General features: G+C 36.4%; 8 protein-coding genes and 1 long non-coding RNA gene across 12 annotated transcripts in view; 4 read left to right on the top strand and 5 right to left on the bottom strand.

The window, feature by feature from the left end:
* LOC131001015 (uncharacterized) overlaps positions 1-814 on the top strand; it is a 1,439-nt gene extending 625 nt beyond the window's left edge. Inside the window, exons 1-2 of the long non-coding RNA XR_009093843.1 lie at positions 1-128; positions 641-814. The exon at positions 1-128 is cut by the window's left edge and continues 625 nt beyond it. This is a non-coding gene — a long non-coding RNA (uncharacterized LOC131001015). The remainder of the gene's footprint in view (positions 129-640) is intronic.
* Positions 815-9,866: 9,052 nt separating this feature from the next.
* LOC131001013 (5'-methylthioadenosine nucleosidase-like) lies at positions 9,867-16,674 on the top strand. The gene is made up of 8 exons (XM_057927176.1): positions 9,867-10,252; positions 10,363-10,426; positions 10,936-11,027; positions 11,364-11,470; positions 14,598-14,672; positions 15,507-15,581; positions 16,024-16,116; positions 16,349-16,674. The coding sequence occupies exons 1-8, from the start codon at positions 10,162-10,164 to the stop codon at positions 16,544-16,546; spliced, it is 795 nt and encodes a 264-aa protein (XP_057783159.1). The 5' UTR covers positions 9,867-10,161; the 3' UTR covers positions 16,547-16,674.
* Positions 16,675-16,869: 195 nt separating this feature from the next.
* On the bottom strand, positions 16,870-20,209 carry LOC131001012 (uncharacterized). The gene is made up of 6 exons (XM_057927175.1): positions 19,756-20,209; positions 18,892-19,091; positions 17,920-18,060; positions 17,736-17,816; positions 17,206-17,330; positions 16,870-17,123 (listed from the first exon to the last, which is right to left on the bottom strand). Exons 1-6 carry the CDS (start codon positions 19,976-19,978, stop codon positions 17,075-17,077), a joined length of 819 nt encoding a protein of 272 aa, XP_057783158.1. The 5' UTR covers positions 19,979-20,209; the 3' UTR covers positions 16,870-17,074.
* Positions 20,210-21,801: 1,592 nt separating this feature from the next.
* LOC131001011 (probable alkaline/neutral invertase B) lies at positions 21,802-25,345 on the bottom strand. 2 transcript variants are annotated; one of them, XM_057927173.1, is made up of 5 exons: positions 25,047-25,345; positions 24,177-24,672; positions 23,020-23,451; positions 22,386-22,944; positions 21,802-22,304 (listed from the first exon to the last, which is right to left on the bottom strand). In XM_057927173.1, exons 2-5 carry the CDS (start codon positions 24,618-24,620, stop codon positions 22,009-22,011), a joined length of 1,731 nt encoding a protein of 576 aa, XP_057783156.1. In that variant the 5' UTR covers positions 24,621-24,672; positions 25,047-25,345; the 3' UTR covers positions 21,802-22,008. The 2 variants fall into 2 exon arrangements, with proteins under 2 accessions (XP_057783156.1, XP_057783157.1); XM_057927174.1 differs by lacking the exon at positions 25,047-25,345 and adding an exon at positions 24,854-25,044.
* A 2,473-nt stretch (positions 25,346-27,818) lies between these two features.
* On the bottom strand, positions 27,819-31,053 carry LOC131001010 (triosephosphate isomerase, chloroplastic-like). The gene is made up of 9 exons (XM_057927172.1): positions 30,808-31,053; positions 30,594-30,620; positions 30,439-30,508; positions 30,224-30,347; positions 29,871-29,955; positions 29,639-29,771; positions 29,397-29,570; positions 29,122-29,204; positions 27,819-28,878 (listed from the first exon to the last, which is right to left on the bottom strand). The coding sequence occupies exons 1-9, from the start codon at positions 30,967-30,969 to the stop codon at positions 28,822-28,824; spliced, it is 915 nt and encodes a 304-aa protein (XP_057783155.1). The 5' UTR covers positions 30,970-31,053; the 3' UTR covers positions 27,819-28,821.
* A 9,611-nt stretch (positions 31,054-40,664) lies between these two features.
* On the bottom strand, positions 40,665-43,865 carry LOC131001009 (transcription factor bHLH121). Of its 3 annotated transcripts, XR_009093841.1 has the most exons (6): positions 43,594-43,839; positions 42,816-42,931; positions 42,160-42,287; positions 41,597-42,079; positions 41,080-41,507; positions 40,665-40,950 (listed from the first exon to the last, which is right to left on the bottom strand). XR_009093841.1 is itself a non-coding variant. In XM_057927170.1 (5 exons), the coding sequence occupies exons 1-5, from the start codon at positions 43,683-43,685 to the stop codon at positions 41,355-41,357; spliced, it is 972 nt and encodes a 323-aa protein (XP_057783153.1). In that variant the 5' UTR covers positions 43,686-43,865; the 3' UTR covers positions 41,027-41,354. The 3 variants fall into 3 exon arrangements, 2 of the variants coding, with proteins under 2 accessions (XP_057783153.1, XP_057783154.1); XM_057927170.1 differs by lacking the exon at positions 40,665-40,950 and having other exon boundaries at positions 41,027-41,507; positions 43,594-43,865; XM_057927171.1 differs by lacking the exon at positions 40,665-40,950 and having other exon boundaries at positions 41,027-41,507; positions 43,598-43,618.
* A 4,638-nt stretch (positions 43,866-48,503) lies between these two features.
* LOC131001008 (translocon-associated protein subunit alpha-like) lies at positions 48,504-52,304 on the top strand. The gene is made up of 8 exons (XM_057927169.1): positions 48,504-48,709; positions 49,448-49,609; positions 49,722-49,772; positions 49,966-50,054; positions 50,769-50,846; positions 50,946-51,149; positions 51,736-51,807; positions 51,926-52,304. Exons 1-8 carry the CDS (start codon positions 48,649-48,651, stop codon positions 51,974-51,976), a joined length of 768 nt encoding a protein of 255 aa, XP_057783152.1. The 5' UTR covers positions 48,504-48,648; the 3' UTR covers positions 51,977-52,304.
* Positions 52,305-58,513: 6,209 nt separating this feature from the next.
* On the top strand, positions 58,514-60,162 carry LOC131001007 (proline-rich protein 4-like). The gene is made up of 2 exons (XM_057927168.1): positions 58,514-58,745; positions 58,826-60,162. The coding sequence occupies exons 1-2, from the start codon at positions 58,598-58,600 to the stop codon at positions 59,872-59,874; spliced, it is 1,197 nt and encodes a 398-aa protein (XP_057783151.1). The 5' UTR covers positions 58,514-58,597; the 3' UTR covers positions 59,875-60,162.
* Positions 60,163-62,717: 2,555 nt separating this feature from the next.
* Positions 62,718-63,719, bottom strand: LOC130998078 (uncharacterized). The gene is made up of 2 exons (XM_057923511.1): positions 63,103-63,719; positions 62,718-63,060 (listed from the first exon to the last, which is right to left on the bottom strand). The coding sequence occupies exons 1-2, from the start codon at positions 63,717-63,719 to the stop codon at positions 62,718-62,720; spliced, it is 960 nt and encodes a 319-aa protein (XP_057779494.1).
* Positions 63,720-69,466: the final 5,747 nt, after the last annotated feature.

The raw sequence follows: 69,466 nt of genomic DNA, 5'->3' as shown, positions 1-69,466 counted from the left end.
TTTGATATTTTTCCCGACGAGTTTGGGCTCCTCAGCTTCGAATTGGCAGCCGGGATTTAGCATGGTTGCGTTTAATTGGTGTTCGTGAAAGATTTGGAGGATCGCTGCCTTGAATTTCGTAGATCTGGGTACTAATTTTACCTTTGGTTCTATTGTGTTTTTCTTGTTTGAATTCTGCACCTGCTTTTCTGGGATTAGTTACACGGTTATTGCTTCTGGTTTTAATGGTTTAGAGAGATTCTTTGGACTTAATGGAATCAGATGTTTTAATTTACTGAGTGTTTCTCTTTTTGTGTGGCTTTGTCTCTTTCTCCTCGTTTCTGGCCCATCATTTTGTATGGATGGTATGTTTCAGGTCCACCAATATCAACTGCTTCATAAAAGGTCATAGAAACTAGGAATATATATGTCATCTCTGTTTTCTATGTGGCTGTTGTAGATTGCTTTCATCAATTTTCTCTCATGTACAGCTTGTTTATAACTCATCTTAGTCATCTCGATTACTTTAGATTTGAATTCAAGTGATGCTGTTGGAACTAGAGGTTAACTGTAATTCCACTTAGGTCTGTTCACCATTTTGAATTCCCTATCATGAAAACGAACTATATTATGCTTTAATTATATTATTTTCTTTTAATAGATGGTGAAGATGATGAGCAAGAAAACATGGATCAAGTTGGAGCACCGAATGTTATTAACGTTGAAGAAGAGTGTTACTCAAACATTTAGACTTTATATATTTAATATTTATGTATATTTTATACATTATACATTAGATCATTAGGAATAATGTAATACAAATAATAATTTTATTTTTACACCTTTAAAACCTCCAACCCGATGGGCTAGCCCGAAACCCGAACGTTTAGGGTTAGGGTTGGAGATTTACAACCCGAAAAAACCTCCAACCCGATTAGCCCGCACCCGATTAACCCGAAACCCGATAGGGCTAGCCCGAAAACCCGATGGGCTGGCCCGATTGACATCCCTATCCAAACCCATTAGTAGTATTGTTACGAAATCAACGGTGTCAGATTATAAATTCCAACCTGTCCAACCATTTCCACGTTGACTCTGCGTTGTGTTGATGTCTTATTAAAGGAATTTATTTTGTTACTTTAATGTATCTTGTTTGCCAAAATATCACCATAATAATACTCCCCAGTTACACCGTCCCACCTTTATAGTCTCTTATTCATTTTTTAAATATCCCACAATATAGTCCATTTTTTAAATTAAATTAGCATTAAATTTCTTTTTTTTAATCAAAGTAATCTTATTTAAATATAGTCAAACATAGAATAAATAAGGGCAAAATTGAATAATTACATATATTTTGTATTTTTCAAGTACTATTTGAATTTTCCAAGCACTATTTATTATATTTTCTTAATATGTGTGAAAAAGTAAAGTGGACTATGGACGTGGGACGGAGGGAGTATATATTTTGACTCATTTTCGGTCCTAATTATATACTCCTTCCGTCCATGAAAGAACTTCTTATCTTTCCTTTTTGGGACGTCCACAAAAAAACTTTCTACCTATTTTTGGACTATACCCTACCACTCATAATTACTCTTACTTTCACTTTTTCACAACTCCCAATAGTAATTATAACACTTTTTCATCACTTCCAATACACTCAACAACTTTTTCTCCATTCTCAATACACATAACAATCTTTTTCTTAAAACGCGTGTCATTTCCTCCTAGGAAGTTCTTTCATGTACGGAGGGAGTATCTGATTAAATAGCTAATTTTATTTTGGTCATACTTAAGTCAACAATGGTTTGTAAAAGGACTGGAAAATAAAAGTTTCATATTTTGGAAATAAAAAATAGATAAAATTTTGAAAATAAATTCTAGATCCTAGAAGTTTTAAGAAACTACATAAAAATCTAAAATTATTGTTGACTCGTCTTTAATCAGAGACTCAAAAAGTAATACTCCCTAAAATTATTGTTTACTGTTTAGGGTGGGTCGCAGATTTCCCTAAAATTATTAATATGTATTATATCAACGAATCATACTATACGTACCATTAAAATTAAATACAATTACACCTAAAACAAGTATATATATATATATATAGGGTGCGGTTATAGGGAGAACCACACTTATCGTGAGAACATAAGAACCATTAAAATCAATGCATCTACTATATAAATTAATGCATTCGCTATTAAATTTAATACATCCAAAAATAATAATTTTTTTGCTCCCTTCAGGATTCGAACCCAGGATCTGCATTCATCCACTAAGATGATGCATCCACCGTAGATCTTGATGATCGAATGGTTTAAAATGGTTCTCTGTTCTAATTTTATTTAGTGGTTCTTATTTGAACCTCTCCATATATATATATATATATATATATATATATATATATATATATTAAGAATTAGAAGAGGTATCTATTATAATAATAAAAGAAAAGTCAGTTGTATGGAACCTCTACACCTTACAAAGGTCACAAAGGTGAAAAAATACACCGCACGCATGCAGGCGTGACCTCTACACCTTACAAAGATCACAAAAGTGAGAAAAATATACTGCATGCAGGCGAATTTGGACCCAAAATCCCTCACAAATAAATTTTTTTGGATGCCTAGCCTCAACTTAGACATGGCCAAAAAAACCGAAACCGGGAACTGGACCGTGAAACCGGACCGTCCGGGACGGTTCTAGAACCGAAACCATGTCATACGGTTCCGAACCGAAACCGTGCTCGGTCGGTTCGGTTCCGGTTCCAATTTCTTCAAACCACCGGTTCCCGATTCCGAACCGGAACCGAACCGTGGAATCGGGAACCGTGTTCAAACCATGCTGGAACCGGGCTAGAACCGTGAACCTACGGTTCCACGGTTAGAACCGGGAACCGTGGAACCGTCTGAGAACCGCTTATAAGTAAGGTATTTACTTTATTATCAAATACATTTAAAATATTAATTTCTTAAATTTTATGTTAAAAAGAAGTTGATCAACTTAAGACGGAACAGAGGGAGTTTATATCAGTAGCTCCATATATAGTGTTTATTATTTTGGGAACCGAGTTATTTTGGTTACAAATGGAGGATCATGCGTGAGTTGTAAAAATACTTATGTCGTTAGTTGTTGATTAGTGGTATAGGTTAATAGTTATCAGTCAATTGGTTTTTTTAAAAAATAGTTATCCGTTAATTAATCCATAGTGGACTTTAATTCTTTCGGGATACGTAGACAACTCAATTATAACTTAAATATTATAATTAAGCTCAAGTCCTATTTTCTTTATTTCTTTTTCCCCCAATTACAAGTTGTAAACTTAAGTGAAGTGACCCGGGTTCGATCCCTCTTGGGAGCGAATTGGAGATTGGAGATATAAGGTGGATTTGGTGAATGGAGAGATAAGCTGGTTCTTGGAGTGGATGGGGAACTAATTACTAACATCTAACATGACTTTGACCGATCAAAAAAAAAAAAAAAAATTATTTTAGCATCCACAAGTTATAATTTGTAAATTGTATTTATAAGAGTTGTAAGGTGTAACTTTGAATTATAAGTTCAATTTAGAAAATAAAGTATATGAAATTTATATTTTTTTGTGTCTTTTATTTTATTAAAGCAAGTTTCATTAAATTTTACACAACAATACATATAAAACAATACAAATTACATTAAAAAAAGTAAAAAAAATTAAAAAAAAAAATTAACGGTTCTAACGGTTCGAACCGGGAACCGAACCGTGGCCACCTCTACCTCAACTTTACCACTTGAGTATAATTAATCCTTAAAAAAAATTTAAGGTTCACATGCATGATTTGACTATGCAATCCTAAGCATGAATACATATATTAAGAAGAAAAATAATTCCCCAATTTAACACTAATAATTGATAGTTTATCTATATTTACCTCCTGTTCTTTATGTAGGTCGTCCTAAGCATGAATACATATATTAAGAAGAATAATAATTCCCCAAATTAACACTAATAATTGATAGTTTAATTATCTTGGGAATCAATAAACCAATTAATCAAGAAGTTGAAATATAAGATCATTTTTGGATAGAAAAATAGAAATCGACATATGAATTGAACAAAATCAAAGAACCTCACACGACTTGTATAAAGCATAGGAGTGAGTATCAATTAGGGCGGTTTTGCATGCATTTTTTGATAATTCATGATCCCTCTGTTCCAATTATATTGACTTTTTTTTTTCAAATGTTATAACTTATAAATACATAAGTTTGTTTCTATAAAAGGTATATTTTTTCACATATATTTATTAATATATTCATATTTAATTTTTTGATTGACTTCCATTTTAATTCATCATTAAAGAATAAACAGGGACATATTAAGAAGTTTATTTGTAATTAAGTTATGTGTGCATATTAAGGTTGACTATAAAAAAAGTATTTTAATAAATATAAATGAAAATAAAATAATAAATTAATAACGAGTTAATAGGTTTATCTATCTATTCTCACATATTAAAAATATATATATAAAAACTGAAATATTAACCTATTTAAATTGCATATGTATTAATATATCTTTAATTATTATTAAAAGATAAATAAATAAGTTCAGGAAAAAATCCTAATTTATTGCCTCCCTTTGCCATTCCCCTCTCCTTGTTCATGTTGCCACCATCGTCGTTGCTCGAAGCCACTGCCGTTGCTACCCTTTCTTAATGTGCCACCACATCTATCCTTTATCTCCTCGATCGCCATCCTTCTCCTTTTACATGCATCGTCACCTGTCATCGCTTTGCCGCCTCTCTAGCAAGTTTGCATCTCTTCTCGACTGTGCCCCCCATCCCCTAACATGTGCCGTTGAAGTCCCCTCCCCTCCCCCTTTTCCATTCGTCGCTGCCAGTCATCACCGTGGCTCCTCCCACGTCGAGCCTCGCACCATCTACACTACCTACTCTGAGGACTATTAGTCCGACATGGTCCTCGAGTTCTCCTGCCGCCTTTGTAACCCTGCTTCCTCTGACATCGGCGACCTATACTCTCTCTCTGTTGCATCGATTTTCACTGTCTCTCTATCCACTGTCTCTTTCAACGATTATTATACACTTTTTCGCAAGTGTGTGTAATAATAGTAAAATGTGTAATAGTTACACACTTTTCACGACTATATAAAATTGTGTAAATTGAAAAAAGTGTGTAAGATTGTATTTTATATTGTTACACGTTATAAAGGTATTTTGATAAAAAAAATGTACTATATTTATAATTTTACTCATATAAATAAATAGAACGCTAAAATAAGATGTTACCTCATTAATTTAATTGAAAGAGCCACACGTGGTGGGAATGGCTGCACCGGGCGCGGCTCATTGTAATAATCATATTAGGAGCAAAAGTAGACATAATTAAAATTGTGGGCGACAGAAAATGCGAACTTTCTAACTACAATTTATGGTCATTAATTGACACCACCTATCATTAATTATTGTGGCGTGGAAGTCAACTTCATGTGCTCATAGGGTGCTCTAATTTCTCGATTTTCAATGCAAGTGGCGTCGATCCATACATACCCTCAAATTGAAGGCACAATGTGATCATATCACCATTTATTAGCGAAATATTACTCATAATTTCTCATCTGCGTACCATATAAACACCATGCGTGGTTAATTGGTGCGTAGAGTGTGTTACTCTAAAAAATATGTGATGATAATTCAGTGTTTCATTTTCTTTTTTAAATTATTATCTTATTATTAGAAACTCAAAATTAAATGTGATTAATTATTAATCATCAAATAATTAGGGTGGCCGTCTCTTTTTCTTGGATGCAAATCGTCAAAATTGCGAATGCAATTTTTTCATAGACTTTGACATCAAAGGGTCACGCATTAAACGGTGATTGAACAAAGGATTAGACTTGCATGTTGCTCATTTTCCTCAATGTATTGTCCAAAGGGTGCAATAATAAATGTTAACAGACAAAAAACAAAGAAGATGCAAGTTTATAATATGGATAAGGGTCAATTTATTCCACTTGTAGCTTACTGTTTAATTAGTTAGTGGCAGAACGTTCTAATTCGTTTTATTATTTGTTAGAAGAGTCATGTTAACGTTAATGTTTTTTGACTAGCATTATATATAGTATTAATATTTCTTAGAAACTTGTTTTCAAGACGTGGAAAAAATGAACGTTTATTTTGTCTAGATAATAATCTAGAAATGCTAAAATATACTCCATATTTTAGAAATTCCTTTTCAAGATGCGAAATATGTATGTATATATAGGAGTGAGATTATACTATCAAATCTTTCGTCATGTACTATATGCTAATTATTTGTATCTACAAAATTTTTTCTTTAATTAAATATAATAATGTTGTTTTATGTATTGAGTTCATAATAGATAATTTCTCATTTTAATAATGCACAAATAACATACAACCTGGTGAATTAGCTCAGGTAATAATTGATCCGATGGATAAAACCCGAACTTGATCTCTCCCTTTAGTTAGCTTTCCCCGATTTGAACACCAAAATATTTGATTGAGTATTTGGTTTTCTTTTATCAATTTGATAAACAATAATTTGAGAGCAGAAGAATAATAAATCGTAAGAGAAAAATCTAAAGAATATAGTGATAGTATTTTCATTCAACATAAACTATACAAGGCATGAGAATGACCTATTTATATTGCATTATATATCAAGGCTATTTTCAGCTTTTTCTTAAATTCACGTACACCGCATGCGCTCCTGAGTGCGGTAATTGCACAGAGTTAGATAAATCTTTCCCATAATAACCTATTTGTCTTATGTGACAGGGATGTATTCTGGTAGCTAGCAAGGATGTTCTCTGTTACCAGGGTTATTCAGCTTAAGACACGTGTCTTCTGAAATCTCTTTTGCAGCCATGAACTATGCCCCAGTTCCTTATTTATCTATTTCTTAGCCATTAGTTTAACCTTGTCGATCTTCTTACATCTCACGATATTGTATACGTGTCATTCTCGTAATCATAGCTCAGGATTGTCAACTATTTAAATAGCATTGTAAGTAGTCCTAAGTTCCTAACATAAGTCTCTGATTCAATATGCACGCGTATTTCTTTCAATCCCACAGCCTTATATAAGACAACACTGACATCCGTACTTTACTCCTCATCATTATGATCATAACATTATTTTTAATATAAGATTATGATTCTTTTATGACATAGTGAAAGCACCTCTTAAAATAATAATTAGGAAAAATGTATGAATTTTATGTAGAACACATATGAATTCGCTGTATAAAGGTATGAATTGCGAAAAATAAATTTTTGTTAACTTTGAGATTCGAACTCAGGACTATGAATTCATTCAGCAGGATGATGAATAAACCTTAGATCTTGATGATTTAAGAGCTGAAAATGATTTTTATTTTATATCTTAAAAAGTGTACTTATTTTATACTCCCTCCGTCCCACGAAGCATGACACGTTTCTAAAAATGGTAAAAATTTACCTTTTATTCACATTTTCACTTTTTCACCTACTACACTTAACACACAAAATACCAATTTCTTAATTTCCGTGCCGAAAAGAAGTGTGTCATGTTTCATGGGACGGAGGGAGTATATATATATATATATATATATATATATATATAGGGGTGAGCTAGAATAAAAACACTCTTAAGTGTATAAAATATAAACGTTTTTTAATGTACGAATTTTATCCAACAGGGTTACGAATTCATCCAACATGGTTACGAATTGCGAAAAATAAATTTTTGTTACCATTGGGATTCGAACTCAGGACCACGAATTCATCCAACATGGTTACGAATCAACCGTAGATCTTGATGATCTAAGGGCTGAAAATCATTTATATTTTATACACTTAAGAGTGTTTTTATTCTAGCCCTCCCCTATATAATATATATATATATATATATATATTTATATATATATATAGGAAGAGGTTCTAATAAAAACCTCTGTTAAAATGAGAACTAGGAACCTAATCTTGACCTTTTAAATATTAGATCTAATGGTTAGGATTTAGTCAACAAAAGAAACTGTGCATCTATTATATTTTACTGTGCACTTAAAAAATATGCAATTTATGCAATTGAAACCAACAATGCAAAATACTCAAGCAAATCTAAATTGTGCATCTATGCAATTGAAACTGTGCATCTATGCAATCGAAATTGTGCATCTGTAGTTTAATCTCAGCCCTCTATTTTATTTAAATCAATGGCTTTAAATTGGTTCCTAGTTTTCATCTTAAGAGGGGTTTTTATATTAACCCTACCCTATATATATATATATATATATATATATATATATATATTGGATAGTTGTAAGTTAGTTGACAAAAAAAATCCCGGTTTGGATAGGACACATGGGCTTTTGGCACTAGAGCCGGCCCATTTCGGTCTAATACGGAGCTGGACGTATCAAATGTATTAATGTACAATAGTAGAGCTCAATGTTTAAATAAGTGAGTTGAGTTGGGCTGAGCTATCAGCAAGCCTAGACAAAGTCGCTTTGTTTCAGCTATGGACTCGGCACTCCGCGAGTCGTCCAACCCCCCTCCACCCCTTTTTCATATTTTAATAAATTCTATATAAAAAATAATAATAAAATAGAATAAATTGAAAAAGTAAAAGCAAAAATCCCCAAAAATGCTTCGTCCTAAATTTCAAGCATTTGAGTTGGAAAACTTTTAGAAAATATTAATAGTAATAATAACATGGTTATACACTCTAAAATATGATCATGTGGTTCTACACACTTCAACTCAGGGTAATTATTTGCACATTGTTAATTCACTATTACTCTATCAGGGTGTGTTCTCTTTATGTGTAAGTTTATTATTAAAAGATAAAGAAAAAGGAAAGATAGAAAATTTGTATCACACTTTAATGATCCTCACTCTTTTTATGTTATCTTTGGTGGATAAATATATGAAAATATTATGAAGAGAGAGAAAAGGAAAAGAGATAGCAAAAAAGATTGTGTTCTTTTTGATATATTAAATTATTGACAATTTGAATTATTTGCTTTGTGTTCTTTTTTTATTAATAAAAAATTAAATAAAAAATATTATTTTGCCAATTAATTGTCACGCAAGAATAAATACGCCACATCAAAATTAGCACGCCATATTATATATGAGCATAGTATTTGGCCGAAATTTGAATTAATAGTAAAATAAGATAAAATCAAAAGGTTAATAATTATCACGCCAAAATTGAATGAAAGTTTAATATTTTATTGGCAATAAGAGCATCTCCAGCGGCTGTTGCGAAGGAGGGATCGACCCGAGGCGCTGGGAGGCGAGCAGCGTTGGAGTGCCGGCCAGATGCGAGGCCGAGGCGAAGCCTAGCGCCGGGTTGAAGAGGAGGCGTGTGTGGCGCGTCCTGCGGACGCGCCGTTTTTTTAAAAAAAAAAATTCGAAATTCGTTAATTTTTTAAAAAAATGACCGTTTAAATTTATGTTTTTTTTTTGTTTTTTTTTAAAAATGGACCGTTTAGGTTCATGCGAGACGCGGAGATGCATGCTCGCCTCACTTTGGACTTGAAGGAGCACATTTGGTCTCGTTTTGGTCCGATTGAGTCCTAGAAAATTAGTGTAATTTTTATTTTTTTTATTGTATTTAAATTATGTCTTTAAATTATTGTAATGTTTAATTTTAATTTTAATGAAATTTGAATTTTAAAAATAAAAGTGTAGAAATATGAATTTTGTGGAAATGAGGATCTAAGCACCCACCTAAGACACAATGCATTGGAGAGGGGTGTGTCTTAGGTGGGGCCCACTCCTAAGACACCCCTCTAAGACACCACCATTGTGGAGGCTCTAACCCATAAAAAAAGGAAAAATGAGAAAAAAGCTAGTAAATCCCCTAAAGTCAATCACACAAACGTGCTGTGCGGCCAAGACATGAATCCACACGAGAAACCCCCATGGGTCCCACTATTTTTCAGTTTCTCCAGTGTTAATTCCTCCAATTAATTCCAATTTCAGCTGAACTCGTACAACCGCTGAAACCACCAAAAAGAAAAGGAAAATAAAAAAATCTACCATGTCAGCCGCGTTAGTGGCGGCGCTTTGATACATCACTCTAGATATTTTCACCGCACCGGAGATAACTGGAAAGTTTCGATTCCAATTCGTAGTGAGGTGGAAGAGTGACGGCGAGATTGCGATCGATGGCGCCACCTCACGACGACAAAGCGGCGGCCGATTTCGCCGAAGACTCTACTCATAAGCGTCCAATCTCCAATATTCTCTTTATAATCGGTATCTCCTTTTTTGGTTTCGTTTTACCTTATTTGATTTTGATTTTAAAGAAATTTCGTTCTGATTTTGGAGCTGTATCTCTCTCTGTCTCTGCGCGTGCCTGTGAAAAGCTATGCAAACCGAAGCGTTGCCGCTAGTGAATAAGTTTCAGCTTGCTGAGGAGCCTGACTCTGTGTATGCTCTTGTTCTTCTACTTTTCTTTGTTTTATTCATTTGTTATTTTTGAAATATTCTGGAGATTCTGCGATGCTGATTTGGGGATGATGGATCAGCTTGTACGCTTTTACGAACAGGATCGGCGAGCTGCAGAATTTAAGATGTTATAATTTCCGGAAAGAGAGTATTTTACTGTTTTTTGTTATAACCAGAATTGTGTATAGTCCGTGATGCATATTATGTTACGTTTGGTGCCGGTTATGTTATTATCAATTTAGACTGGTTTGCTTTACTTGTTTATTCCTATTTTATCTCATATATTCCTTTGGTCCGGAATCATGAACTGTTTACTTTTAGTAGCAATAACAAGTCTATAACTACTTCTTTGATGCTAGAGAGGAGGGCAATGTCATTTTGTGGTGTATGGTAGGTGAGGGTAGAGTTGAAGTTTAGTTTGGTATAGATATTGGTACACTTTGAATTTTGTGTGGATTTGTCTCATTTACCATCTTTAAGTTATGATGCAGGTTTCCAAAGGGGGTTCCATGGGTGAGGTACAGCGGTAAATATAAACATTTGCACATCAATATTGTGTGTCCAGGCAAAGACGCAACATTGGGTATGCTGACATTTCACTCCTCTTCTCGTTAGTGCATTTCTTGACTCTGGTCCTGCACACTAGAGCATGCTCATCACTATGTTATAAGTACATGAGTTCTTTCATATCTAATTGGCGCATTTCTTGATAATGTTTGCCTCTGCCTTGGATGTATAAAGGGCATGGACTAGGACGTTGAATGTTTGAATTATGCGTTGTCGTTTGGATGTTATGATTTGGCTAACATGCATATAATCACCAAAGATAATACTGTCCAGTGTCCAGACATTATATTGTGCATGAAATAGATCTAATTCTAACTTTCAGCTACTGATTAGGTGGGTTTATCTTTATTAGGGGTTGATTGTGTGGGCACAGTGTCGGCATCTCTTCTGGCTTATGCTTCTGTTCAAGCTTTACAGCCAGACCTGATCATAAATGCAGGAACTGCTGGAGGATTCAAGGTATTCTGGAAAAAACATACCTCCTGCTTGTTTCTTTCTCCAAATTCTTAATAATTGTGGTCTTTGTATTGTCTAAACAAGCTTGTGTTCGGCCAGGGTGGTTCCCTCCTAGTGTATTGATAGAGTAAAGATAATTGATAAACGAAAACCACTATGAAACTGAATAAATAACTCCTCCACAGAGGCCTACGGAGAACTACCGTTCCCGACTTTAATTACCACACAACATCAAAACTAGCTATTATGCAACTATAAATAATAAAACCCTAATCTCTAAAGCCCATGCGTACATTGGGCGTGACTCAACTAATTGCATAATAAAGCTAACGATTTAAATAAAGATCAAGACTCAAACTAATTAATAATCAGCCACCGCATGTGTTCCGCGTGCGTAAACCCTCCAAGGACGCTGCTCGCTATCAACCCCCTCACCGGTCAAAACAGCCTTGTTTTGTAAACCCTCCAAGGATGCTGCTTGTGCTGGCTATCAACTGCCCCACCGCTGAAAACAGCCTTGTCCTCAAGGCTGAATAATGGAAACTGCCCGCGCTTGTCAGCTGAATCCATCCAAGTCTCCTCCTTGGAATCCAGCCCACTCCACCTCCTTCAGAGAGAAGGTCGAAAGATATCAATCATCAAGCTCTGAAATGTGGCTGGAGCCCGAAGGGCATAACCAAAAACTTGTAGTGGTCAGAATGGGTGCGAAAAGCAGTTGTGGGCACATCCTCACGGGCTACTCATATCTAGTGATATCTTGCTTGAAGGTCCAATTTACTGAACCCCTGCGTTCCATGCAGTTCATCTAGGAGCTCTTGAATTACAGGAATTAGGAATAGGGTATTTATCCGGTACAGCGAGCTTGTTAAGCTCACGATAATCCACACAAAAGTGCCACAATCCATCTTTCTTGTGAACCAACAAAAGCACTGGACTAGAATATGGGCTCGTGCTTGGCTGGATAATGCCTATTGACAACATCTCTCTTACCAGATGTTCCATCTTGTCCTTCGTAGATGGTTGTAGCAGTATGGTCATACTGATACTGGTTGGGATCCTTGCTGCAACAGAATGTGATGATCAGTTGCACGTCCTGGGCGTAGCCCCGTCTGTGGTGTGCTTATAGCGAGAAAAGCTGTTATCTATTGACCACATAACCCAATATTCGTCTTCCAATGTAAATGTTCTTATCTCTCAATGTGTGCAGAGTTTTTGTGTGAGCATCGGATCCCCCTAGAGTCAATTTTGTCGTCCCTCAACCATAAACTCCATGGTTAGATTTTTTCAGTTATCCTTCACATCGCCCAACGTGGCCAGCCACGTGACAACGTTGTCAAGGGGAAAAATATAACAGGAGAAAAAGAAAGTTTCAGAATCTATCTGAAGGGATACATTCATACAGACTTCACTTGCTTGAATGCGAGTTCCATCCCCAGAACCACTGAGAAGCTTGCAGTGGGTTCAATGGTCCAGTTTAACTTCTTCACAACACCACGTCCACGTTTGTTCCCTCCAAACACAATTCTGTCATTTTTCCTTCATTGATGGGGTTGGTAGCAGCCAAATGTTTCTGATAAATTTCCTCAGTCTCAGACATGTTGCGAAATCAGTGGAGGTTCCACGGGCTAGAGGATGCCTAAGAGGAGGCAGCCAGTGTCTGCTGTGGTTGAGAGAGGTCATGGGCGAGGAATATGGAGGAAAGATAAGGGCAGGTTACAGAGCTTGCAACGAAATTAGGTCGCGCTGAGTAGGTTTGTGGGGCTTGCATTTGATCTACTTGCTGAACCATTTGGATGGCCGTCGGCGCGTCGCATAATTTGTAACATCAGGATGTTGAATTTGTATCTGAATCGGCCTTTTTAATCCACCTAAGAACCATCCCAGCATTTGTTCATCAGTAAGATCTGGAAGTCGATAAATCCTGTTTTCAAATGCTGATATATTCCTTCGAGGACCTATCATACTCAAAGCTTCAAATCCATTGATGGCGGTCCTATCTCTGAAATGAACTAGCAGTTCCCGTGAAAATCGAGACCACGTTGGTGTAGGACAGCGGTGCAGTAACAGTTGAACCCACGACATCGCCTACCTGAACATAGCAGTTAGAGCTTTGTTGAAATGCTTTTCCACCAATGTTCCATGCACAAGGAAGTATTGTTCCGCGTGCACCAACCATGCCAAGGCATCTTATCCATCGAAACTGGGTAGGTCCATCTTCTGGAAGACCTGAAGGTGCGTGGTTTGTTCCTCCAATTGTGGTGTCTCGTGGCTGCTTTCTGCTGATTCGTTATCATTTGGACTTTCGACCAGTAAATTTATCCTCAAGGCATTAAGTTTTGCTTCCATTGATGCATGCTTGGCGTCCACCGAAGCTTTTCGTGCTTTTGCCGTTGCTGGGAAACTCGCAACTCCTGTACAGTGCCAGACAAGTTTTCAAACCATCTTCTCTAATCCCTCCAATTGTTGTTCGGTGCTTCTAGTGTTCACCGCCATCGTTTTGGATCCGGCAGGTCTGACCATTTTGATAGAGTAAAGATGATTGATAAATGAATAACAATATGAAACTGAATAAACAACTCCTCCGCCGAGGCCTACTGAAAACTTCCATTCCTAACTTCAATTATCCCAAAATTGGAACTAGCTATTATGCAACTATAATTAATAAAACTCTAATCTCTAAAGCCCATGCACACATAGGGCTTGACTCAAATAATTGAATAATAAAATTAACAAATAAAATAAAGATAAAACCAAGACTCCAAAAATAATTAATAACGAGCCACTGCACGCGTTCCGCTGCCAAGGACGCTGCTTGCTATCATATACTTTCTCCCAACCCTGCGTATTTTGAGTACTTCACAAACTTAGACTGGTCTTTTTTTAGAGATACAACTCACACACCCACACTCACACTGATACACACACTAGATGACTCGAACCTCACCTACTAGTTGGAAGGGAAGCGTCTTACCAACAGAGTTGTGCTTTGTCGTCAACTTAAACTAGTCTTTGAGCACCTATAGTTTGTTGTGTAACTATCTTGATAAGCTTGATAAGCAAACTCCTTTCCTTTTGCCATAGCATAAATGACAATTTTGACATAGTATTTTGTTGAATTTTATAATTTTAGGCAAAAGGTGCTTCAATAGGCGATGTATTTCTTGCATCAGATGTTGCCTTTCACGACAGAAGAATTCCTATCCCTGTAAGTTCCTGTTTTCTTTTTCTTTAAAATTCACATCTATATGTGAACAGTGTATATTGTGTATCAGCAAAAATTAATTTTGATCAGTTATGGTATCTGGCAACTAATTATAAATCTGAATAACTTATTTGCTGCTTATAGAATGCTTTTATGCTCTCTATACGTATGTGGGTTGTGATGCTGATACCAGACTGCTTCATCTTCACAATTTCATGAACTTCATGGTGCTTCTGGTCAGATATCTTTTTCAACTATACAGAAGCTTGCCCAACCTAACTAATGGGATTCAATGTCAACAGTTCTAGGGTAATGGTATTAAGGCATTGTTATAGTACCATTGAAACCTCTTAAGTATTCTACAACATTTTACTATGCTTTGAATGTAAAAATGTTTTTTAGTCTTCCATGACTCCAAAAGCTAGACATTTGTGGTACAATTAGTGCAATTGGGATGGCATCTAAAATCTTGTGATATGATGAGAGTGTTCTCCCTAATATTTGAATTCGACGCCTCTAATTGCTTCCAGGTGTAGAACCTATGCAGATTGCAAAGCAATAATCAACTAACCAGAAAGTCATGTCTGCCTTTTGTAGAATTTAGTACCTCTAGTTGCTTCTGTACAATTGACACAAACGGGCTTTTTGTTTATTTCCCATATTGTTCACTAATTGGGCTGCATTGCAGTTTAAACTTCTTGAATTAGCATAATTTAGCAGACTTTCTGATTTCTAAATTACTCTACTACGTTGACGACACTCAATTGAGTCTTCTTATAAAACTATGGAGTCACTGCTTTCATAATATATCTTCATGTTATTTGTTCTGATACACAGGTATTTGACCTATTTGGTGTTGGCTCTCGTAAAACCTTATCCACACCTAATCTCGCGAAGGAGCTGAACTTAAAGGTAACTGCTCCTTCAAAATCTTTTGTAGGAGATGAATTAGAGTGATGGATGTTTTCCTTCCAATCAATTCAGATAAGAAACCTATTAGTTTCTTGGAGATATAATAAAATGCATGTTTTAGTATCTTCTTCAACTACAACGAATTATGTCGTTATTGATTATTTGATCTGTATGAAGTATTAACTTACATAATAGGTAAATGCTCAAAATCCTTAAATCGTGCTTGAGCAGTTGCACTATGTATTATCATTATGGATCTTCTTGCATGCATATTGGTGGAAAGTTAATATGCTCACATATTGTTGATAAAACTATTTGTTACACAAATTTTTCCAGCTAGCAACTATGAGAAATGAGATATATTAAGGACATGTGGCTTTATATCATGCAAGTAATGTGTTGTTCATAGTAGTGAAATTTGGAACCTTTGGGGATGATATAGGTTGGAAAATTATCTACTGGCGATTCTTTAGATATGTGCCCGCAGGATGAAGCAGCAATTCTTGCAAATGATGCAACTGTCAAAGACATGGAGGTAATTTTTCGGTTCTCAAGCTTTGCTATTTGTTCAACTATATTTGCCTGAAGAAATTAATACTATAAACGTTGGCGCTAGGCAATATGCCCTAAGCTTAACGGAACAATATATGCAGAGAACATCGTCCGCTGTCAAAGACCCAAAACGAAATCATATATCGTACTGTGTGTTTTAACTAGATTAGTTCACCCAGCAAATCGTAACTTTGTTTGATCCAACTGTGTACCAGGGAGCAGCTATTGCTTACGTGGCACATCTCTTGAACGTGCCCGTAATATTTTTGAAAGCTGTGACGGATGTTGTTGACGGCGACAAGCCAACCGCTGAGGAGTTTCTGCAAAATTTGAACGCAGTCGCCATTGCGCTGGATCTGGCAGCGACCAAAGTAGTTGATTTTATCAATGGAAAGAGCTGCTCAGAACTGTGATCCTTCTTATTTTGGGGCCATATCATTTAAGAATAAACCACTAATACACCAAACTTATGTTTGTCATTGTTCCATTATTTCAGTACTTTGATTATATTTACGAAGAGACGTGAGGTTGTTTTTGCTCACCAATCTCCATTACTGCTGCTAGCAAAATCAGACTCTATACAAGCAATATGGTATTCGTGTTTTAACATATCAAACCTGCTTCTGAAAACTAAAATCCTCTTCTGAATTTCATACATCCACAGTTAAGGTGTAATCAAAACCAAATGCCAAAAATCGCAGGGGAAATAGGCATTCTGATCATCAAAACTCAGACAGAAATCAAATTGGTACTGTTGCAGTAAACCAAATATGATTGTGGCGATTTCAGACTAATTTAAACATCCAAATTCATAATGACTGCCAAGTTTTTGACCGACAAGATTCCTATGCTCTAAGAACTGCTGGCCAAAAACAGAGCCATCTAGACCAAAAAGAAAAGAAAAGAAAACAAAGAAAATAATCTTATACAGCCCCATACATTTACACCACTCCAGAAGGAAGGCGCAACACGAGCTGTCCCCCGAACACACTGCAGGAAGAAAGCCAAGATTAGTTTTAACAATTCGGTGAATCAATACAAATTTAAGTGTAGTGTAGAAAGTTGTGTAGACCTTTTCACATAGTAATAGCAAAAGTCGGCCAGGATGAAGGTCTGAACAATTTCGGATATTAGAACCATCGAAGGCCAGAGTCCGTAACCCAATGCCACGAGAAGATGACCACGAGTGTCCAAAACCTAGACCCAACAACACAGGCAAAAGGTTATCTTGCTGCATATCTTATGTCATTTTGGGACTGGCTGTTATCTTTTGAGCTGAGGTAAAGAGAAGTATTTAATGCTTCAACTTCTGAACAAGATCCAAATGATAAAACTAAACCAAATGACATTAACCACCTTCCCTTGATATCGATCAATTCTTAGATCAACTTCTATGCATATTGTTCTGACAAGCGTACCATATTACTATAGTATAGTATGTGACTCCTCGTTAAGCTTATTTGGACTATCATCCCGAACTCTCTCAGAAAGATATTAACAGATCGATGATCACATAATGGATATCAGAACAATTTTACTTTATGTTGCCCAAATAAAAATAAATGGTATAAAGAATTTCACTGAATAGTTCATGCATCAAACCTGGAGAACCCAGTGGGCACAGCTCAAAAACCTAGCAACTCCCAATGCAAATACATAATGAGCTGTAAAAGGTTCAACAATCTGCACCAAGACATTAAAAATATCATTATAAGGTGCAAAAAACATCCTTCCATGATTACATTACATGTGTATTGGTATTTCTTCATCTTAAGTACAATCTTACCTTTGTGTTCTGCATAACACGCAGCTGAGGTAGGACAGAAACAGCTTCCAGGTAAACACAGAAAGCCCAGGCAATCCTATTGACGACGTGATGTGATGTCGATGGGTGAACTATTAAGGCTATAACAGCACAAGGGACAAGCTACAGACACATTTTGTTAGATTTGAATGCAAAGGCTAAAGGAAACTCCAAAAGCATAAGAAACTGATTAGAAGTAGAAATAGATAAATTCTTATGGAATTCAATGAAAAATATATTTGCTTTCTACGATCAGTTACACCATTACTACACTATAAGTTGGTAAACATTTAGAGGTAAGGGATCAACAGAAGCACCATGCTTTGAGCTACTAAAAGGACTCTATTTAACAAAAAATCAAACCTCAGAGTTAGGGTAGCAACAAGGTAGTGAACTACAGCACCATAACAAGTAAGCAGAAAAAAGTGAAAGGACAGTCTACGGGGAAGGCAACTCTCAGAATATGCAAAAACAAACCTGAGGCCGGAAACAAGTTGATATTGACAGATAGACTCAATGTAGAACAACAGGCATATGATGAGCCTAGAACCACCTTTAGAGTAACTGGAAGCTGAGCCTCATGAAAAGCACTAAATTGACAAAAAAATGGCACCTAACTACACATTAACACGACCAAGAAAAACAGAAAAGAAAACAAAACAAAACAAAACAAGATAAGAAGAGTAGCACACAGCTCATAAGGACCTACACTCACAGACAACTCGAGATGCAACAAACATACATGTTTCAAGAAATCTGAAAGGCACTTTTAACAATGATTTCATTCGTTTGGAGTTCATTCAGTTTTTCTCTTTCATGATTGGCGTATGGGAAACCAGTCACAGACATTATATGTCATGGACTTTCTGGCAATGTGGAATGCTTTTCCTCACCATAACGCCAGAACAAAATCCCCAAGAAAAAGAAAACAGCCACTTTGAAAGGAAGACTCACCACATAGTACAGTGCAATGTTGTCTTTATCCTCCATATAACTCGATCTCAACTTAAATCGAATCATATAAACAACCCACAAGGTCGTACCCAGCGTAGCCAAGTCAAGCAAAGTGTGTATGTCGTACTCCATGACAAAACTGCAATACAATCTAACAGCCAAAAAGATAGCTGTTAGCTCCTGAGACTTCAGCGAAAGCCCTGCATACAGCAACAAAGTCAGCACCTAACATTTAAACAGAACAAAGTAAGACACAGTAAAACATCGGGCATCTGCTTGACTCACTAGATATCTAGAATTTTTAACGAATACACTAGTTGATATAACAAACCGTATTTCTTACTCAAAACTTTTTTAACGAACACACATACAGCTTCCTTTTTGTCCGAGTTCATAAAATCATATAAAAATTGAATCTTTCAACCCCAAAGACAGACAAATCTGAAAGATAATTCAATCCAGAACAGCATAACTACATTTCATAAGAACGACGAAAAAGTTGTGCAAAATAAAACTATTGACCCCTCTTATGCTCTCAATCTCCCAGCAATCAAGAGATCTCCCCCAAAACAAATCCTAGCTTCTTCATCCCTCAGCGAACAACTAAACACATAACAGCAAAAATAACCAAATGCAATGGCTCAACTAAATATGCAATTAACCACAAAATACATTTTCTCAAGAAAAAACCCGTTCTTTCAACACCAGAAAAACAAATATCAAACGAAAAACTTATTTATTTCCTCTCCCTAGCTCCAAACTTCTTCATCCCTAAATTCATAGTTCCAAAAGATCCAAACTCTATCACAACCAATTGCAAACAAAAGATAGTTAAGGAAATTAATATCAAAACAATCAGCATACCCGCACAGGTCTTCTCCTTCATCAACTTGTAAATCAGAACAGCAATTCCGATCGAATGAACAGCCTCTGCTGCCACAAACAGATTATCATGATCGTGGACAATTGCACGGAGGAGAACAAGCGCCGCCATGCCGCTAATCACGGCCAGAAACGCCTTCACCTTCGGCGGCTGCCGTCGTAGCCATGTCGCCGCCGCTTGGATCGGTCTCCTCGGTGCTTTCATATTTTTACAGAAAACCTACAAATTCAAAAATCTATCTATATATAGTTTTATTTAGATTTATAATTCAGAGTTTTCTGTCTGAATGAAAGGAAAATTGAGGGAAAATTTTTTAGGGGAGAGAAAATTTTCCCGGAGAGAAAGAGAGAGAGAAAGGGTAAATGGAGAGGAAGAAATTGTTTGGAGAAAATGAGTGTTTGATGGAATGACTAAATATATATTACGAGTCAAAACACGTCAAACCTTTCTTTTCTCATTTCTCTTCTCTTTTCATACCACATTTTCTTACATTTCATTTTTTTTTACTTTGTTTCCAAATTAAGCTCCTCTATTTTTTCGTATTTTTTTTAGTATATTTTAACTCTAACAATACAAATAAAAGTTCATGATAATTGATCTTAGATCAATGCAACTAGATTCTCAAACAGGGAAAAAACGAAAGTATATATTACAGTATACGTTTTGTGCAATTAAAAAGCAAAATGCATATTTTTGTTAACTTTTTGGTCTATTAGTTCTCTTTATTGTAATGAACCTTCGAAATTTTACTTTTATCGTATTAAGGTCCCAATATTTTATTTCACACCTTTTTCTATATTCATTTTTTTAGTATATTAAATACATAAAAGTTATTAGAACAAAAATAAAAACTTAAAGATTCAATACATAATAAGAGTGTTTATTCTACTAAATAAACATTAATCTATATGTATTTGCAGTTTTTCTACATTGAAATATCTACGGATTACGGAAGAAAAATTCGTACGAGAACATCCAAATCAACAAAAGAACGACCCTTCATGGAGCAAATGCAGAAAAAAACTAAATATCCGTTCTTCTTATTCTTAACAATAATAAATCAATAAATTTCATTATGACTTAACATGCCCCCAAAATTTCTGCATCGCATATAGGGAGGACATACTAATAAATGTTCCTATATGGAGTACAAGTTTCTTTTTTCTTTTCTTTTCTTACGAAAACATGCCTATTTCTTTTCTTTTTTCTGAAAATGGCAAAATATCATTAATATGAAGAACAAGAACCCTCAGTAAAGCAAACACCAATGATGGCTCAACATATGAGGGTAAATAAAAGCACTATTACTCCATCCGTCAATGAAAAAACTTTCTACTTCTTTTTTTTTGGACATCTAAAAAGAAAAATTCCTACTTATTTTTAGATTATACCCACCACTTATTAATATCCATATTACCTTTACTTTTCACCAATCTCAATATACAACATATTTTCACCACTCTCAATAATATTTTCTTCACTTTCAATACAGTCAACAACCTTATCTTAAAACTCGTGTGACTCCCTATTAAGAAGTTCTTTTATGGACGAATGAAGTATTTATTACCCATGTCACTCCCTTCTAGGGAGTTCTTTCATGAAAGAAGGGAGTATTAAATTAAATTTGGTATACACACGTTCTAATGCATTGTGCATAGCATAGTGATAATAGTAGAATAAGATAGCCTTTATTCCACAAGTGTATGTTTAGCTTGTTCTACATTAGTTTTAATAAATATTATGTGGTGTATTGTAAATGAAGAAAGGAATCCATTTTTATCAGTGGAGTAGAAATAATGGTGGATCATATTAATAAAAATTGTAAAAAAATGTTGAAAAAGAAGATGATAAGAGATACTCTTGTGTGATGAATGAATTAAAAAGAAAAATAAGCATACTCTCATGGGACGCTTACACTATATGTTTACATTCTCTACATATCTTCCAAATCTCATCTCATTATATAAAACCTCCTGTAGTTAGTTAGTCATTTCAATTGCTTATCATAAAATAAAAGGTAACTTGCATTGCTCAAATTTTACTTTAATACTAAATTCGATCCAAGATATCCTCACGTATTTCAACTCCACGTACAGTTATCCAAATTCAAGATGAACAAAAAACTAGCAAGTTTGAGATAGATCAAGATTTAAAATTCCAAGATTGATTTAGCCTTACCTAAAACCAAAACTGCAACCAAAGATTAGATATTTGTAGGTTTTGATCATACATGATCAAGCAGTCCACGACGAGGATCGTCTCAACACAGGTTTGAGATGCTTATCTTCCTCGATGGCGATCATACCTAAATGCGAAGGATCTTCAAGCAGCATTTTCGCAACCAAATAGCCCGCCACCGACCACGTCTGGTGCTTCCGCGCTTGCTTCCCAATGTAGCGCCCCAGCTTTCCATCGTAGTACTCTGGCCAACCATCTTTCGACAGCCTCGTCTCAGCTAGCTCAATGGCTCGCCTAGCAATCTGCGGACGCCCCGTCTTGATGCACGCCGCAGTCAGCAGCCACAACAGCACTGCCAGACACATCATTTCTTATACCACTCAAGAAAAAAGAAAACATTGAAGTTGACCTAAATGGGAAAAAAGGTTTCAACCTGGCCATGATCCACCATTGTGGTAGCTCCATCTCGTGTTTTTGGGATCGCATCCGGTCACAATCCGCCATTCGTGATTCTCGATAGCAGGGTAGCAAACTTTGAGAGGCATATCTCCCACCAACTCCTCCCATCTTGACTCGATGAGATCCATGATTGCAGATGACTGCTCTTGTGTTGCTAAGGATGAGAGGATCGCGATGCAGTTTCCCAAGCAAAACCAACGGAAATCCATATGCGAAGGCCCTATATTCCCTATGAAGTAGCCTCCATGTAACGGCATGAAATCCATAACCCAATCGGGCAGAGAATCAGGCATCACATTAAACTTGTTCACCGCTGTGTGGGAGTACTCCTCTGTTTTGTACCTATATATGTCGTTGAGCTGCTTCAAGTCCAGCCAGAAGTAGTTCCTCATGTGGTAGCTCAAGGCATGCAACCGCTTCACTATTCGCTCTATAAGCTCCTTCCCTGGCCCGTCGTGCTTCAGCAAGAGCATTGCGCATCTTAGAGCCATGAAGAACAGCGCTTGTATCTCAATCGGATACCCATAAACACCCTAGCATTTTGTCAGAGAAAAACAGAATAAGGTGGCAAGATGAAGAGGAGTTTTAAGAGATAAAATCATGCTCACCATCCTACGATCAATCATCGAGCATCCATCAGCACAGAGGAGAGTTGGGAAGGTGTCGAATCCTTCTGAGAGGCATAAACTCAGTATGAGGCGTATGCCCTTCTGGCATTCGGGCTTATCTGCCAAGGACGTATCTCCAGTGGATTTCGTGTATGCTCGTAGTAGTATGATCCACCAAAAGCCAGAATCAACTGGAGCCACCCTTCCTATTGCACTCTCACCAAAATCTGCCATCAATGTCTCCGTATTCCTGATTGGATCGTGCAGTACTTTGAAACTAGCCGGCATAACACCTTCACCCAACTGGAACCGATCAATTTTCTTCTCCCACCCTTGAAGGCGAAGAGTCTTTAGAAGAAAATTTTTGACGACTTCAGGTTCACCATTCATTAAGAAAGCTAGTGCACTCGGAACAAAATCCCTTACAAATACCTGCACACAGGTTATATGCTTCAGGAATGAGGAACCACATGACAGTTATTGCTTCCAAAAGAATTTGAGACTCCAAGCATTGCAAAAACAGTATGGGGCATTACAAGTATCTGAAACAGGGCAAATGATGCAGACAGATATGTAAGGTGTAGAGGTTTGCTAAAAGATACATACCATGTCGCACTATGAATTCTCGCCCTCATTGCTTACTCCATCCCTATCCCTTATGCCCTCTTCTTTCATCATCCTTCGTCCTGTAACCCCCTCATCGCCTTATGGCCCACCACCCCCCAAAAAGTTGTGCATCGGAAGGTCATTGAACTTAGCAAGCAACTTAACCAGAACTTTGTCCACTATTCAAAGTTATAATCTATTTGCATCTTAATGAAATCATCTAAGTCTATTTGCCATAGATTCTTGATCTTTATTATGTGTAAAATCTGAGATGGTATTCTAGAGTAAAAAATGCTGTTTGCATTTTACAATGCAACTCTTAAGATATAACCCTATCAAAACCTCCAGGATAGAACAGTTGCTTAAAAAAATGTTCATTCTCACCTTTAACTCCCTCAACTCTAGCACCTATGGCTATGAATACACGATCTAACAACAAAGTAAATCATGCAATTGTATGCACTACCACGAATCATCCACCAGATAAAATGAAATGCTGATAGAGAAAACAACATATTCAACAAGTAGTAGATAATTTTGGGGCACTTCACCTGATCGTAGTTGAGTTTTTCATCAGAGCTATCCAATGCAGCAATGGTGCCCACAGGCTGACCACGAAAGTAAACCAATGCTCTCCTCAAATCATCCCATGCCTCGGCTATCATGGGGTGTGGATCAGATGTCATCATCCCATAGCCAAAATGTGACAAGGGAGTATTGCAACCAGACCTTCTGCCAGGTGAATACAGGCTATCGGGATTATCAAAAGCTCGACAGTAGTTATCTGCTCTTAGAGATGGATGAGGAGAGAACCCCACGGGCAAATCATTAAGCGACCTCTCATCACATGATCTCTGCCTCTCCAGATTCAAAACCCTTGGACGATCCTCAAACCTTGAGAAATCATATTCATCTAATTCATGCCCATTGTTAATCAAATCACCGTTATTAACACTACTACCATTTTGCAGCACTTCCACATTTGGAGTGGTCATTCTTGGCAACCCTCAAACTACCAATTCTACTCGAGAATGAGTTATCAGTTATCTGCATTTTTCAAGATTCGGTTGTATAAGCCAACAGTAATTGAACCACACACACATTCAGAGAGTGTTAAAAAAAAGGAACAGAAACGCATAAGAATATAAAATCATAAACAAGTAACATGTAGCATATTGACAATGGATAGTTGGTCGCTGATTTCTAGTAAACCTAAATTCCCATCAACCTTGAAAGAACTCGTAATTATCGAAATGGCGGCCTCCTAATCTCAACCAATTAAAGAAGTGGAAACAATTGATGTCACGAAAATCCAATGAAATCAGTAAAACCAAATAGTAAATAATCGAAACGCATTAGCTACACCTACACTTGCACGAACTTATTCGACGTTACAAATAAAAGGGAACGAATTTTGTCACCTGAAAAAAAAAGGATTGCGGTGGTGAGTGGCTGTATTCTGAAATGAAGTCAATACATGTTGTCAATCAAGCGCATGTAGACATGCATCGAGAAGAGAGACAGATAGAGAGAGCACACAACTACACAACGCAGCTCATACGATTAACGTGAAGGATTAATGGAAAAAGGGTGAGATATTTTTTGTTGGTTTGTTTCTACCGTGTGGGAAAATTGCAAAGTAAGGAGTGAAATTGCAGGGTTGGCAGCAATAATGCCATTGTGTCAGCTTACACACGTGTTCACTGTGGCATTGGGTCAGGTCACACAAAGGCCAAAACCCCAACTACAATTCTATGCATCAGCTTCGTGTTAGGTCAACAAACGCCCTCTTATTCACATTTACTATTATACATAATTTTCATTACAAGTATATAAATCAAGCAAATTGTTTCTAAATTATAAAAATAATCAAACGCTTTATAGTATAGTAACTTTTTTTAATCCAATTAATAGATACCATTTTTTTTTTTTGATCAATTAAAAATCTATTAAAAAACTGGGGCGGTACCAGGAGTACCAAAAACATCATACAAGTGGTGCGTACTCGTTAGAGCACCACAAGGTAAAAGGAACATTGGAATCGACCACATGGAAGATTTTGTTCCAGCTCCAAAGCCTCCCTTTGACCTCATTAACAAGATTGGACACCTCCCAATTCTTGTTCTCAAACCTACTCTCATTCCTATACTTCCAGATCAGCCAAACAGTCCCGATCCAAAGAGCTTTAAGGAAGTTCTTGTTTCTCTTACCTCTTCCTCCTCCAATGAAAGACATGAAATGATGTTCGACTTTTTGTGGTTTAGCCGTTTTCATTCCGATCCATTGATTGATTTTGTCCCACACGCGGTCGACTTTCGGACAATGGAGAAAAGAATGTTCAGTTGTTTCCTCCCTCCACACACACGCATTGCACCACTGTTCTTCGGCTGGGATGAGGACATTCCTTTTGAGAAGGTTTTCGCATGTTGGCAGCCTGTTACAAATGCTTCTCCAAGCTGTCACTCTGGCTTTGTTAGGGGCCGGTGCCGTCCACAGTTGTGCGCTAGCTTCAATGTGTCTCCCAAAATGATCACCTTCCGCCTTTGCGCACTCCTCATAGGCCGCTTTAGTTGAGAATTTTCCCCCCGCTGCGTCCTTCCAGCGCCAGCCGTCCTTGAGGTCTGGGCAAGGAGAAAGCGCCCCAATGACTGACCGCAAATTTTCCTCCATCTCTTTCTCCCTCTCCCTCAGCTCCCTTCGCCACTTGAGATCCCACACCCACCCTTCCTTCGTCCATTTCCCAGCCTCCTCCACATTACCATCTTTAAAGAGGCTAAGATTAAAAAGTCTAGGGAAGAGGATTTTGAGGTTGCTGTTCCCCACCCACGTCTCACCCCAAAAACTAACCTCTCTACCATTCCCCATAATCCTTTGAATATTGCCACTAAACCACTTTTCTTCCTCCCTCCCCACCCTCCCAACAATTTTCGACCACCATCCCTTCATCCCGCCCCTTTTCTCCACCCTCCACTCCCCCCCTCCCCTCTTGACAAATCCCCGTACAAGGATTTAATCACCCTGACCCACAACGCCTCCCTCTCGACCAAGTACCTCCACACCCATTTAAACACCAAGACCTTGTTAAACCATTCAATGTTTCGAAAGCCCAATCCCCCTTGAAGCTTGTCGACACACATGTCTTTCCATTTGAACCAAGCAATAGACCTAGACACGCCACTTCCCCCCCACAAAAATTTTCCAAAAACGGAGTTGAGGTCGTGAATTACCGATTTAGGAATGAAGGAAAAAGACAATTGAAACACTGGGATGGCTTGAAGGACCGACTTCACAAGAACGATGCGCCCTGCCAAAGAAAGAGATTTCTTCTTCCAACCTCTGATTTTCCTCAACACTTTTTCCACCACGCAACTCCATTCCACACTGCTATTCATCCGTCCCCCAACCTTGATACCGAGATAATTGAAAGGAAGAGATCCCTCCTTACAGTTGAAAGGAATAGATACCATATTAGCTTATAGTATTATTTTATCTGTCTAGAAACATATGATACAATATTGGATAGTGTGCGGTGCACAAATGTATCGATCACCTGTATAGAAAATATAATGTTTCATTATTAGTTAGTAAAGATACGATATCCAATAGTAGTACAGCAATATTTTAGTATTTTAACGTTTCAAAAAAAATATTTAAGTAATTTAATATCTAATAAGGATAATATAGTAAAATTAATTTCCAAATATAATAGTAAGTTTTAAGCAGAGAAATCGCATCTTTCTTTTTGAGCCCATACTCAGGCATAGTAGTACTTAATACATAGATTTGTATTTTACCAAACTTAGAATTACGTCCGCAGTTGTCTAATTAATAAATACTCCCTCCGTTCCATATACATATATATATATATATAGGCTTGTTTTTCTTTTTCGGATGTCCCATTTATATAGACCTATTTCTATAAAAAGTAATACTTTATTTATTTATTTACTATTGTATCCCTATTTATTTCTTTAATTTACTCTAACTTTAATTTATCATTGAATAATAAATATGGGCATATTAGCAAGTTTACTTATATATTTTCATTTCCAATGATTTTTCTTAATCTTTGTGAAAATCTTAATCAGCCTATATATATGGGACGGATGGAGTAAATGCTCATCTCGGCCACATCAGTTTCGTGAAATATCTCAACCGCCTTCCTAAATTCGTCAGTAACAATAAAAAATTACTGAAGATAAAGAATGGTAGAGTTTCCAACTATTAAAAAGGAAAAAGAAATACTACTATCTTTTACAATATTACATTTTTACACAAGCCAAGATCCAAATTCAAACTCATATTCAATGACATATTTAACATTTACACTTACAAATACCAACAAAATTATTAATATGCTATTGAAATATTGATTTTGGGGTTGAATCTAATCAGAACTCCCAAAAGGAAACCATCTAGAGTGAAGCGAAGACTGGTAAGACAGCAGCAGGAGCAGCACCACCAGCAGGAGCACCACGCCCCACCTGAAATGGATCCACCGGACGCTGCTATGCAGGCTCGAACGCAACAAAAATAGGAGCAAAAGAGGAGCCACAAACAGTAAAATCTTGAAATTGAACATAGCAAAATGCATGAGCTCCCTGTAAGCCGCGTAGTGGGAGAGAGATAACAAGAAGATGACAATGGCGAAAACTGCGAGCAGAGGAAGAGGAGGAGCAGAGATGGACGACAAGGCTTGCCTTGTTTCCACTCGTTTCCTCGTACGAACCCAATCCATTTCTTCTCTCTGTCTTGTGCTCTGCTTCAATCACACATGTATATAGGAGAGGAAAGAAAGGCAAGAGTTGCTTTACAACCAAGGCGACTTTAGCATATCTGCTTTATTGTTGAATTACAATGTACTCAATATGGATTCCAGTATCTAATTCCACTGATTCTTCACCCACAAGTTACAAATATAATATGGAAAAACTTTCCAAACACTAGGCAAATAAACTCAATAATTTCAAAATTCATCTGCCTCCTTCGGTTATCTGATACAACACTATTACTTCACTATGCAGATATGAATGCATACATTCAAAACAAATAAATCAAAGACCGATATATATATATATATATATATATATATATATATATATATATATATCAAGTACAAGGGAAGAGGCAATCTACCGCCAAACGGCCAAAGGGAATTAGGCACGACGCATTTGATCTGCTGCTGCTGATACAAAATCATGCAGCGACCTTCTTGGATGTTACTGAGTTGATGATGGTGGCAAACTCGGGACCCTACGAGCACAAAAGGCATCAGTATCAACATATGATCAAATCATACACAGCACAATCAACACCGATGAAAGCAACCCCAACTCAACAAAGTGGCAAGAAACTATGAAGTTGCAGCATGACCAACATTGCTAAGGTGTTTTCCATTTTTACCTTAATTTTGAACTCAAAGAATCTACCTCTCTGTTACTTAAGGTGAGTAGGAAAAGAAATTAATCGACTATATGGAGCCATCATATATAGTACCTTAAGCGAAGCACCGCCCACAAGAAATCCATCAATATCATCTTGCTTTGCAAGTTCAGCACAATTGCCTCCATTGACCGAACCTGCATAGGAAATTAAGAACTTTCAGAAATTACCAACAATAGCAAAGTGGCAGGCATTATATCTCTTATAACAGAGTTCTTAACTCCGAAAAATGGCTTATGAGAATGCCACTTTCTTCTGTATCATTTGTGTGATTATGCAGATAAAAAGAATGGTAACAAATAGTTAAATTATCTGTGAAAAATACATACCACCATAAATTATTCTTATTTTGGAAGCAACTTCAGCTGAGACATTCTTACTTAGCCAATCCCGAACAGCTGCATGAACTTCCTGAGCCTGCTCTGGCGACGCCACTTTACCAGTCCCAATAGCCCATACAGGCTCATATGCAATAACAATTTTATCCCAACTTGGAACAGTATCTGCACAAATAGTTCAAAAGTTCAAACAAACAATTGCACGAGGACAGGATTCGTGCGCGTGAACTTGCCTGAAAAAGCTTTTAGCTGCTGAAAGCAAACATCAAACGTTTTTCCAGCTTCTCGTTCTTCCAATAACTCCCCGATGCAGGCTATTACTCCTAGACCCTCGCTCAAGGCATATGCAGCCTTCTTCCCAATGAACTAATGAAAATAGTTTCAAGCATGATGAACATATATTTTCTTTTATTTCCTTTTTGTCAAATATCTCATGAAAAATGAAGATCGTTAGTGTCCTCTTACTTGATCATCTTCACCAATTACATGTCTCCGCTCCGAATGCCCCAGAACTACCCACTTGCAACCGAGGTCTTTCAGTTGTTCCACACTATGTACGACACATGAAAGGTAATCTTCATTCCGAGTCATATTTATCTTGATCATATTACAAAGAAGCCTCACAAATTGCATGAAAGAAACACAGAGACCATGTATGGTTGACATACTCAACAAACTCTACTACACAAAATTAGAAAAGAAGTATCATATTGAACATGACGTCTGTAAATTGTAATTGAGTTAAATGCAGGGAAAAATCTTCATATGTTCCAATAAAAGCAGATGCTGAACAATAAAATGATACAAAAATTACACACCTAATCTCTCCGGTAAAAGCACCACCTTTTCCGGTCCAACAATTCTGAGCCGCTATCTCTAGGCGATGAGATAATGAGTTGCTGACTTGGTCGATGTAGATAAAAGGAGGTGCGACAACAACATCTGTAATGAATAATGATCAGAGATGAAAGAACCTCAACTACAACATGCCATTAAAATCAAATAATATTAGCAGCAGCAACAACCAACTCACCAACATCAGGCTCCAGTGCTGCACTGTTTAACTCAGATACAAGCTTGCTTATGGAGTCTTTACTCCCATTCTAAGTAAAATTGTGAGACAAAGATGAAATGCCAAACCAAGACGCAGGAATCAATCTAACTAGCAAACTATCAATCTATACTTACACATTTCCAATTTCCGCCGACGAAGAACTGCAACCAAACAGGAAACACAATAATCAGAGGAGATCTACTGCTGCGTCCAGGAACAACAATCGCTTTCAACAAAAAACATATATAAAAATTTAAGCTCTAAATGTATATTTACAAGTGCTAAATTTTCAACTCGAAATCACGATTCCAATCAACCCTCATTGAATGAGAAGAAGCGAAAAATAACCTTGCCGGAGCCTGCCATCGTGGCGACGCCGCGGCAGCCTTTCTTGGAAGAGGCGCGACGGAGATGAGAGGCGACGGCGTTAAATAACAGCGGGGTTGAATTGAAGTCGTGCTGCTTGAGGAATGAGAACTGGCCGGTGACTGAGGTGGACACGACCGCCATTGTTTAGATTCTGCTGTCTGCGTTGAGGCAGTGTCGAGGGATCATTTTTTAAACCGTCATAGCCGCTTCACCTTTCTCGTTGCCCCACGCGCACTGGAGGAGCGTGTAAACCCCAATACCCATGCCTCTCGTTAAAAAAAAAGGTAAATACTATTTCCTAAACTATGGGTCAAGTCACAAATTTCTTCTAAACTATTAAGAGCATCCACAGCGCAGGGGATAAGGACCGAGTCGATGCGGTTTTTGTGGAGCACCGCGGCGGTGCATCCCCGGTAATTATCGGTGACCCGAGGCGATGGGGGAAGGGGTTTGCGCGGGCAGTAGACGCGCACAAAACTTTTATAAAAATGAATAAAACCTTTTTTTGTAAATATATGTAAGATGAAGAAAGTGATCATCAAAATTAAATGGGGAAGAAACCCACCAAATTTAATGTGTAAAATAATTAGATTTTTTTGTAAATATTAAATGTGAATAATGTTTAAAATATAAAAAATAATTTTCAAATAAGAAAAAACTGTATTTTTAAATAATCAAATAAAAGTAATACTAAATTATAATTTTGGTGAAAAATAAGAAATATTTACGTAAATTTAACAAGAAAGTTGAAATTCAAGTGTCACCTTGTAAAAGGTGAGGTTTCGTTTTATGATAATAATTCAGGAGTGTCATTTAGCAAAAAGAATAGCACGCGCCGTTGCGGTAAGTGAGCCGCGACCAAACCGTAACCGATAGTCGTTAATTGCTATGTTGTAGTTTGGGACCACCAAAGGAAAAGATACCGAACGACACGGTAAAGTCTATGCTAGGATACCCCTAGTGAGGATCTCCGCTCAGATGTCGCCACGTGGCGTGTCTTTAAAGTGAAAAAAAACCCATGAACCACCCCCTTTCAATCCGGTTCAGATTTAAAATAACCCAGCCTATGAAACCCATTTTTATTGTTTTGTAGTTACGGTTTTATAGTTCTTCATTTATACTGTATAAAATATTAAATTATCTCTCTGTATTCTCAAAACACAGAAGAAAAAATTATCTCCTTCTCCAAAAATTCGTCGGCTCTCTCTCTGAACTCCGGCGAGGCCGGCGCTTAGACGTCGGCGCCGCCTCCCTTCGCCTGACTCTCTCTTCATCCCTTCTCAGCGCGGTCGCTTCTGGAATTGGGGCTTGAAATTGGAGGCGGCGGCGGTTGTGGGGAGGTTGCAGATCTAGGGTTCAGGAGGCTTGGGGCTTGAAATCCGAGGCGGCCGTGGTTGCGGCGACTTGCCTCTCCGATGGCTGAGAATATTGGTATTCAATTTTTCGATTTTTGATTTTGCTGGTTCTCGAATAAAGACCGACGAATGTTGTTGGTGGAGGAAAACTGGCGGCGGATGAAGACCGGTCTCGATTTTTGATTTTTGATTTTGCTGGTATTCGATTTTTTGATTTTCTGGTTCTCCAAGAAAGACCGACGACTGTTGTTGGTGGAGGAAGACCGGAGACGGCGGTTGTGGGGGAAGGAAGACCGGTGGCGGAGGAATTGGCGGTTCTCTGGTTCTGGTGCTGGTAGGGATTGGGGGGCAGAAGACGAGAGAAATATTTACAGAAGAGAGAGAGTTGCAGGAGAGAGAGGAGAGGAGAGAGAGTATTTTGAATCTGTTTTTTTAATAAAATATTATTAATACTAAACTATCTTTATGTTAATATATATAGTGTTAATGTACACACGTATATCTATAATAATTATTCTCTTATATTTCTAATAATTTAATTATACTTACATCAGATTTAGAATATTTTCTAATTATTAACTAATCCTATTAATTATGAAATTTAATTATACATAGTTTGTTTTTTAAGCCTTTCGTGACAATTTAAATTTAAGTAGTTATTTAAAATTTTATCAATGCAATAAAATTTGAATGAAATGGTATTAATGAGTTCGAAGTTAATGGTACTCAATTAATTTAGACTCGATATAATAATTTACAATTAAAATATTTCAAAAAGATGACAAGAAAATAATTTTTTTTGATAAAATTCTCACAAAGCAGGACCAGTGCTATAATAACTTATTTATATTTCAAACGCAGATAGATATGCATGTGATAGAAAAATCAAGTGTAATATTAGGGTTAATTGCGTCTAAATACACGAACTTTTGGTCCATTTTAGTTATCCCATGAACTTTAAAAGTTGTCAAAAAAAATATAATTTTAACTCATTTTAATTTTTCTCACGAAAGTTGAAAATTAAAAAAATATATAACACAAACTTTGGCTCATTTTATTTTTTCACATGAAATATATTGTTATAAAAAAATGAATTTTTTTTTATTTTAAATTTTTTAAAAATGAATTCGTTTTGATTACTAAATATAATTTAAAAGTAAAAAAAATATGTCACTCATGAATAATTGTCACTATCATTAATTAAAATAATTAAGCTAGCTAGTTAATTATAAAAAAGTTATTTAGATCATTTTTTTACAATTCTCAAAGTTTGTATACATTATAAAATACACTCTAATATTTTGTTTGGTAAAAAGTAATACGAAACAGACGACCCTTTATAAATTAAAAGCCCGAAATTTTTATACTGATTTGAAGGATTCTGTATACCACCTACGGAGGTGGTATATGTAATACAAATCTTAATTATAACTATTATTAACTATATATAATCTTAATACATCATACCAAACAACATATTATATTTTACAGATATTTTAATACTTTTTACCAAACATGATATTAATATAATGTATAGTCAAAGACATCCCAGTCAAATATATCCCACCTTATCCCATACCGCGTACCAAACGGGCCCTCATTGTATATTTTATAAAGGATGTATTTTGTAAAGTTTATATCTACTCAACCGAACATAATATTACATAACTAATCCTATCTTATCCTATAAACCGAACACCCGGGATAGGATAGGATTAGTTATGTAATATTATGTTCGGTTGAGTAGATATAGTTCAAGACTTAATCTCGAGATTATGCCACGTAGGATTAGTCATGGTGATTGAGTCTTAGCCTACCCCCTATGACAAAAATAATCTCGCCCAATTCAATCTCGGGTAATCTCGGGATAATTTAATCTCAGGCAACCGAACACTGTATGTACTAAGTATATATTTAATATTAGGGTGGGAATTTATACCTATAAATTATATATTTTATAAAGTGTTATATATATACCTATAAATTATATATTTTATAAAGTGTAATATATATAATGAATATATTATATATAGTATATAATTGAAAAAGAAAATGAATGTATAAAGTATTTGTAATGTGTATATCTTTTAAAAACTAAATCAAGTATTTAACAAGCAATATTTGATATAATACATATGAGATATCTATACTATATTAAAAATGGAGTTTTCAATTTCAAATTGATTTACAAATCAATTTCAAAACTGAGTGACAATTTTGTAGTTATAATAAAATTGAAGGTTTATTTATAAGCTATACATCTTTTTTTTTTCATTTTCTTTAACTTCTTATTTTTCTATTTTATTTCTTTTTTAAAATTGTGAAATTGGACTAATTATAAAATATTTGATATGCATATCAAATTAAAGATCATGACAAGAGCTTTAATTTGATATATGTTATTTAAATATTGGATTTAAAATATAAAAATTATATTTATTTAAAGATTAAAAATTAATAAAATTCTCTCTCCTCTCTCCTCGTTTTTTTTTTTGAATAAATTTTTATTTTTCAATTATCTTTTAACTTATATTGTTTTCTTTTTTAACAATTTCAATTTTTATTAATATGAATTATTATTTATTATTTTTATATTAAACTAAAATATATTTATCTTAAATTATTAGTATTTTTAATATAGAATTTTTATATAATAATCAAATTAATATCAATTTTATATATAATAAAATATTAAAAATATTTTTCGTGCGTTGCACGAGTGCAAATGCTAGTATATTTTATAAAGTGATTAGAGGGGAATGGATTGGAGATTCCCAAATCCAGCCACGATTAGTGGAAGTTCGATTAGCAAACTCCGGCGTGACATGGCGATTTGGAGTTCATAATCTTGACTGTGATTAGTGGGGAATGGATTGGAGATTCCTCAATCCAGCCACGATTAGTGGAAGTCCGATTAGAGAACCAAAACGTGAAAAGACGATTTGGAGTTCATAATCTTGACTGTGTTTAGAGGAAAATGGATTTTTAGATTCCTGAATCCAACCACAATTAGTGGAAGTCTTGATTCGATTTGTAATAAACTAACTTGATTTAGTGAATCCCCGATTCGATTTGTTATAAACTAACACATGTATTTGTGAATCTCCGATTCAATTTGTTATAAACCAACTTGAATGTGTGAATCCCCGATTCAATTTGTTATAAACCAATTTGTTTATAATTTGTAGTTTAGATTTTAAACATTTATATAGTTGGTTGTTCATAATATATAGTATTAACTAGCATATTTTATATAATATACTATCGAATTGATTTTTATATAGTTTCTAGTTGCAATATTTCTAATTGATCATAAAGTATACACTATAAAGTACGGTTTATAGTCCTAAAGGTGGACCACACAAGTAGGGATGGCAATCTACCCGCGGGTAGCGGGTATCCGCGAAAACCCGCACCCATTAGGGTAGGGTTTGGATACCATTTGATATCCACGGATAGTTTCGTGGGTGCAATTCACTATCCATTTAGTTCGTGGGTATGGGTTTGGATACTTACTATCCATACCCGCGAAACCCGTTTACCCGCCAAAAATACCCGCTAATTATCCGTCAATTACCCGTCAAATATCCACAAAAAAAATTCATAAAATATGGGCCTTGAATATATATTTTAAGGTTATGGGCTAGCATATTATATTTGAAAATAGGCCCAAATAAAAATTGAAGGTATGTAAATTTATAATTATAATTAATCTTTTATTTCATATATCTAATGTAAATAATTGCTTATTTCATAGGTCAAGGAAAGAATGGAAGCTTTTGGACTTGTCTTGAAGATGAAGAAGAAGAGTTCAATGAAGAGGGTTCTATTTCTACTGTCGAGCAATTATAGACATTGTTCTTTGTTGGATTTTATATTTTAGTTGATGAATTTGAACATTGTTCTTTGTGAATTTGAATTTAAACATTGTTCTTTGTGGATTTGAACTATGATATTTGTGTTGATTTTTTTTTTTCTATTAAATTTGTTGTAAATTAATATTTAAATTCTATTTCGTGGGTATCCAGCGGATAGTAGGTATCCGGCGGATAGTGGGTATCCGGCGGATAACGGGTATCCGTCGGATAGTGGGTGACGGATACCCGTCGGATAGCGGGTTTCGCGGATACCCGACGGGTAGTGGGTATTTGCGGGTAGTGGGTTTGGATACCATTTGATATCCATGGATAGTTTCGTGGGTAGCAACCACTATCCATTTAGTTCGTGGGTATGGGTATGGATGACTATCCATACCCATCGTACCCGATTGCCATCCCTACACACAAGTTTTAATAAAAATGGTTATCGTATTGTGAGTGGAGAAAGGACACAACTTAAAAAGTAGTGTTTATAATGATAATTAACTAGTTCGATCATTCGTGCGATGCATGGCGAACATTGAAAGTAAACGATATATTTAAATAAATAAATAAATATAAATATTAAAAAAATAAAAGTATAAATTTTCAATTTTGTATAAAGCGTAATGATAATTATATTTAATAAATTTAAAAATTATTTGATAATGAAAATTAGTACGCATTATTATTATAGAATATTACACAACATAATAAATAAATAAATAAATATTTTCATATACAAATATAAATAAAATATTATAAAATTTTAATGAAAAAGATAAAATAAAATATTTTAAAATTTTCATAATTATTCATTTTAAATTATTTTTTGATTATTTTTATAATATATTAAATTTAAGATGTATATTGAATATTTTTTCATGAATCAAATTTGACAATGTTTACAAAAGAATTAAAATACAAAAACAAAATAAAAAAAATAGTGGAAAAATTGGTGGAAGAAGAGAAAGAAAAAGAGAGGGAAAAAATGAAGGAAAAAAACTCCTCTTTTATATATTATATAAATATAAATTATATTGTGTTATATATTATATAAATATAAATTATATTGTGAGTGGTGAATAGGGTCCACTATGGAATAAATAGTTTACAAAAATAGAAAGGGACAAATTTTTGTGGGTATTCAAAAATGACAAAAATGAACTAGTATTTTTTATGGACGGAGAGAGTATTTTATATAATATATACTTTATAATATACTTTATAGTAACTTTTTATATATTGTATTCTTTATTCTATAAAGTAAGTTATTTATATAATTAAATTATTTTAAATTATTTTTTAATATAAACTTTAAATTAATTAAATCTGCAAATTTTTAAAAAAAATTCAAACCACCCCCCTCCCCCAAATCCCTACCACCGAACCAGAGAAGTAGAGAACCCTCGGGCCTCCGCCAAAACCCGTCTTCTCCCCCGTCGCCACCCCCAATCCCTACCACCACCAGAATCAGAGAACCCTCCGCCGCCGGTCTTCCTTCCCCCACAACCGTCGTCGCCGGTCTTTCTCCACCAACAATAGTCTTCGGTCGTTCTTGGAGAACCAGCAAAATCAAAAATCGAATACCAGTGTTCTCCATCGCAGAGGCAAGCCGCCGCAACCACGGCCGCCTCGGATTTCAAGCCCCTAAGCCGCCTGGAACCCTAGATCTGCCCCCCACAACCGCCGCCGCCTCGGATTTCAAGCCCCAATTCCAGAAGTGACCGCGAGGAGAAGGGTTGAAGAGAGAGAGTCAGGCGAAGGGAGGCGGCGCCGACGTCCGGGCGCCGGCCTCGCCGGAGTTCAGAGAGAATTTTTGGAGAAAGAGAGAATTTTTGCTTCTGTGTTTTGAGAATGCAGAGAGATACTTTAATGTTTTTGTACAGTATAAATGAAGAAGTATAAATCGGTAACTACAAAATACTTATACAATAAAAATGAGTTTCATAGCTATACGCCTATACAATAGGAATTTGGTGTAGGTTGGGTTAATTTAAATCTGAACCGGGTTGAAGGGGGTGGTTCATGGGTTTTTTTCACTTTAAAGACATGCCACGTGGCGACATCTGAGCGGAGATCCTCACTAGAGGTATCCTAGCATGGACTTAACCGAACGACACCGTCTGCGGCGGATAAAACATGACACCTTTGACAAGCTGACACGTGTTAGGCCGTTGGATATACATCAAGTGGTAGGCAGCTCAACTGCTCCACCCCTTTCTTTTAACTCCTCAAATGCACCACTCCTATTTATTTCACTACAAACGCTCACCATTAAAACATGACATCACAATCAATTGTTGCCTCTTTTTGTTTCTCTATTTTATTAGATGTAAAAGATATGGGATTATATTTAAGGGACATTTATAATTAAGGATAGCATAGATAAAATAAATACAAACTAATTAACTAATCTTATTTATTAAAATGAATTGAAACTTTACTAATCTTATTTATTAAAATGAATTGAAACTTTGATATTATCTAAAATCCTTTGTTTTTGTAATTTGAAATAACTTACTTATCTTATTCAATTAAATGGGATATGATTGAAGAAATGTTAAAGATGAAGAAAAAAAATTCAGTCATGTACCATATCAATTATACTAACAGTAAAAGCCCCTTATAAAAAATAATTAAGCGGATCCAAATTTAAGTTGTTAAATTTAATGTTAATTTCAATTAAAAATAACATTAAAATTAAATATAAATTAAAAATCAAAATTTAAGAGTTAAGGGGTTGACTCTCTAATGTGGGAGTGTTCAACTCTTATGTGGTGGGGACCACTTTTAAGAGCCAAGGTTGGCTCTCCACTGTGAATGCCTTGAGATTAGATTTATTCACAACCCACCGACCGATCATCCTAATAGGACAAAAAATTTGACAGAAAATAAATAATAAAATAATTGGACTATGCACAACAGGTTGTGTAAAAGTTTGGAAGACCAACTTCTGACATAACCATTTCAATTAAATAACAATGTGACACTTGGCATTTTATATTTAAAATATATGAGAATAGATAGTAAAAAGGGAAAAAATATTTAGGTTGTAGTGGATTATTGATAAAGTATAAAACTTGTAGAATTTAAATAAATTATAGGTTGTAGATGTGAAAGAAAGAGAAATGATTTTTTTATTGAAAGATTGGGTTGTTGAGGTCATTGATAAAGATAGTCTAAAGCACAATTTAGCACTCAACACTTTTATGTGATCAATTGCAGCTTTACCACTGTAGTAAGCATACTTTCCATCATTTTTATCCTCAAAAGTAAAAATATAGCGATAACATTATTTTGCAGCAACAATAATAATAACAATAGGTTTACTTCGCATAATTAGTAAAATGTATGATTGCGTTTTTTTGTCTTCAAAAGTAAGATTTCTTTCAATCACAACCTTTCAATACAATATGAATCAAGTAAAACTAACTTATGATAAAAATAAGGGTACATATCATGAAAACTCCTGAAGTATACCCGCTTTATCAAAAATACCCTGAAACTTTTAAAATGTTCCCTAAATCCTCAAACTATCAGGTTTTTATCAAATATATTCTGCATCTATTTTCCTGTCACTAGAAACGTGATGTGGCTCGCCGGATGCCACAATGTAATTTATTTTCTATTTTTTTAAATGCAATGGCAAAAACAACGTCGTTTTGTACCATATCATTAAAAAAAATTCACTCTAAAATTTAAAATTCACTTCTATCGTGTTTGAAATTCACGCTAATAACCTAGAATTATGAATAAACACGATAGAAGAATAACCTCTATCGTATTAGCATGAATTTGAAACACGATAAAAGTGAATTTTAAATTTTATAGTGGATTATTTTAAATGATATGGTTCAAAATGAAGTCGTTTTTGTCACGTCATTTTTTAAAAAAAAATAGAATATAAATTACATTGTGGTATCCGTTAAGCAACATCACGTTTCTGGTGACCGAAAAATAGATACGGAATATATTTGATAAAAATCTACTCCCTCCGTCCCGCGAGTCTTGACACGTTTGGGTTCGGCACGGGAATTAAGGAGTTGTAGATTAGTGTTTTAAATGTGTAATTAATAAAGTATAAAATTGATAAAGTAGGAGAGAGAAGGTAATAAAAGTGATAAAGTATGAGAGAGAATATAATAAAGGTGATAAAATAGAAGAGAAAAGGTAATAATTATTGCCAAAAAAGGAAACGTGTCAAGATTCATGGGACGGCCCAAAAAGGAAAACGTGTCAAAATTCGTGGGACAGAGGGAGTAATAGTTTGGGGATTTAGATAATATTTCGAAAGTTTCAAGATATTTTTGATAAAGTGGGTATAATTTATGGGTTTTCTTGATATTTAACCTAAAAATAATAAAGAGCCTTGAAATATCCCAAAATTTCAAATCATCTAAACAAACTATGAATTAATCTTACTATTTTTATCAATTAAACTAATCCTACAAAGTAAACAGCCCCTAACTAAATTGCTCTTTTCATCGCGCTAAACATTTTGGTTTTTTTTTTTCTTTCTTTCTATTTTTGAATATTAATTATTTAAATTTATTTTAAATTCTAGTTATGAATTAACATTGCAGTTAATTCAGTTTCTACATAAGTACTAATACATCAACAGTTCTAGGAAATTTAAAACACTACACATAGATTATAAAGATTACAAAAATGACACTATAAAATGTTGAAATATAAAATTACACCAACAACTAAATTACATGGAATTACTAAAACCCAAGCAAAAATTATGAAGATTAAACAAATGAAACAGAATATTCAGTAAAATACTTTTGGAGATGCACAGAGATCTATTTGTGAACACAGTGATACCACGTTGATGCAAATGTAGATCAGGGCCAACAACTGAAAATGAGCATCCTTTTTCTGAGACTTGAAATGTTATCACCCTGTTTTATAGAATAGAAGATTGCCCGCAACAAGACAATGCAAGCCAAGAAAAAGAAAAAAATGCAATCATCCAAATTCTGCTAAATGTCATTATTACATAATAATAAGTTAATAGCATACATACGTACATTGAACCAAACCAAGTATTGCGAGCTTTTCCACCTTAATCATAACAAAGTGATGGGACTAACCACAATGGCTCGGCTTGGCTTGGCTTGGGGAGTAAGTAGCTTAGATGCTAACAGAGTAAGAAATGGTTAATTTTGACATAAATACGGTGCTCGTCCCAGCCATGACATGAGCATTAACCATGACATGTATGGTAAAATGATGACAGAGAAAGATACAAAAATTAGTATGAACACAAAAGTTGTATTGATAAGTGTACTTCCCCTTCCTTTAGTCAGTCGTCTGTTCTTTTGCCACCGGCAATACTGTTAGATGAGATAGCCTGCATGCTGTGAGATGATGAACATCCACTAGAAGAAGTTCCATCTGTAACGCTTGTTTCCTTCCTCACAACCCTTTTTGCTCTTCTTTGCTTCGAGGATGAATCCTGCACGACAATGCCATCATCTCACAATTCGTTGCAGACATTAAGAGCAGCCTAATGCCGAATTACAACCACAAATGGATAAGATTTACCTGTTCGGATGTTGATCCAGGTGTTTTAAGCTCGAGATCTGTTGTGATGTCATTTGAGTCATCACTCTTCTCTATTCTACTCTCGACATCTGATGATTTATTTCTAGGGTCTTGTTTGGTTGAAGCATGAGGCCTGGTACCTTGCTGCATGACTTGTGAGACATGTTGTGTTGATTGTTGTTCAATCATTGGATTATGGGTCATATAAGGAACATACGTAGAACAAGGATTAGGAACAACTGCAGGGTTTTGGTTCCCATAGAAAGGATAAGGCTGCAAGGATGGATGCAGGGGAATAGGTCCAGTTGGCACAGGGACGGGCATTGGAAAGGGATAAGATGAGGGATGCATGACAACAGAATGATCCATTCCAGCCCACGGATACATGGCCCTCACTCTCTGTAGGTACTGACCATTAAGGTTCTCAATATCGGATTTAAGAGATGCTTTTTCTTCTCTGAGATCATTCTTTTCCTGGGTCAGCTGCTTAAAACCAGATAAAGATTGGTGAAACCTTGTTTGTATATTCTATTTAGAATAAAAAGATTATTCAATAAAATCACCTCACGTGACTCATCAGTGAGTGCAGCATACTCAGATTTTAGTTTTTCAACCTGAGCAGTCAAATCCTTGAGCATTTGAATCGTATCCGAAAGAATAGAGGCTTTGTCATTTTTAGGTCTATCGGGATCTGCAAATAATGACAACATGTCACCAGAAGTTTCTAAATATGTACTACCAAGCATGAAACAGTTAGAACAACAAAATAAGATATTATAACACAATAATTTGATAGTTGGAAGGAACAACAGCCTGGTCAACTTATGATGTGAGTAATTTGATTTGAATTAAACATTCATCAAAAGTGAATGTCAGCTGATTATGCTCGAGTTATGCAAAAAAACAACAGTAAATCTAGATCTGTTCATGCTCGTCGAGGGTGCCAGGGTTGTTATTAATCATTGTCTCTTTCTTTGTCGACTTTTACAAAGAGATCAATTTCTCCAGGTTTCGACATATTAAAAAGGACATGCACACACGATGACAGCTCTTGCAAGTTCTTTGCTGTACTTTAAAGCTTCAGTACACAAACCACTAGCAGCAAGCATTATGAACTTATTAAGTCTTCTAAAAGCAGTTCACTGTTTAGCACGATAGCCTCTCAAACAACAAGGAAATCTATTGCTTATATTGAGTTATAGGTCGAAGGAGGATTTACCGAGGGCGTTCCCCAGCTCCATGAATTGTTCATTGAGACGATCCCTCCTCAACTTCTCACGATCAGCTTTTTGAACTCTCCGAGCACTTACAGTGTCCTTTGTTTCTGGTTCCATTCTTAGATCATACAAACATAGGAGAAGCATATTCAGGAGATAAATAATGAATCAGGTTTAGCGCAACGACAGAAAAACATACAACTAATTTGCATTTTTTTCCTATAAAAAAATCAGCAGTAACAGAAGTGGCGATATCCTGCAACTTCTCATCATAAAGAAGAGCATTATATTTTATCAACTGAGAGAAACATGTAGCCGCACTTGACACAAACTGTATGCACGTACTAACGGCAACTTTCTCGGCTAGGCTCTTAAGCTCGTGGACAACCACTAACACCATTCATAAATCGTTTATAAATAATAAGGTCAAATGGGACTATTATAATATCAAAGAAATATGAGATTTAACGAATAACCATTGCGCGACAATTAGCTGCAGGAAGACAGAACTAAACCAAACTCGGGAAACAGGATTCAAAAAAAATCTAACGAAAATTTGGATGAAGACGTTTCCAGTCCCAATCAAAGAGCTTCAGTTTCTCAAACTTCACCCCAAGATATAAAAGCCAATGTGAATCAGTAGAGGGCCAAAACCCCAAAATTTCCTCAAATAAGCTATATACACGAACAATCTGCCGAATTTGAATATTTCCAAATACGAGACTACAAAATTTAGGGGAAAATAAAATAAAAAGATCGAAAAGTCAAAAGAGTTCCGACCTACAATCGGGATTGGGGCGAGTCGGGCCAGTCGGCGGGACGCACGCATCAGGCGCGGGCAGAAAAAGCGAGTTGGGATTGAGTTGATCCATAGTGGAAAGAGGATAAATTATTCAGATAGTGGTGTGAGATTTAGAGAATTTGCAGAAGGTGAGGATTTAGGCGGCAGTGCTATGCCGAGACGACATCGCATCGCAGCTAAGCTGGGCCGGAGAAGAGTGGGGTATGGCGTTATCACATATTCATACGGTTGCCATCCACTTGTTCAATACACTTATACACCCTTGCACTTTCTACATATATAATTTTGGCCCCTAAACTCTTAGGAAATTACAAAAGTATACCTAAACTATATTTTTCCAAAAGCAGAAAATTTATTTTAATGGGAAAATGGGTTAATATGCAAAAACACCCCTAACATTACCACCTCAACTACACTTAAGCCCCTAACCTAACGTTGATAGCAACTAACACCCCAAAGTTCATTAAGTACTACAATTAAACCCATAAACAAAATTTCTTTCACAAAATTAAGAATTTATTTTTAAAATTTATATAATATATAAAAAGGGAGTTTTCTCCCTCCATTTTTTCCCACCATTTTTTATCTCTCTTCTCCCATCAATTTTTTCATATGAATAAATATTTTCATACACAGACATAAATAAAAGAATGAAACAATAGGGCTGGATGGCCCTATTGGAGATAAAAACTTAAATTTTGGCCACAAAATGAAAAATCACAATATTTGGCCATCTTTTATGCGCCATACCTAATCTACTCTTTTAACGCCCAGCTTTCCCTTCCGATCCAGTCCCTCATCTTCGGCAGTGTGCTTTCCTCCTCCTCATCCTCTCTCTCGCGCGCTCTCTCTCTCTTCCGCATCGATGAAGAGCAGAAATTGGTAGAAATCGATCGTGATTACAATTCCGCCGGTGTGCTTCCCTCCTCTCGCTTTCTCTCTCTCTCTCTCTCTCTTCCGCGTCGATGAATTGTAGAAATCGGTCGTGATTTCAATTCCGTAGTCGTTCTTCCCTCCTCTCTCTCTCTCTCTCTTCGCTTTCTAACGGAAATCCAAAATAAAATCAAGTAAAATCTTGACACTTATGGCACTATAACTCGACCCGCACGCGTGCGACTCGCGTGCCTGATCCTACCCGGTCCACCTCATTAAGGGTAAAAACGTCCAAAATCAATAAAAATGGCCAAATTTTATGTTTTTTTTTCAATGAGTGGTCATAAATTTTGATTTATGTTTCATTTTGGCTACTTCAACATTTCACTGTAAAAGAATTGTAAAATTTTAACAAAGAGAAAGAAAATAGAATATTTTTAAATTTTAATAACTTATTTGTTTTAAATTTATATTAAAATAATTTTTATACCATATTAAATATTTTGTTACAAACTTAAACATAAGATGCTTATTAAATATTTCTTCATAAATTACATTTGATATTATTTAGAAAAGTATTAAAATTGTAAAAGAAAAAGGAGATAAAAAATAATGAAAAAATTGATGGGAGAAGAGAGAGAAAAAATGGTGGGACAAAATGGAGGGAGAAAACTCCTCTTTTATATATTATATAGACTAAAAAAAATCTTAATTTTGTGAAAGAAATTGTTTGTTTATGGGTTTAATTGTAGTACTTAATAAACTTTGTGGTGTTAATTGCTATCAATGTAGAGGTGGCCACGGTTCGGTTCTCGGTTCGAACCGGAACTGGAACCGCCGGTTCCCGGTTCCAAAAACTGGAACCGGAATCGAACCGAAAAATAACCCTCACGGTTTTGGTTCCGAACCGTGAACCGGCGATTTCGGTTCCAGTTCGAACCGTTAGAATCGTTCGGTTTTTTTTTATAATGTAATTTGTATTATTTTATGTATTATTGTGTAAAATTTAATGAAATTTGCTTTAATAAAATAAATGACACAAGAAAATATAAAGTCCGTATACATTATTTTCTAAATTGAACTTATAATTCAAAGTTACACCTTACAACTCTTATAAATAAAATTTACAAATTACAACATTTGAATGCTAAAATAAAATTAAGGCAATTTAGTTTACTTTTTACAACTAAAATTACAAGTTTTCATGAGTAAAAATAACAATTATCGTGAAAAAATACTAATAATTTTGAAATATTACATTTCTTCATATGAATAATTAATTTTTATTAAGTCAATAATTACTCTTTTTCTATTTTTTTCCATTTTTAAAAAATATTACCTTTATTCATATCAATGATTATTTTTTCTTACGACTATAATTACTTGACCAAATCATTAAAATTACAAGTTTTTGTGACTAAAAATAACAATTTTCGTGAAAAAAAGTATAATTTTGAAATATTACATTTCTTCATGTGAATAATTACTTATTACTATAAGACAATAATTACTTTTAATAAGCATAAAGACCACGGTTCCATCTACGGTTCCACGGTTCTAACCGTGGAACTTTCGGTTCACGGTTCCAAGGCGGTTCTGGCACGGTTCCATCCCGGTTCCCGGTTCCACGGTTTGAAACCGGGAATAGGCGGTTGAGAAATCCAAACCGTAACCGAACCGGCCAAGCACGGTTTCGGTTCCGGTTATCACGGTTCCGGTTCTAGAACCGTCCCGGACGGTCCGGTTTTTCGGTTCGGTTCCCGGTTCCGATTTTTTTGGCCACCTCTATATCAACATTAGGTTAGGGGCTTAAGTGTAGTTGGAATGGTAACGTTATGGGTGTTTTTGTATATTAACATGTGGAAAAATATAGGTAGGTTATTATTTCTAGCCATTATTATTCTATTATATCTATAATATCTGTATTTATATATATAAAAGGAGAATTATTTCCTGCTAAACTATTTTTTTTAAAATAAATACAATTAATTGTTATTCTATTAAATATTATATATATATATATATATATATATATATATATGAGTTAATTGCATCAAAATACCTGACATTTTCCCAAAATTTGATTTTTTGACAAACTTTTTAATTGTAGCAAAAATTTTAGTTACGTTTCAATTTATTGCAATGTCTGTCCCGCGTATATTTTTGGTCAAATCCATTATGAGGTGGACCTCCGTAAAGCTTAGGTGGCATGTCGTGCCGGGTAATGAAACATTGTCGTCTCAAATCCGTTGCAATAAATTGAAACGTAGCGAAAATAAATTGGCCGGAAATGAATGGATTTGGCCGGAAATATACGCGGGACGAACATTGCAATAAATTGAAACGTAGCTAAAATTTTTGCTACAACTAAAAAGTTTGTCAAAAAACCAAATTTTGAAAAAAGGTCGGGTATTTTGATGCAATTAACCCTATATATATAATCATTTTATATATTACTATCACTACTCTCGTGTAATGCATGAGATGTATATTTATTGTATATATCATTGATTAACTTTTTTATTTTGTTCAGCTTCAACATAACTTTGACGATAGCCCTAATTTGATAGTTCCGGTAGGCGGTAGCGCCGATCTTATGGAATTCGATAGCCCTGTTTATGCAAGATACGAATATTTGTTAAAGTTGGAGATCAGTTTAAGGATATAATTGACTTGAATAGTTATATTCCTATTATATTATAATTTTGTCCTATATATACATATGGACATATATTCATTGTAGATGATACAAATTATTTACGCAAAATATTTATAATACTCTAAGGAGTCAAGTTTCCATCATCAATATCAGGTTTCATTGTTGTTTATTTGTATTATTTTAATATTTTTTTTAGCATAACAATTTACATCAGTAGACTCAAGTTGTTGACCATATTGAATATTGATTAAGTTATAAATTTGGACTCAAAGATTTTTATAACACACGAATAACTTAATCATCACATTTCGCACGACATCAGTTATTTGTCTAATTGACAAGCTCTAAAGTAGTCATATCACTAAAATTAGAGAAGAGTCTACCTGGATTGTCGGTCAGCTTGTCTCTAGTCGGCTGAGCTAAATCACTTTAGCTAATTATATATTCAATTAATGTTATCGCAGCTTATAATTTAATAAGCAACAAAAAAAACTCTGAACTTTCAGTTTTTTATACAAAATGTCTTAAACTTTCATTTTCTCCTAAAAAACTCTGAACTTTCATTTTTTTTCATAAAATGTCCCACTATATAAAATTCGATGATTAAAAGATGAATTATCTCGTCGAAATAAATATTTTGAGGACCGCTATTGTTGAAAAACCATATCGGGAACCACCATTATTGAAAAATTCTGAAAGTTCAGGGTTTCTTTATCATCTTTTCGTCATCGAATTTTGTATACCGGTACATTTTATGGAGAAAAAAAACTGAAAGTTCAAGATTTTTTAGGAGAAAATAAAAATTCGAAATATTTTGTAGAAAACGTTAAAAGTTCGAAACATAAAACACCATTAACCCTTATTAGTATTATGTTATCCTCGTACAACAATACATATATTGGCTCGAGATCAACAAAATTAGCTAACGAAATTTAACCGAACAAATCTGTTGCCCCTTTGATTGGGAAAGCGTATTTATAGTGGCGAAAACAAGTGGCAGCTCAAAATTTCATTTGATCAACATTGGCAGTGGGAAACATGATCAGTGGGATTATTAATCACGAAAAAAAGTTGTTTCTAGCTTCGGTTCGTGCAAATTCGATGCAATAGTCGATGTGATAAATTCAATTAATTTTACAATAAATTGAAAATAATGTACTTGTAATAATAATATTATTACAAGGTTTGAAAAATCTTGTTACAATTAGTAAATGATCAAAATTCATAATAGAATATTCGACGATTAACATAATTACACCGGAAAGATTCGGAGTGGTCCCGTACATTATGTGTTGTTCTATTTCCGACCCCCTTAACTAAGATAATGACATATTTAACCCCCTAAAACTTTGAATTTACTTTTATCTGGCTTAAAAACTGATTTCCCCGTTTTGGCCTTTTCATTAGTGTTTACTACAGGCGTTAAAAAGTTCAATTTCAGCTGCCTTCACTCAAAACGGTTCCTTTTCTCTTTAGTGTTCGGACAGGTAAAGAATCGAAAATGACAATTAGGGTTTTTCTGATCCTAACTCTATTACTATTCTCCTCCTCTTTTATGCAAAGTAAGCACTCTCATCCAGATCCACTTCATTTCAATATCCTCTTGTTTGATTATATTGATTGGGTACATCTTGGATTTGTATTTTGATTTGTTGTATGCAATTTCATGTTCTTCATTATGCACTTGTACGAAATCAAGGGTTTATGGGGGATTTTTCTGCGAATTCTGGTTCACCGGTGATGAATTGGATCAGATCGAGTGTTGGGTCTAAAGGATTTCATTTTATAGTTACTTTTTTTTTTCTTGTGTTATGTTGTTTGGGATTTGGTTTATTATGTAGTGTTTTATGAATAATTTTTCCTTTGCTTTACCTCGATTCTGTTTTTAATGTGTGTATATTTCAGATTGATGTCCTATGGTTGTGATAAATGCTACTAATGTTGATTTAGCATCTTCGGATGCATGCTTATGATTCCGTGGCCCTCTGCCAGTTATAACTTCAAAGGAAATGGGAATTGTTTACTTTCAGAAAGTTGTGATTAAAATTGAATTTCTATTCTGAAAGTCCTTATTGATTGCTGACCTTATTGTCACCTTTTTGTCTATCTGATTGATCTGTTGTTATTCCATCATACTACAAAGTTTCCCTAATTGATTTCTATACTGATTTCTGAATTTTAGATGGAAATTTGCTAGACTTCCCCAAGTAGTTACTTGTTTTGTACTATAATATATAGGATTGAGTTTGAGCGCACAATGATGGAATTCTATATGCTTATTACTGTTTATTTCTCAATAGTTGCAAGATGTGAACTGGATCCTGATGCGGATGCTGATTCCCGTGAGGATGGAGGGGATCTTGGGACTGTTGGTGATGATATCCAAGATTTTAGTGGAGGAAGCTTTAGTCCAGCTGCAGGGGTGGAAACCATATGTGTTTTCCCCAAAAATCCCTCAAAATGTTAGTTATGCTGATCTTTTTTTCCCCATATCCTTAATGTTATTTATCAAGTTTATTGTTGGCTTTATGTAGTCTATGAATTGTGTCTGAGATTGGCCCCTTTACTCTTCAGCTATAGCAGCAGGAGAAGAAAGTGAACTTCTTGTTGGAATTGGAAATGGGGGTGAGTCTTTGCTAAATCGTTATCCAAGTTTCATTTTTACAAAGTAGACTGTTTTAGCTGAAATCATTGTATGACCTGTGGCCGTAGGGTCTTCAGATGTTTTTTTCCTTTTAAGATCTACATGGGTTATGCTGTATGTCAATTGGTGAATCTGCAGACAGCTGATTTCTGGTTTTTATGTTTTGTATCTCAGGAGAATCAAGCATAAATGTTATTGCAATCCAAGCCACTGTTTATCTTCCTTTTGATCACCGTTACTTGATTCAAAATCTTTCGGCCCAGGTATTGCTGCTTTTCTTCTTTGCATAATGTTTTGAGCAATTAGAAAATTCATCTGGGTTTGTGCTATGTATATTGTTAAGATTCTTAGAACTATACTGCACAGCTTCTTTGAATTATTGATCAAAATGTTTGGTGATAGCTGTTCTAGCTTCTGGCAAGCATTTTTCCCCATCTTTGCAAGTCTTATTACCTTCTTTCAATCTAATATAATTATTAATTCTTATTACATTCTTGCAATTGGTCCAAGCCTCCAAGGACTTGATTGAAATTTGAAAGCAAAACATTTCTCAAAATGGAATTTTTTTAGTTTGGTTGGAAGAGCAAGATCAATACTGGACTGCAGCATGGTATATGCTACATTATTTCCTGTTCTTTATTTCTTAGAGTTAAGGTTAGATTATTTGCTAGTTTGGTAGTCCATCTCCATATGCTTATTTATGAACATTCTAATGAGTTATAGTTGGTTCCAATAAAGCTAAAACAATCATTCATGCAGTCTTGTTTTCAACCTTCTCATAGACTGGAGATTAAGCAGCTCTTCTTCTGAGCTATTCTGCTCTTGATAATTGTTATGCATATGATTTTACCAGATATGAGATTTTTGTTAAGATTATAGATCTTGGTTCAGCAACTGCCTTGTAAATTGAATGCTATTTCATGGCGAAACGATATTTTGGAGATCTCTGACAGTGGCCATACATTTTGTTTTACTAGGCTTTTAACAACGCATCTGTTCCTCCGTCAGCTCAGGCAACTTTTCCGTATATTTTTGCTGTTAGCAAGTTCTTACAGGTACCATTCAAAACAGTAGAAATATACGGTTCAGCTTTCTTGCTTTAGCTCTCTGTCTCAATGCATTTTGACTTGTTACCCCTTTTCTTTGTCTTACAGTCTGGTGAATATGATCTTGTTGGAACTATTGTTTATGAGATCGATCAAAACCCTTACCAGAGTACCTTCTACAATGGAACAATTGAGGTTACTGAAGTAGGCGGGCTGCTGAGTGTTGAGTCAGTGTTCTTGTTTTGTCTTGCTGTAGCCCTCCTTGGTCTTCTTGGGATCTGGATACGTGGCCAAATTCAGAATTTCTCAAAGGTGATTATTCTTTCTGCTCTTGTACTCTGTAGTGCTGCTACCCATTGCATTACATTTTCTTGGTGGCTGGCTTCATAGTTTCTCGACAGTGTATGAATGATCATTATAAACTGCCGAAACTTCTACAGCATTAATGCTAATCACGTGCTTCTTATATGTTGTTTCCTATAAGATATCCTTCTAAAATTGCACAAAATGGCCTGAATTCATTTCTCTCGAGATTAGCCATTTCCTTGCTCTTAGGGAAATTACATTTGGAATTTTTCTTTCTAGTGCATTAGAATGCTGCAACTCTGCCTGAACTTAGCAAGCTTCTGCTATTTTCAGGGAGAGAATTAGTGTGTGTTTGTGTGTTTGTCAACCTCACCTACGTAATATACCCAACCATATGCGGCCTTAAAATGATAGCAAATGATTGTTTATAAAATGAGAAAATAAAAAATGAACACCGTCTCAGGGGGATGTTTGGCTCGAAGGTTCAACTAATGATAGAAATTGTTAATTGCTTCTGATTATTTCCTTGCTGCTTGCAATGCCTTTTTTCTTTCTGAAAAAACCTTTATATCTTCCTCTTTTTGACATTTAGAAAACCAAGAGGGTTGCAAAGGTCGAAGTTGGAACAGGGACAACTGATGCCGATATGGATGAGTGGCTGCAGGTTTGCTTCTTTCTCCATGCACTTCAAAATGATTTTGTCTTTTGGTCATGAGTTGTATTGGTCCAACCGAGGCAAGCTTGGTGGTGTGTGACCTTTTATCTGTATCCGTTATGTACAGGGCACTGCGTATACACAATCTCAGTCGAACAAATCAAAGAAGAAGAAGTAGACAACAGTTGAGTGGAGACCGTGATTCTTGTAACAAAGCTTAGTGATTCGACATACAAGGAAAATCAGGGGGAGGAGGTGAAGTCGTTCGTCAATTAAAAGAGTTAGTATAGGAAGGACTTACCTCGCTGTTGTAGCATGAGGGAAAAACTACTACATTTTCCTTTTCTTTTTAAAAGTTTTAACCAATTTATTGCCAAGCTGACTTAGAGTGAACTCGAGAAAGGTGGCGGGTTTTTGCATGAGATTGGGTAGTGATTATTTTCATTTTCAATTTAAGTTAATCACATTAGTGAACACTACACAAGAAAGAAACATTTCGGTATACAGTTTACCTGTCTCCATTGTATGTTGGCCCCAATTTGGGGATGTCATCCAACGAGCTCAATTAATACCCCATAATTAGTACTCCATAAACTAATTAGATATCTAGAAGGTGTTTGGCTAAGTTCACTTAAATAACTTATAATTAAGATGTAATGTTTCGATAATTGAGCTTATAAGTTAGAAAATGAATTGTGAAAGAAAATTCTAATTAGAAAGAAAAATTGCCAAGAGATAAAATTAGAAGTGTATATGATGAAAATAATAAGTTTTTAGTCGAATTATTTTTTGTAAAATGATTGGTGTTTATAAAATATTGGAATACAAGTTGGGCACCGCATACATTAGTCAAAAGGAAAAAGAGAGATAGTGTTCAATTTTTATTGCTGTTACAGGAAGAATAAACATGACATTATCAGCGCATACCCTAACTTTTTGACAACTTGGCACAAAATAAAGCTGATGTTTTCATTAATGCTTAACATATTATACAAGGGTATCAATTTATGTGGTGCAGCACGTTTGAAATGATAATGTAGATGTAATAAATTTGGGTAAGAGAATGTAAGGCTGGGGGCAAGATTGAAAGAGAAATTGGGGAAAAATAAATAAAAAATTCTTTGAGGGCACCAACTAGTTATGAAATTGTACTGACAACCTTGACTCTTGTTTTAGCTCTAGATTTGCCTAAACCTAAGACAATTATCACAACCTCTGCAAATGATTTACTTGAGGTACGGCTACTTGTTGACCCAAAAACGGCTACAAATTTAAGGTTTTGGTCTATAATATACCACATATTAATATTATATATACATCAATTATTGTGCTATGCTTTTACGAGGTCCGACTTTATTTTGTGGTCTAGTCATTTTGTACATCACTATGTTTCACCTTTACATTGATCACAAAAGACTGATGCTAAACAGTGGCCACAATTTATTTAAATATAAAATAATTTAATTTATTTAATTTTTTAATAATATTTAATTATTTTATCACATCCTCTATATTGTAGTTATTTTTTTGCAATTTTTTGGTAACTTTTATGTTTTTATTAAAAAATAAAGTAAAAATAAAAAATGCAAAAAAAATTAAAAAAGAATAAGTACAATGTAAGAATATAATAAAATAATTAAATCCTATTTTTATTTAAAAAAATCAACATTTTCTTTATTATACTAGTTTTTGTGTGGCTACAATGTGGCTGCATAGATTTATTGATCACAAAATTAGTTTATTTCTTTTTAATTTATTTTTATCCCTCAAAATACATAACGACCCCAAAATACATCATCCAAATATAGGCGGAAATTTTGTGTCCCCATACATCAATTTCTTCAAATGCCCCGCAAATCGTACTCCCTCCCATTCTTTTTGTAAGTTTCGTTTTTGGACTTTTCATTTATTTACAAATCAATTTTCCTTTAAGTTTTTACAACTAAAATTACCTGTATTTATTGAACTCTTCATTGATTTGACTTTTCCTCAAAATCATTAAAACATCTGAAAGAAGTAGGCAAAAGAAGATGAAGTGCTTTTCTTTTCTTTTGCGTACAAAATAATGATTTAATTAAGGACAATTAATTATCATTAATTAAGTTTATTTTGGATAACTTTTTATTATTATTATTATTATTATTATTATTATTATTATTATTATTATTATTATTATTATTATTATTATTATTATTATTATTATTATTAATTTGTGTGTTAAAGCTTAGGAAAACTTATAAATTGAATAGAAGGGAGTAATATGCATGAATTGATAATGATACATTTGATTTTAAAATTATACTATAAGAATTTAGGATAGTGATATATATATATAATATACTCCATATTTGTTATAGGAATATTATCCTACACACTCAATGTAGGCACCTCCTTGAGCATATTATGTTATTTCGTCACGTATATTTTGGTATGCATCAATTATATAAACTTCTCATTTTTAGATAGATTAAAATATCTAATTATTTTTTCGTGTTGCAAGAATAGGCTTTTATAGGAATTTTGGAAATGATCATTTTTTTAATAATAGTCGTAAATATATATTGTGGAAGTTGAGAGTCGCTATAACTGCATGTGCGATTTATGAGAAGCATTTACCCAGAGCACACTTAATTAGTTGAAAACTCTTTTTCAGCCTTCACATATCCATTCTTTATTATAGACTCAGCCATTCTCACATTATTTGATGTGCATGCGGTGATTAATTGCCCAATAAATAACTCCGCGTATTCGTATTACAAAAATCAGTATCAAAGTACTACTAATACATTTATTAGTGAAAAAGGCTATATATTAAACTGTTAGGATTGTGAATTTATTGGGATATAATATAGTAATCACGATCATGTTAGAGATTTGATTTGAAGATTTGAAGTGACGATTCTATCAGAAATTTGAGACTGGGAAAAATATTTACCATTTTGTTGTATATATGTTAGCATAACATACAGTTATATATATATATATATATATATACAAAAAGAATGGTGCAAGACTCCGTCTTACCAGTAAATGTGTGCGCGCGGAATCAATAACTTATACGACTGTGATGACCCCTACACTACTGCTTAATTATTTACATATACTATTATTGAATCATTTGACAAAATTTGCTAACAAAAATACCCCCCCCCCCCCCCCCCCCCCCCGCGGCCCCCCCAATCTTTTTTTCTAGGATACTGACTAATTTTCAAGTTCGTAAAATAAACCTATGTAAATCTACAATTAAATTCACTACGTATATTGCTCGTCACTTGTTTAATTATTTGAGATTTAATTAATTGAATTCTAAAAGTTATTTATGTTTGAGTTTGTCTCATATATCAATTTATTAGAACTGTGATATTCGACACAGTCAATTACAAGGAAAAACGTATGGATTTTACATTATATATATCGAACCGAAAATTATGTTTAGTGTCGTTCAATTTGTTGCACTCATCAAATCAAATATCAGATAAAAACTTCCGGTCACTACAAAAAACACCGGTTTTAACAATGGGAAAAAATCATACTTAAAACTCAAATTTTCGTCCTTAATAACAGTTAGTGACGGATTAACGACAAAATACAGACGTTGTAATTCCTTTTGTGGCAAACTTAATAAACGAAGAAAAATTCCATTGTTAATATTAACGATGGATTAAGAACGGAAATTTTCATTTAATATTAAGGACGGAAAAAAAAGTTGAATCCGTCGTTAATGCCACCTTTTTATAAAATGGATTTGTTTTTGACATTAATATCCGTTTTTTTTTAATTAGTTAATATTCCCTCCATCCGCGATATCATTTCCACATTGTGGACGATGCGGGTTTTAAGAAAAGTGGTGAATAGTAATAGATAATAGTGGATATTGTAGTGAGTGGAGTTTGGGTTCCACTATTGTTGTGAGTGGAAGTTTGTGGACCCTATTTCTATAAATGGAAGTGGAAACGATATCGCGGACGGAGGGAGTATTCGTTTTTAATTTTGAAGTTTTTTGTAAGGAGTAATCCAGGATGAGATCCAGTGTCCCACAATTTTATGTGTGCCACTATTTTCCATGCTTATATCTATTATTTTCAAGGTTTTTTTTTATAAGGGTGTATTTGCTTTTTATTTCTCTAAATGGAGGGATAACAAAAATTTATGCATTTAAATGTTTGCTTTCTTATCCCACATTTTACACAAACACCATTTTTTCTTCCTTATTTTTACTTCAAAGAGGGATAATATTATCCCTCCATTTTGGTGTAATAATATTATCCCTCCTTGAAGTGAAAATAAGGAAGGAAAAATGGTGTTTGTGTAAAATGTGGTATAAGAAAGCAAACATTTAAAGGCATAAATTTTTGTTATCCCTCCATTTAGAGGGATAAAAAGCAAACACACCTAAAATTTATTATAATACTATGAATTATAATTAATTTTTATTTCAAAAGTTTAAAATTTTCAAAAAGTATATGACTTTGAATTTATCAACCTATTATTAATTAATAAAAGTGAATTAAATAATAAAAAATAATTATATACCCTAAATTGATGGAATAAACCTTAGTTAATAATCACAAAATTAAACCAAAGCATACAAAGATAAAATTGAACAAAAAATATAAAAAATAAATAAATAAAATTAAAAATGGGACACAAAATGAGACATAAAGTGTGGTACACTGAATCTCATTCCGGAGTAATCTTTCAAAAACAAGATAGTAATTAAACTTCAATAATTGTTCAAGGAACTACCAACAAAAAATCGATTTAATTACTATATCAACAGTACTTATCATATATATATATATATATATAGTTAGTAAAGCATTTGGCAACATACACAATAAATTAAATAGTAATTTATGTATAAATACATGAACTTTACTCATTTTTTGGTATTTAACATGAACTTTAAAATCTAGTTGTAAATACATGAACTTTAAATTTATTTAATTTTTGACTCATTTTTTATATTTGATGAAATTAATGCTGACATGTCAAAATTAAAACTTAGTTGGCAAAATTAACCCTCTAGCTGACATCTAACTAAGAAATTTCCTCTCATTCATTCAATTTATGCAAAAAATCCCTTTACTTTTACTTATCTTTAGACCCGCCTCACCAAATCGAAGCTTACTATTGTGTTGAGTGAGGGGCTATTCATTGGCGGCGATGGTGTAGACGAGGCGTCGTCCTCATCGGTTTTTGAAAGTAGGGGCTGCGGCGAACCACCATTTGAGGCTGTGCCATTTTCCAGAGCAAGGGAGCTACTCCTTCCAGGTCGGGGCGTATCGCAAAATCTCCATATCTGAGATGATCTCGCCGATTGTTAGAAACGGCGGCGACATATATTTCGTGCTTCTAACAAAAGATAGAGAGAGTAAATGAAACACCTTTGCCTAGTGAGGCCTCGGTGCGCTAGCTGCTATCTCCATGCAATGAGGGGGGCGAGGACCGGGGAAGTGATTTGGAGATTATAAGATAGAAGAGTGTGAAATGAGTTGCGGTAATGCTTCTCTTGCTCTTGATTTAATGTCTTCGCTTTCAACATTATGCGAGTTAGGATGTCTAGACACTGACTTTAGAGGTAGTGGTAGTGTAGATGGTGCAGAAAATCTGAGAAATATGGGATTTTTATGCTTTCTCGTCAAGAAAATTCGTGTTTCTTGTATAAATTGAATGGAGGGCGGGTCTGCAAATAAGTAAAAGTGAAATGGATTTTTTGCATAAATTGAATGGAGATGAGGAAATTTCTTAGTCAGATGTCAGCTAGAAGATTAATTTTGTCAACTAAGTTTTAATTTTGACATGTCAGCATTAATTTCATCAGATAAAAAAATGGGTCAAAAATTAAATAAGTTTAAAGTTCATGTATTTATAATTAGATTTTAAAGTTCATGTTAAATACTAAAAAGTGAATAAAGTTCATGTATTTATACACCAATTACCCTAAATTAAATGCCTAGATATAAGGAGGTTTTCCCTTTTTCTTTTTCTGCAATTAATTCTCCAATGTAGGAATTCCCAGCTGGAACGCAAAGAAAATGATGCTACTTTTATTTTGATTTTTTTTTTGTTTAGCCATTCTCTCTCGATCGATCTATACAAAATGATGTCATTAATTAACTCAAAACACAACATCAATACTTTTTTTTTAGCAAACATCAATAATACTATATATACATATAATTCTTTTTTTGAGATGTATATATACAGTGCATATATAGATTAGAAGTAGTGATTGAAATTAATAAATTTACAGTTGCGTCGCACAAGAAATTTAACTGATTTTTTTCTTTTTTGTGTTAAAGAAGGGGCACGAGATTTGCACTATCATATTCAAAGACGACCTGTGTACAAGAAGGTGGTGTGTCGGTTTACAGATACAACAAAACAATTTTTTTTTGAATGATACAACAAAACAATTTGATTCAATTGATCGAATTGCATGCCTTCATATATATTGTGTTTATAATTCAATGGTTACCTGCAATTTTGTAGCGTTGATTGCACCACCAAAATTGCACATAATTAATTATAAACTGTTAAATACGCCAGCCTAAACAATATTAATTTCCATCAAGACGAGACCAAAAAAATAAAAACGAGAAATTGATGAGCGATGTATTATTGGGATATTGGATGACCTAACCTCATGTGATGTCATTTAAAGATGCCTCTCCCAGAAGCACTATATATACAACAATGGTTGTATCAAGGCATCAATCAACTCAATATATTAGTGAGTAGCGAAATCTTTTGTGTTTATAAATATTCATATTTAATTAGCAGATTAATTATTCCAATGAGGGTTCATTCCCTTATTTTAGGTTTTGTGTTGCTGTGTTTGCTCAGCTTCTGCAATGCAGACCTCAAAACATTTGATATTGTGGGAGTTGCACATTGCGCTGATTGCCAACTAAACAACTTCAACCCTACCCACGCATTTTCAGGTAATTAACTACATGCATGTTTGTTTGTTTTTTGTTTTTTTTTTTTTAATATTCATAAACAACATGCATAATTTATATAGGTCTTCATGTAACAATCGACTGTAAGCTGGAGAAAGAGATGAAAAGAGTCGGCGAGGGCGAGCTAGACGGTGACGGCAAATTCAAAATCTCACTTCCCAAAGCAATGATCGGAGATGTGAAGAAAAACTGCTACGCCCAACTCCACAGCGCCGCCGCCGCCCCGTGCCCCGCCCACGGCGGCTTAGAGGCCACCGAAATCGTATTAAAATCTGAAATGGAGGAGAAAATCACATTTAGCCCCGCTAAAACCCTTCGATTCTCCACCGCACTATGCACCTCCAAATTTTTGTGGCCCCTTTTCCAATACCCACCTCTTCCTAAGGCCGATCCTTGGAAAAAAGTTTGGCCAAAAATTACCATTCCACCCCTCAAGAAACACCATTGGTCTCTCTCACCAATCTATAAGCCCAAGCCCAAGCCCAAACCCAAGGTTGTTAAGACGCTTCCGCCTGTCCCCACTTACAAGCCCAAGCCCAAGCCGTTTCCTCCACCAGTCCCCATTTACAAGCCCAAGCCCAAGTCCAAGCCGTTTCTGCCACCTGTCCCCATTTACAAGCCCAAGCCCAAGCCAAAGCCGCTTCCGCCACCTGTCCCCGTTTACAAGCCCAAGCCCAAGCTCAAGCCGTTTCTGCCACCTGTCCCCGTTTACAAGTCCAAGCCCAAGCCCAAGCCGTTTCTGCCACCTGTTCCCATTTACAAGCCCAAGCCGAAGCCGCTTCCGCCACCTGTTCCCATTTACAAGCCCAAGCCGAAGCCGCTTTCGCCATCTGTCCCTATCTACAAGCCGCCTACAAAGCCAATTCCACCTATATTCCACAAGCCGCATCCTCCGTCGGTGCCTATCTACAAGCCGCCTGTGGTGAAGCCTATCTACAAGCCGCTTCCTCCATCGGTTCCGATCTATAAGCCGTTGCCACCCTTGTTTCCATTCCCACCACTCTACAAAAAACCTTGCCCTCCATTCTCCAAGATTCCTCCAAAGAGCTTCTTCTACCACCACAAATTTAGATATTTCCCCAAATTCCCACCTTTCAATCCTAATCCATGAGATTTCTTCAATCCACCCGCCTTTTATTTCTTATTCTCGATTCATCTACTACGTCTATATTTACCTAAAATTTATTTTTAATTATACATGCAGTATGATACGAGAATAGGAAATTCAACACATTTGAAATAGTAAATTTATCATCTGCTTGGTGTTGTCAAATCATATAGTCTTCTTTGTTCACTTATTATTTATCAGTTTGAGAGAGTGAGTGAAAAATAGTGAAAATGTGTATTCGTATTTGCTAATTAGCGAGTTAAAGTTCGAATTTATGGTTGTTCGTTTCAATATTTTTGTGGAAATGTATAATATTTTCAAGGGCATCCATGTGGCGGTGTTCGCACTTTGGAATGATGCGATTTTATCAAAAGGTAAAATATGATTTTAATAAATCAAATTAAATGAAAGTGTATTAGAGCATCTCCAATGTTAGAGCCTATTTGGGGTTTTAAGGTGGTGATCCCCACTTAAGAGCCCTCACTTCACAATAAGGGACTCTAATTGGGGCTCTAAAAATTTCATTTTCATTTCTCCAATTTAAATACATTTCAAAGTTTAAAAAAAATATAGTTAATGTAGGAAATTATAATATTTATAAATAAATAAAAGAAATAAAAAAAGAAAAAAAGAAAAATCGGCAAACAATAGTTAAAATAAGAATTTTTATTTTTTATTAATGTATAGCACGCGCCATACATAAAAAAACACTAGAGTTGAGCGCAAAGCTTAGGCTCGTCTCTCGAGCCGCACGACGCGACAACGGGTTGAAGGTGCGAAGGGCGGGGCTTGAGCTGGCGCAAGAGCCCCACTAAAAATGCTCTTAGTACTAAAATGAAACCAAATCAAACTGTAACAAGCATATTTATATTTATGTTAATTAACATGGATTATATATAAGAGAGTATGATTTCAAAATATTAAATTTCTATGTTTGGGAGATCTTGAAAACAATAAAATTAGTGCAATTTTCTAGGATTCTGATTATCTATTTTTTTTAGGTATTCTTTTTCCTCATTCTCAAGATTCTTATTTATTTACATATTTAATATTATTTTTATTATTTTATTAAAATACAAACTATAATTTTTTTAGTAGGTATTTGCTTTGTGTCTTGTCATAATAATCGAATTAAAGCAACTCTTAATTTAATTTTTAGAACTATGAATGAGACTCTATTTTGTGTATATGCCCCATCCGAGCGCTTTGACGAGTGAACATCCTTGTCGATCGACACGAAATGTTGACAGTCGCGCAGAATTCGATCGCTGAGCTTTGAAGTACTAGAATGGAGCCCCATGGTTGGTAAGATAGCTGTCCTGGTTCATTAGTACTCGTTCCACCCCCAAGTGGCGCGACACTTCTCGTAGATCGACTCCCATAACTTGACGTCCTTTTGGACGCGGTGAAAGTACGACTTTATCTGCTTGTTATTGTGAACAAAAGTGTCGAAAGGGTGAGTTTTGTTGAACTTTCGGATGATCTCCCCACAATATGTGAGTATCTTTTGATCGGCACCCTTCACAGCGTTGTGGGTAGCCTCCGCTCACGATGTGTACACAAGTTCAGTCTCTGTCGGGGTGTAGCCCATGCATGACCTCGTCGTTTTGGAGAGTGCCAGAATCTCTGCAACATCATTGTCTTGAACGAAATGAGTCTTGTTCAAGTTGATAGCTTCAGGACCCGTGGTGAAGACATTTGAGCTTTGAGAGAAGAGTGAGATTTGATTTTTAATAAACTCATTGAATTCACGGTCTATATTTGGATGAAGAATTTGGAAAGAATACTGTGAATAAGATGAAAGAAGATGAGGGAATGGAGAGGGATTGATGTAAAAAATGTGTAGGCCAATGGGGGGTATATATAGATAAATAAATAAAATAAATAAATAAAATGAAAAAAGTGAGTTAAGATTGTTGGCAACGGTCACATAATTTTTTTTTTAGAAAATAATTTTTTCAACAAAAATATTATTTGAAAATTAAATTTTCAATTTTTATTTTATTTTTTAATTAAAGCGCGTGTTATGCGTACTATAGCACATGTCATACATCCTTGTCTTCAAACCGAGCACAAACAAAAGGGCTGAGCTTCGAGCCCCTGGGTGTGGCAATGGTGTGGGATACGACGCACCCGGCTGCGGATGCTCTTAGGTATAACATACAATTGTCTAGCTAATGATAAAAAAAATGAAAGTATTGGATACGGTTGAGATCCCCAAAGAAAATATTTAACCAAATAGAAGAAAAATGCCTAGTTGGGATGTTTTTCCCTTAAATGGTGATTGTTTAGGAACGATAATCCGAAACAGGACAACTCCCACGTGGCAAAACTGCAAAATATGACTGGTCCAGTTGATGATGCTATCGATCTTTCACAAAGTTATTAAAACAGGTTTCAGTTATGTAAAATAAAAATAGTTATTTATAACTATAATATTGTAATTTGTACCTGGAGCTGGAGGGATGAAATTATACTTTTTCGGCTTTCATCAGTCGTGCCCATGATTCTTCATTTCTTAATTAGCCACTACACCTTGCTTTAGAATATTCATTAATTAATGTAACGATTATAATCTTGTAAGAAAAGTGCAACGGTTAGAGCATCCACAATGGGGTTACATGATAGCCTACTTTATGAGGGGGGACCACATGATGTAAAAATGCTGCATTGGGGTTACATGATAGCATTAGTTTTGATTTTTATGCTTTTTACTTAAATTTAATTGCTCAAATTTAAATAACACATTTTACTAATAATTAAAATTTCATTAAAATAAAAAACCTAAAAATTACATTAAAAAAAATTAAAAACATAATTTAAATTACATAAATTAAACTCCTAGTCTAGATAAGACCACGACGCTTGAGCATTTCTTGGACCATGTGCTCGTGGGCCATCCTCTGTGCATCGCTCATATGCGATGTATCCAGACTGAGGAGTTGCATGTCGAGCTCCCTCTCCTTGAGCTCGTTCTTTTTGGCATATTCGGCTGTGATTTTTTTCAAGTTCTGATCAGACCGATCCAATGCCTCTTTGTACTCCGATGGCTGCTCGGAGCTTGCCGCCGCCTTCCCCTTCCCCTTCGCTTTCGCCGCCCTCGCCGCCGCGTTCCCAATCGGCCGAGCAGAAGAGATCTCCTCACCCGACGCCGAGGTGGTGAAGGCGCCCTCCTCTGTCGTCTTTGTCCTCTTGGAGGAATGCACGTCTCCCTCGAGCCTCGACTTGAACTTGTGGTTGTTCCGTAGAGTTCTCCACGCATTCCAGTAGTTGAAGGAGGCGTTATTTGCGCTCCGACTTTTGAAAAGAGTTTGGGCCTTGTCCCGGAGCATATCGTCAGAATGGCCGGACGGCCACCTGCTGCGCGCCTCCACCCAAATACTCTCCCACAACCGCATCTCTTGGGCCACTCGGGTCCAGTGCCCTTGAATCTGGCGGTGCTTAAGGTTGGCGCCGATGATGGGGTTGACACGGGCGACGATCCTCTTCCAGTAATCGTACCCCTTTTGATTTTTCCCACGGATGGCGTCGTTTGTCTCCTCCATCCAAATTTGGACCGTGATGTCCGTCTCCTCAGGGGTGTAGGTATGACGGATAGTCTTTCCTCCGTCAGCCTCCGCCACCTCCTCCTCCGCCACCGGCGCCTGCCTGTCATGCCGGATCTTGTGGGCGACTTCTTTCCTCCGGCTGCCTTTCTTCGGTTTGGCGACACTATGGGCTGCCGAAGGCATCTCCTCGCCGGACTGAGGAGCATCCCCCAAGTTACACCCCGATAAATCGGGATGATATTCGTCGGATAGATCGGGGCACCAATTTAGGTCATAGTAATTTGGATTGTGTGGATCCATGGAGGGTGTAGAGAGAGGAAGAAAGGAAGAAGTAAGGATGAAGAAGAAGAAGTGAGGGTGTAGGGAAAAAATGAGGAAGAAGAAGAATAAATAGAAGAAAAATAAGAGGAAAAAAAATTGAACGGTCAAAATTCACGCAAATCGAGGCAGCAACGGTCAAATCAATTTTTTTTTAATCGGCACGTGCATCACACGCGTCTTACACTATCATCAAAATGGGCTACACGATAGAACGTGTAGCCCTCGTGTAACTTTCGCCCGCAACGCTTGTAGGCGTTGCCAAGGCTCTTAGGTGTCCCCAAAAGTAGTGCATATATATAATAAATACATAACATTTACCCGAACATCAGTGATAAAATATCTACAATAACCTAACATCTTGTTTACTAGAAGAAAAATAAAATAAAATCGGAACTCGTAAAAAAGAAATGTTGGTCACCTGACACACCCATTACAATACTCAAGCCACGAGATAATTACAAATTATTTTATATCATCCACATCAGACAGTAAATTCAGTATTTATACAGTTGAAAATATTCAAAATCAAATACTCCCTCCGTCCCACTAATGAAGACACACTTTCCTTATTGGGTTGTCCCAATAATAAAGACACACTTCCAAATAAGGAAATAATTAAGGCTTAAGATACACTAATTAATTGTAGCTTAATTAAGGTATAAATAAGAAACAAATAAAACCCCACATCTATTTTCTACTCTCTCTCTCTCGGCCTATCCATCTCCCTCACATACAGGCGCCACTCTCTCTATCTATTTGCCTTCTCCGGCCGACGCCGCCGCACCGCGACCGCCCCTGTCTGACCCCTCTCGGTTTTCCTTCATCTCTCTCGCTCTAGACCTCTATGTCTGCCGCCGTCGCCTCCTCCTTTCCGCCGCCTTCTCCGGTCAAACAGCCGCCACGCATCCCCCTTTCTTCTTCGGCGGATATGGGGGCTAGGGTATGCAGGCGCGGCGGATCTGGTTCTAGTGGCTAGGGTTTGCAAGGCGGCGAATCTGGGGGCAAGAGGCTAGGGTTTGCTGGCGCGGTGGATCTCTGAAGAGAATGAGCAGAGGCGTTCGATTTTAGGCGAGAATCCTCCGTCTGTTTCATGCCTATGGTTCCAGACCGCCATCGCCGCCATTCCTATGTCCTCCGTCCTCTCCTCCGGCTCCGATGCCTTCCCAATCAAGAAGCTCCAGGAGGGGCTCCGCCTCCTCAAAGAGGCTGAAATCCTCTGGTAAATAGCCAATGATGTCTCCATAGTTGAGATCCATTCCGACGATGGTGCTAATTGACGAATTGTAGTGATAATTGGCCCTATTTCTGCCAACACCCGCGTAATGTTGCAGAATCTCTAGGAGAAAATTGGAGAGAGCAAATGGAGAAATTGAGATTTGAGCTTTGAAATATAGGTAGTCGTGGTGGTGGTTCTTTGAGGAAAGGTGGGTGGGGGAGAGAGGTAAGGGGTACTTGTGCTGCTGGGTTGTCTCGGCGGTGGCAGAGAGGGTGGCGATGGAAGAGTGGTGGTTCTTGGAGGAAAGGTGGGTGGGAGAGAGAGGGAAGGGGTACTTGTGCTACTGGGGTTGTCTCGGCGGTGGCAGAGAGAGTGGCGGCGGGGCCGGAGATGGCGGTGGAAGAATGGTTGCATCTGGGCGGCGGATGAGATGGATGGTGGTGGAATTAATTCTCTTCTGTCCACTTTTGTAAAGCATTGATTTAATTAGATAGGAATTAAATAAGTTTAATTAAACACATTACAATACTTTAAGTCCCTAATTTACCTTACCTTAATCTCCGTGCCCAAATGAAGTGTGTCTTCATTATTGGGACGGAGGGAGTATATTTTAGGAACATACAATACAAGCCTCATTGATTTCTCCTTTAGATACAAACAATTAACGGATTTAAATTATTTAAATGGGCCTTAAATCTGATAATCTAAACAAGATCTGATACAAGACGGCGCCAGTTGGTGAAACGAGAAACCAACACCTAAACTAAAAAGCAGTAAACGACACCGGATTTACGTGGTTCGGTCGAGAAGACCTACGTCCACGGGGTGTTTTGGGGTTTTTTCACTATACTTCGAGAGAATTACATTTTACAAGAGATGAAAGAGTAAAAAATGAGATGATCCCCCCCTCTAACCTACCACTAAGTCTCTATTTATAAGCATGTAAATAAAGCCTTAGGGCCTCAAGCCCATTCCCTAAGATAATTGGGCTTAAGCCCCTTTAATACATTGAAGGGTAAGATAGTAATTTCAGTTTTACGCGGGAGACCTCCCCGCGCCTTTAGTGACTCCTCTGGTGAAAATGTCTTCTCTGGCGAGGATGACCTCTCTGGCAGATACACCTCCTCTGGCGAAGATGACTTCTCTGGTAAGCACGACTCCTCTGGCGAGGATGACCTCTCTGGCAGATACACCTCCTCTGGCGAGGATGACTTCTCTGGTAAGCACGACTCCTCTGGCGAGGATGACCTCTCTGGCAGATACACCTCCTCTGGCGAGGATGACTTCTCTGGTTTACACCATTTCCCTACTATGCACATATCACTCCTCATCAACCACTCCCCCCTCTGGTCTGGTTGAACCGGGTATTCTTCGTGTTCAACCAGTGGGGTACTGTGAAAGCCAAAACTATGTTGTTTTCCTTAATCCCTGCAAATCATGAAGACATAAGAGTTTTAATATTATAAGAAAGCAAAGATAAGTATTTTTCCCTTGACTTTGGAATTGTAGTTCCAAGTTAGATTTCCTTCTCGTTTGTTGAATGTTGACAAAGATAAATAATTTCCATTTCTTTGGGCGCATAAGAAAACTAGCGTTGAGAATACCCCATATTGAATACTTTGCATAGATAAGCAATATGAATGCTTTGTGTTAGATAAATCAGAAGACCGTTGCAAGAATACCCGAATAACATAGGAAAACCCATGTTGAAGTGAGCAATATGATACTCTGATCATGTGAGAAAACCCATCATAAATATTTATCGAGTCTGAACAATATACCCTGTTGTTGAGCGCGTAAGAAATCCAGCGCGTGAGAAGACCAATAGATAACAGTGGCACGCCCAAGAGGCGGCTTATTCCTCGCTGAGCAGCGATTAGAATAGATCAAAACAGCCCATAGAGCAGAGACGCAAAATAGTGTAGCCCGTAGAGTAGAACAGAGAAATACCCAGCACGATTAGAGCAGAGAAATGTTTATCAGATCAGAGAACTGCCCGTCAGAACAGAGAAATACATATCAGATCAGAGAAATCCCCATCAGAACAGCCCGGTCAGAGCAGAGAAATACATATCAGATCAGAGAAATCCCCATCAGAACAGCCCGGTCAGAGCAGAGAAATACATATCAGATCAGAGAAATTCCCATCAGAACAGCCCGGTCAGAGCAGAGAACTGCCCGTCAGAACAGAGAAATACATATCAGATCAGAGAAATTCCCATCAGAACAGCCCGGTCAGAGCAGAGAAATACACCAGCCCGGTCGGAGCAGAAAAGTACCCCAGCCCGATTAGAGCAGAGAAATACCCTTTCAGAGCAGAGGAATACCTTTAGAGCAGCCCGATCAGAGCAGAGAAATGCCTTCAGAGCAGCCCGACCAGAGCAGAGAAATACATATCAGATCAGAGAAATCCCCATCAGAACAGCCCGGTCAGAGCATAGACGTGCCCTTTCAGAGCAGAACATTAAAGTCATGGCGGAGCAATGAAATCCCGACAGAGGATTGAAATCCCGGAAGAGCATTGAAATCCCGACAGAGGATTGAGATCCCGGTAGAGCATTGAAATCCCGACAGAGGATTGAAATCCCGGAAGAGCATTGAAATCCCGACAAAGGATTGAGATCCCGGTAGAGCATTGAAATCCCGAACGGTGGCTGAGCATTGAGATCACGGACGGTGGCTGAGCATTGGGATCACGGACGGTGGCTGAGCATTGGGATCACGGACGGTGGCTGAGCATTGAGATCACGGACGGTGGCTGAGCATTGAGATCACGGACGGTGGCTGAGCATTGGGATCACTGCAGAGCAGTGAAATCACAGTAGGGCAGTGAAATCACGGCAAAGCAGTGAAATCATGGTAGAGCAGTGAAATCACGGCCGAGCGGTGAAATCACAGTAGAGCAGTGAAATCACGGCAGAGCAGTGAAATCACGGTGGAGTATTCCTCAGCTGCTTCCCTCCTTTGTATGCATTCCTTTGCTGCTTCCCTCCTTTGCTGCTTCCCATCCAAGCTTGAACACTCTGCGCGGAGCATGGAAGACCCGGGGGGGTGCAACCAACTTTCGCGGCTTACGATTGAAAGAACACCCTGCACGGAGCATGGAAAACCCGGGGGGTGTGACCAACTTTCGTGGCTTACGATTAAAGCAACCTCTGCGCGGAGCATGGAAAACCCGGGGGGTGCAACCAACTTTCGCGGCTTATGATTAAGTGCTATCTCTGCGCGGAGCATGGAGGGCCCGGGTGGCGCAACCAACTTTCGCGGCTTACGATTGACAGGAACACCCTGCACGGAGCATGGAGGACCCGGGGGGTGCCACCAACTTTCGTGGCTTACGGTTAAAGCAACCTCTGCGCGGAGCATGGAAAACCCGGGGGGTGCAACCAACTTTCGCGGCTTATGATTAAGTGCTATCTCTGCGCGGAGCATGGAGGGCCCGGGTGGCGCAACCAACTTTCGCGGCTTACGATTGACAGGAACACCCTGCACGGAGCATGGAGGACCCGGGGGGTGCCACCAACTTTCGTGGCTTACGGTTAAAGCAACCTCTGCGCGGAGCATGGAAAACCCGGGGGTGCAACCAACTTTCGCGGCTTATGATTAAGTGCTATCTCTGCGCGGAGCATGGAGGGCCCGGGTGGCGCAACCAACTTTCGCGGCTTACGATTGACAGGAACACCCTGCACGGAGCATGGAGGACCCGGGGGGTGCCACCAACTTTCGTGGCTTACGGTTAAAGCAACCTTTGCGCGGAGCATGGAAAACCCGGGGGGTGCAACCAACTTTCGCGGCTTATGATTAAGTGCTATCTCTGCGCGGAGCATGGAGGGCCCGGGTGGCACAACCAACTTTCGCGGCTTACGATTGTCAGCAACCTCTGCGCGGAGCATGGAGGGCCCGGGTGGCACAACCAACTTTCGTGGCTTACGATTGTCAGCAACCTCTGCGCGGAGCATGGAGGGCCCGGGTGGCACAACCAACTTTCGCGGCTTACGATTGTCAGGAACACCCTGCACGGAGCATGGAGGACCCGGGGGGTGCCACCAACTTTCGTGGCTTACGGTTAAAGCAACCTCTGCGCGGAGCATGGAAAACCCGGGGGGTGCAACCAACTTTCGCGGCTTACGATTGTCAGCAACCTCTGCGCGGAGCATGGAGGGCCCGGGTGGCACAACCAACTTTCGCGGCTTACGATTGTCAGCAACCTCTGCGCGGAGCATGGAGGGCCCGGGTGGCACAACCAACTTTCGCGGCTTACGATTGTCAGGAACCCCTCTGTTCTGGTTGAGCGTGACCCCTCTGCTCTGGTGGAGCGTAATTCCTCTGGTTTGCCCTAGTCTTGCTGAGAAGCAATTTTGAATTTGAAAATTGGGGACTACGGGTATACACCCTACTCCCCCCTCTGGTGACATGTGCAATACTCTGTTATGAACATGTTAAGTGTGTGTGTGTTTGGTGCTCATGCTTGTGATGATTGTGAGAGAGTTAGCATAACTACAGTTCCCAA

This window comes from Salvia miltiorrhiza, chromosome 8 (assembly GCF_028751815.1).
Source record: "Salvia miltiorrhiza cultivar Shanhuang (shh) chromosome 8, IMPLAD_Smil_shh, whole genome shotgun sequence".
Taxonomy (NCBI): Eukaryota; Viridiplantae; Streptophyta; class Magnoliopsida; order Lamiales; family Lamiaceae; genus Salvia; species Salvia miltiorrhiza.
Note: the sequence above shows the minus strand (reverse complement) of the source record. Positions and strands in the feature narration are given on the sequence as shown.

What these genes read in the sequence shown, in the direction of transcription:
- LOC131001013 (XM_057927176.1), top strand. Translation starts at nt 10,162, where the DNA reads ATGGCGCCACCTCACGACGACAAAGCGGCGGCCGATTTCGCCGAAGAC. An exon ending in CAATATTCTCTTTATAATCG is followed by an intron (nt 10,253 to 10,362) that starts GTATCTCCTTTT and finishes GCCTGTGAAAAG; the next exon opens with CTATGCAAACCGAAGCGTTG. An exon ending in AGGCAAAGACGCAACATTGG is followed by an intron (nt 11,028 to 11,363) that starts GTATGCTGACAT and finishes TATCTTTATTAG; the next exon opens with GGGTTGATTGTGTGGGCACA.
- LOC131001012 (XM_057927175.1), bottom strand. Translation starts at nt 19,978, where the DNA reads ATGAAAGCACCGAGGAGACCGATCCAAGCGGCGGCGACATGGCTACGA. An exon ending in GTGTTATGCAGAACACAAAG is followed by an intron (nt 17,817 to 17,919) that starts GTAAGATTGTAC and finishes GTCTTGGTGCAG; the next exon opens with ATTGTTGAACCTTTTACAGC. An exon ending in GTGCCCACTGGGTTCTCCAG is followed by an intron (nt 17,331 to 17,735) that starts GTTTGATGCATG and finishes TGTTGGGTCTAG; the next exon opens with GTTTTGGACACTCGTGGTCA.
- LOC131001011 (XM_057927173.1), bottom strand. Translation starts at nt 24,620, where the DNA reads ATGACCACTCCAAATGTGGAAGTGCTGCAAAATGGTAGTAGTGTTAAT. An exon ending in AAAAACTCAACTACGATCAG is followed by an intron (nt 23,452 to 24,176) that starts GTGAAGTGCCCC and finishes ACCTGTGTGCAG; the next exon opens with GTATTTGTAAGGGATTTTGT. An exon ending in CAATGGTGGATCATGGCCAG is followed by an intron (nt 22,305 to 22,385) that starts GTTGAAACCTTT and finishes TGTGTCTGGCAG; the next exon opens with TGCTGTTGTGGCTGCTGACT.
- LOC131001010 (XM_057927172.1), bottom strand. Translation starts at nt 30,969, where the DNA reads ATGGCGGTCGTGTCCACCTCAGTCACCGGCCAGTTCTCATTCCTCAAG. An exon ending in TAATTGGTGAAGATGATCAA is followed by an intron (nt 29,772 to 29,870) that starts GTAAGAGGACAC and finishes TATTTTCATTAG; the next exon opens with TTCATTGGGAAGAAGGCTGC. An exon ending in GCAGCTAAAAGCTTTTTCAG is followed by an intron (nt 29,571 to 29,638) that starts GCAAGTTCACGC and finishes CTATTTGTGCAG; the next exon opens with ATACTGTTCCAAGTTGGGAT.
- LOC131001009 (XM_057927170.1), bottom strand. Translation starts at nt 43,685, where the DNA reads ATGGATCAACTCAATCCCAACTCGCTTTTTCTGCCCGCGCCTGATGCG. An exon ending in TCACTGATGAGTCACGTGAG is followed by an intron (nt 42,080 to 42,159) that starts GTGATTTTATTG and finishes GGTTTTAAGCAG; the next exon opens with CTGACCCAGGAAAAGAATGA. An exon ending in CTGGATCAACATCCGAACAG is followed by an intron (nt 41,508 to 41,596) that starts GTAAATCTTATC and finishes ATTGTCGTGCAG; the next exon opens with GATTCATCCTCGAAGCAAAG.
- LOC131001008 (XM_057927169.1), top strand. Translation starts at nt 48,649, where the DNA reads ATGACAATTAGGGTTTTTCTGATCCTAACTCTATTACTATTCTCCTCC. An exon ending in CCCCAAAAATCCCTCAAAAT is followed by an intron (nt 49,610 to 49,721) that starts GTTAGTTATGCT and finishes TTTACTCTTCAG; the next exon opens with CTATAGCAGCAGGAGAAGAA. An exon ending in CTGTTAGCAAGTTCTTACAG is followed by an intron (nt 50,847 to 50,945) that starts GTACCATTCAAA and finishes TTTGTCTTACAG; the next exon opens with TCTGGTGAATATGATCTTGT.
- LOC131001007 (XM_057927168.1), top strand. Translation starts at nt 58,598, where the DNA reads ATGAGGGTTCATTCCCTTATTTTAGGTTTTGTGTTGCTGTGTTTGCTC. An exon ending in CCCTACCCACGCATTTTCAG is followed by an intron (nt 58,746 to 58,825) that starts GTAATTAACTAC and finishes TAATTTATATAG; the next exon opens with GTCTTCATGTAACAATCGAC.
- LOC130998078 (XM_057923511.1), bottom strand. Translation starts at nt 63,719, where the DNA reads ATGGATCCACACAATCCAAATTACTATGACCTAAATTGGTGCCCCGAT. An exon ending in ACTCTACGGAACAACCACAA is followed by an intron (nt 63,061 to 63,102) that starts GTTCAAGTCGAG and finishes TTCCTCCAAGAG; the next exon opens with GACAAAGACGACAGAGGAGG.